This window comes from Rhinoderma darwinii, chromosome 3 (genome assembly GCF_050947455.1).
Source record: "Rhinoderma darwinii isolate aRhiDar2 chromosome 3, aRhiDar2.hap1, whole genome shotgun sequence".
In the NCBI taxonomy this organism is placed as follows: domain Eukaryota; kingdom Metazoa; phylum Chordata; class Amphibia; order Anura; family Rhinodermatidae; genus Rhinoderma; species Rhinoderma darwinii.
The window spans coordinates 328,150,588-328,222,676 of NC_134689.1; the positions used below are offsets into that span (position 1 = coordinate 328,150,588).

The 72,089-nt window shown below is 43.1% G+C and overlaps 2 protein-coding genes across 2 annotated transcripts in view; one reads left to right on the plus strand and one right to left on the minus strand.

The window, feature by feature from the left end:
• Nucleotides 1–3,404, plus strand: part of HACD3 (3-hydroxyacyl-CoA dehydratase 3) — a 46,439-nt gene extending 43,035 nt beyond the window's left edge. The window contains exons 10-11 of the mRNA XM_075858298.1: nucleotides 1–81; nucleotides 2,483–3,404. The exon at nucleotides 1–81 is cut by the window's left edge and continues 51 nt beyond it. Of these exons, the coding sequence (XP_075714413.1) occupies nucleotides 1–81; nucleotides 2,483–2,559 (158 nt within the window). The 3' untranslated portion in view covers nucleotides 2,560–3,404. The remainder of the gene's footprint in view (nucleotides 82–2,482) is intronic.
• A 6,494-nt stretch (nucleotides 3,405–9,898) lies between these two features.
• On the minus strand, nucleotides 9,899–29,432 carry INTS14 (integrator complex subunit 14). Its single transcript, XM_075858299.1, has 13 exons — nucleotides 29,353–29,432; nucleotides 28,815–28,957; nucleotides 27,857–28,113; nucleotides 26,919–27,026; nucleotides 26,398–26,553; nucleotides 25,533–25,651; nucleotides 25,226–25,368; nucleotides 18,990–19,082; nucleotides 18,755–18,899; nucleotides 16,907–17,040; nucleotides 15,841–15,959; nucleotides 13,208–13,273; nucleotides 9,899–12,391 (listed from the first exon to the last, which is right to left on the minus strand). The coding sequence occupies exons 3-13, from the start codon at nucleotides 28,076–28,078 to the stop codon at nucleotides 12,140–12,142; spliced, it is 1,557 nt and encodes a 518-aa protein (XP_075714414.1). The 5' UTR covers nucleotides 28,079–28,113; nucleotides 28,815–28,957; nucleotides 29,353–29,432; the 3' UTR covers nucleotides 9,899–12,139.
• Between the last annotated feature and the right edge of the window lie 42,657 nt (nucleotides 29,433–72,089).

Genomic DNA, 72,089 nt, shown 5'->3' on the forward strand with positions numbered 1-72,089 from the left:
GCCTCCAGCTCCCATCACCTCTGAATGTGAATATCAGCTTCTCCATCTTCCTTTCCATCTACCTGGTGCTCATGTTGTTGGGTAAGTTCTTATCGTCTTCCACTTTCTAAATGTATTTGTTTTAATGAGACCTATATACAAATTCAAGTCAAGAGCCGAGAACAAGCAGAGGTTTATGATCCATAAGTTTCAATTCCTTTTCATTTGCATAGTTCTATGTACTGTAATGTGTAATTTAATATGGTGAGAACGCTTTTGACCATTTTACATTTTGAAAAATGGAGGAGTCCTTAAATGAGGTAGTCAGACCATCCATGTTCATAATGTCTTTAGTAACCATGGAAATTTTAATTAAAGGTAAAGATTTTCTTTAATTTCACAAAATGTCCTGATGATGCGGGTACTCTGCATATGCAGTTGTATATGACTGCTATTCAGCCCTATAGGAGCTGTAGACCACTGCATATAGGTTATATATCCTAGTAATGGCCACCAGGAAGTAGAAGTTTTCCCAATAAGATCTTTTATAAAGCTTTATGAATAAAAATGTACCACTCATTTAGGCTTTATTCAGACGAACGTAAAATACGCGTGTGCAACGCGCGTGATTTTCACGCGCGTTGCCTGGACCTATATTAGTCTATGGGGCCGTGCAGACATGTGCGTGGTTTTTGCGCAGCGTTGCTCCGTTGCCAAAAAGGCACGACATGTCCGTTGATTCAGCGTTTTCAACGCATCACGCACCCATTGAAGTCAATGGGTGTGTGAAAACAACGCAGGGCACACGGAAGCACCTCCGTACGCACAGCGTTTTTCACGCAACACTTGTTAAGTCTATGTAAATGAGTTGAGCAGACTAGACAAAACAACTACAAACCAGGAAGTGGCTTTTCACTTTCTGAGCACATGCGCACAGTTTAAACTGACATCTGCAGCAATAGTAGTTTTTTTTACCTGTAAAACCACCCAAAAACAACAAACACGGGCCAAAGTGTGAGGTAACGTGAAATCTTGATGCGAACATGTGCTCACAGCAAGCAGGTGTTGGAGAAGGTGTCTTTTTGTAGGCTGCCCTCTCCATTACTCCACCCTCCGTTGTTTTGACGCGCGTAAAAAACGCATGCCATACGTGCATTAAATACGCTATCACGCTGCCCAAACGGATGCCACACGCAACTCCAATGCAACCGAAACGGCGCGTTTTTCACGCGTGCAAAAACGCAACGTTCGTGTGAATCCAGCCTTATGCAAACACAAAATAACTATAGTCGTATACAAAAAATACTCCCAAACATATGTGGTTGGGGCTGGGTGCTCAACAGTATTCAATCCCCCAATATAACTGATAGAAAACTTCATAGATCCTTGTATAATCCAAAGCACAACAGAAAGGAGTCCAATACTATCCTATATCTATAAAAAATAAATAATTCTAGATTACAAATTAAAGAGGCTCTGTCATGTCTGAATCGTGAGATTACGTTTGCTTTGCTGGAAATCTCACAGAAAAGATTCAGAAGTATCAGGATTCTGAATAAACATCACGTCCAGGCTGGTAGTGATGTATATTCATTATCAGGACACTGCAGTAATGTTAGTGTTTGTGTATGAGGCTGCACATAACGATATAACTATATCGCTAGTGCAGTGTAAATGAATGGAGAGAAGTGTATGACGCTGATTGGTCAGCGTCATACACTCTGTACAACGCCCACTTGGTCTAAAATAAAACACGCCCACTTGGGCATTAAGAAACTCATTAGCATAAAGCTAAAAATCGCTCATAAAGTGGTTTAAAATAGATAGTTTTTCTAAATAAAAAGCATTACTGTCACCTACATTATAGCGCCAATCTCCTTATATAGGTCTCTTTAAACTGACAATACATCCTTTAAAAATACTCCATTAGAAATCACACTGTTCCATAAATCATGGCTGTTATATCCTATTTGTATATATCATAGCCCAATATTTTTGTGCATAGACCATAGAAGAAATTAAGAGAAGGTACAAACATATGTTTCATAGGCTGTGTTCTATCTCACGTGTATATTAGCCACGAAAACCACGGTCCGCAGAGTCTCAAGACTCGGTACACATAGTGACAAACCTAATGTAATAAGAAAAGGACTTTCACGGAGTAATAGAAATGTACCGTAACCATATTTCTAAATAACCAGCCAGTCAAAGGAGATGGAAACAGTGTGTTCCCGGCCACCAGGATTTTTTCAAGTAGTAGTTCTCCCAATAAGATCTTTTATTAAAAAAAAATGATGTATTCACATGTACCACTGATTTATGCAAACCCAAAGTAACAATAAGGACACTTTAATATTCTAGTTAAAATCCACCTTTGGTTTCATAACAAAAACTTTAGAGGCCTCGTGGGCATATAAACAACTTTCTTTAGTAATTCACGTGTAGAAAACGGATAATAAAAATATTAAAATGGAAAATAATTGTTTTTTCGGTTCTATGACAGGACTCGTCATCAATTTCCGCCACTTGCACAAACAAAGACGCAGACGTTTGGGAAGTCGGAAGAGGAAGATTCACTAATGTCGGACAGTTTTTATTTGTTTTTTAACTGGGTGGGATAAGGATTTATTTTAACATTTTTCTGTTTTTGTTTTCATTTTTCACCATCCCTTCTCCCACTAAGTTTTTTTTTTTTTTTCCCCCATTGCGTGGACCAAAGGATTAATTCTGAGCGTATTACTCCATAACATCACCTTCACGGCACTAGTAATGGGCACCATTTCGGCATTGTTTGTGTCTCTGATGTATAATTAGCTAGGTACGTAATCTCAACAAACATTGGTCTGGAGGAAAACATTCATCTATAAAGCACATGAGGGTCCCCATGACACACACATTGACTTACCACAGAGCATGAATACAACTTGCATATGACTACTTAAATAAGCATCAGCAGGTTCTGAGAATGTAGATAAGAGATGAATTGAATCACTTTTTTTTTTTTTGTAGTGTTGAAGTATTTTTGGCAATATGTAAAAGCTGCCGTCCAAATAATGGTTTATTATCTGCATCCAGAGGTATTAAATAGGCCGTGCCGTTGTAGTTAGGCTGTATTCACACCTGCGTAATGGTTTTGCGTTGTTCTATTCCGTCATAGGAGCAGAACAAAAAACTGAAAGCGCCGGATCCTATGCATGACGGACACCAACGGCGCCTACCGAAACTCATTGGCTTTAATGGGGGGGTCCTGTCGGTTTCCCAGCAAAATAGAGCAGCGTGCTGCACTATTTTCTCTGAGAAAAGCAATGGAATCTGCAGCGGAGGCTCCTAAGCCCCTGCCTTTGTGTTCTTGCTGGATTGTTTAAACCTGAACAAGTAATATGTTGTGTAAAATTAAACAGAACTAAGATTTTTACTTTACTGGATTCAATAATTTGTGTCGATTTTATGGTGTTTTAAATGAGGATCGTTATTCAAATAAAATGAATTCAGATGATGTATCGATCACAGTTGGTGCCTCCCAGAGAAGAAGAGAATATCTTTAGGGTTTGGGCTCGCTCTGCTGAAATAAAAGTAAAAACTGTGTCCTGTATTAATGAGGGAAATCCGGTGCCAATGATCCAAATAGGTAAGAATCCTTATCATTTAGTCGTCCATCACTTTATGTGTTATTCTCAGAAGCCGATAGGTCCTGTTTACGGATCTGTAATGGGGCACCCATGGAAGGGTATGGGGCTTTACTCTGCGGTAGATGCCTCTGAGCTCATATGTTCTGTATGAATCGGGCAGAAAAATATTGTGCCATGCTCCGTTGGATGGTGTATTACAGAGGTTTTTCCTTACCGTAAGTCACCCATTTGACTCCTTTTTTTCACTTATATTACATTAGATGTTTACACACCTATAGAGAAATCACTCTTTCTAATAAGTCAGACTGCTTACAGAGAGTTACTGTCCCATGTAACTTGCATATTCTGTGCCTTAGGAATGTCAATCTATAGACAACTGGTAATTCTTCCACCACTAGACTATATATTTAAAGAGGACTTGTCACCAGTAAAGCTCAATTTCCTACATCACGTCATCATCGTGACTGCGCCTATGACATAAGTGTAATTTGTATCTCAATCTGTTTATTAACTCTCCATGTTAGCAGCCATTTTCTTATTCTGCTAATTAGGCTATAGGGGCTGTAACGCTGAGGTCTTCACTGAGGTGGTGTTTGTATTGACTGTATGACGCTGTCCTATCGGCGTCATACACCTTCTACCCTTCCATGCGCAGCGTGATCTCATGATAGAAGCTGAGATCAGGCTGTGGGGAAGGATACAAGCTGTATGACGCTGATAGGACAGCGTCGTACACCCAACACAGACACTGCGCCCAGTGAAACCTCAACGTTACAGCCCCTTTCGCTAGTATAGCCTAATTAGCATAATAAGATAATGGCTCATGACGTGGAAAGTAAAAAACGGAGTGGGATACAAATTACACTGACATCCGTGTGACCGCGCCAATGATATAAGGTTGGAAATTCATACTGAACTGGTGACCCAGCAGATAGTTATTAACCTGGTATAGGGGGGTACAGTCAAGCGCCTGTCAGAGTATACCATCATCCTTTTTAAGCTTGGTTAGGCTACATCCAGATGTATCAGTTATTCCACCGTGGAATTCTGTATTGATGTATTCATATACCCTTTATGGTGTGATCAGGTATATTTTTCCAGCGTGCAAGTTACAGCTTCTTCACGTTAGGGAATTTTTACGCTGATTCAGTTTTCTGCGTTGGAAATGGCATGAAAAATGTTTGTAGAAAGCCTCCTATTTTAATCAACGGGAATCTGTTCCGTTGTTCCTAAAGTTTGGAGTATTTAGTGGGTGGAATTGCAATCTGCGTCACTGAAAGAAAAGAAGTGATCTCTCACTTCTTGAGATGGTTTTCATGGTGAAAACAGCAGCTTCATTTATACTGAAAACAAAACCAAAAAAAACGCAGCAGAAATCTGGGGGCCACCTGGAGTCTAAGCCAAGTCCACAGAAAAAGCCTGTTGTGTGAATGTAGCCTTAGGCCTAATTCACACGAGCGTGGTCGGTCCGTGATATACGGTCCTTTTGTTGGCCGCATTTCCCGGACCGAACACGCTGTAGGGAGCCGGGCTCCTAGCATCATAGTTATCTATGACACTAGGAGTCCCTGCCTCTCCGTGGAACTACTGGCCTGTATTGAAAACATGATTACAGTACAGGACAGTTTTCCCGCAGCGAGGCAGTTGCACCTAGTGTCATAGATAACTATGATGCTAGGAGCCCGGCTCCCTGCAGTGTGTTCGGTCCGGGAAATGTGGGCGACATACAGACCGTGTGTCACAGACCGTGAGTCACTCGCCCCTTGAAGTGCGGTCAAGAGGATTAGAAGGGTTAGTACAGAAAAGACAGTTTTGTTTGAGAACTCAATCGTTCTTCATATTTACCTCCAGCAGAATATTACACAATAACTAAATCCTGAATCTTTGAAAGAAAGCAATAACACAAGTCAGGCGTGGGTTTCTGCATCACCATAGTAACACTGCAGAGGTTTACTGATTGACATGTAGTATTCCTGTCCTATTGAGACAGTTTGGCTCAGTAGAGGTGGGTCTGCCTTTTTTTTTTTAATCTGCATTACGGACATAACACCCAGCGACTATAAAAAAAAAAAAACCTTGTAATATATCTTAGAGAAATGACTTTCTCCGCTTATCAGGCTCTTCTGCCTCCCTCCTTCACTGATCACTTACTCTCGTTCACTGCTAAAATCTGAATTTGGTGAGGCAGAGATGAAGACAGCTCACTGAGAGATCAGGTTACAGCTGTCCATAGAAGTCCATGGAGAGGGGAATGGGAGCAAGGGAAGGGACCACCTGCAGAGTGAGAGAGACGGACGCTGCTGCTGTTTCAGTAAGGCCTCATGCAAACGACCTTGTTCGGTCCGTGATATACGGACCGCATGTTGGCTGCATTTCCCGGACCGAACACAGTTTAGGGAGCCAGGCTCCTAGCATCATAGTTATGTATGACGCTATGAGTCACTGGCTCCACGCGGGACTTCTGTCCCATACTGAAAACCTGCTTCAGCACGTGACAGTAGTCCTGTGGGGAGGCAGGGACATCTAGCCTCATACATAACGATGATACTAGGAGCCTGGCTCCCTGAACGGTGTTCGGTCCGGGAAATGCGGCTGACATACGGTCTGTGTATCACGGACTGAACGCGGTCATGTGCATGAGGCCTAAGTGGTTTTCTAGAATCAAGCACTGGGGTGGGACAGTAAAACACGTACTAGAAGCAACAAGGAGCTTATAAAGCAGTGTGCGGTGGTATAACTACCGCTGTAGCAGCCATAGCGGCCGCTGCAGGGCACGCAGCATGAGTGGGCCCGTGCTGTAGCCGCTATGGCTGCTACAGCGGTAGCGACACCACATTCAATAGTGTGCGTTCTTCGGATGCAGGTATTATTGAACACTGACAGAGCAGGGAGGTATCTCCCTGCTCTGCCACAGGCTACTGTATACAGTGGTGTAGCTCTAGTGGATGCAATTGCGACCGGGCCCCTAAACCTGGGGAGCCCCTGTAGCCACACCGTGCTGGTCCCGCTTCCTAAATGCTGGAGCAATGAGCGGACAGCTCCGTGCTCCAGCATTCACTCTGCCGTGAGTGGCTCGGCGTAGGCAGGCGCAATGTAGGGATGTCTGCGCCGAGTCACACAGCACAGACTGGAGGAGAAGGATCCTCCACCCGTCGTGGGATCGTGGATAGGTAAGTAATTGTTATTATTTTTCAATTAGGCACTATTAGGCATTATATTGGGTAGGGAAGGGGGGGCTTATATGGTGGCTACTATAGGAGCATTTTACTATAATGGGGTGGCATTATACTGTGGGGACAGCTATGGATGGCATTATATTGTGGGGGGCATTATACGGTGCAGCCGCAGCTATGGGAGGCATACTGTGTAGGGGCAGCTATGGGAGACATACTGTGGGGGGGCATTATATTGTGTGGGGGCAGCTATGGGTGGCATGCTATGGGGCATTTTACTGCATGGGGGCATCTTTGTGGGCATTATACTGTGTGGGGAGAACTGGGTGTATATGAGCGGGGATTGGGTGGGATTAGAGGTGTGGCTTAAATCAAAAAAATTTGCCTGCGCGCCACATCGATTCTCCCTCTTTGTGATACTTGAAAGTACATCACAGTCTACAGGGAGGGCTGTATAGCATTGTCTACAGAGGGGGCTGTATGGCACTGTCTAAAGGAGGGGGCTATGTATGGCACTATTTACAGGGGGGCACTATCTACATAAAAGTTTCTTATATTTGCTTGTACTATTTATGGGGGAAAAATAAACAGTTTTTCAAAATGACAAAGTCCTAACAAAACATAAAAGGTACAATGACATGGAAAAGGTCCAAAGAGTCCAAAAAAGGGGTGACTACTTGGATAGCAAAGTCAGAGATGTCTAGGACTGGGGTAAAAAAAAAAAGTTGTCCTGATGTACTGAATGTATGGGACAGCTTCCTCAGACGAGTAGCGCTAATTGTTTGTAGTGCACCACCTATAGGTTAAAAGAAAACCAATGGGAGGTGGGGGTCAGAGGAGGACAACCAGGTCCATGTAAGGAAGCCCAGGTGAGGGATGAATGCAAGGCCTCGATGACAGTAATGAGGAAGCAGGCATCTTTTTTCCACACGAGTATAGTAGGTGAAGGAAGACTAGACGGAGGTCTAATAGAACCTGTTATACGGAAACCTGGTACCATCGACGCAGGATGACCGTCTTAACAGCCTGTAAGGTGTGGAGTGAGGGAGTGTTTGTATACAAATTGTGCCATGGGAAACAATGGGGAGCGCAGCTGTGGCTAGAACACTTGTGTGAAATACGGTTGTGGGTTCCCACATAGTATAAGCGCTGCAGAAATTCCACAGCATTTACAGTAGCAGCAAAACGAATGAGATTTAGAAAATCTTATGCCCACCCTGCAGGAAAAGAAATGCAGAAAAGTCATGCGGAAAGTATTCTACGGTGTGACTTTCAATTCCGCAGTATGTCAATTTATGGTACGGGTTCTGTGCAGATAGGCTACGTGTTTTACCCATAGACTTCAATGGAGAGCAGAAATTCTGCAACACTTGTTTTGTTGCGGTTTTTACAGCGTTTACGCAGAACCCGCTGGAAATACACAGGTGCACATATTTTCTACTTGGCTATAATCAATGTTTAACACTAAATCCACAGGTAAAAGGGATTTCAAAAAAATAAATAACGTTTCCGCAGAAAAATGAGCAGGAAAAACGCACTATTTTCTTGTGGATTTCTGTGACAGATTTACCAGGGTTTTTCTTGCGACTCTGCTATAGCTTTTCTGTTGCAGAAAATCTGCAACGTATCCTGTGTGTGAGAACATACCCTAAGACCCTGTTCAGAGTATTTTTGCAGGCAATTTTGACCTGCCTTGCATTCTCTTTGCCAAACAAAAAAAAAAAACCTCCGTCTCCCATTGAAATCAACGGAAGGAGTTTGTTGGCACGGTTTCCGCGTTAAGAACCGCACCAAAAAAAAAAACCTCAGTGTGAACATACCCTAAGGGTCTATTCAGACAGCAGTATTTATTTTGCATCAGTATTTGGAAGCCAAAACCAGGAGTGGAACGTAAAAAAATAATGGAAAGATTTATAAACACATGTTATGGACAGACTCCAAGTTTTGGGTTACAAAATACTGACCAGAATATTGCTGTGTGAATGCGGCCTATGGAAACATCACACGTTTGCTTATTGACTTCTGTGCATTGCAACGGATGCCCAGCAGTGCTGAATCACAGAACATATACTCTGAAATCCACTTCTGCTGGCTGACAGCAGTTATCAGGCCATCAACAAGCAGATATGAACAGTGTGTGTAAATGGTTCCTTTCATACTGTTTGGTCATTTCATCATGAAAAAAAAAATACCATTATGGGGTAGGAGGGTAGTTTCAGCCAATCATTGCTCTGTCACTGCCAAGTGTATACCAGTTTTCATAGGTCTGCCAACAGATAAGCAGGGGATCTGAAAATCCCCTGCATAGTTCTTGTAGGAATTCATCATTGTTTTTTTTCTAAAAACATATTCTAGAATTGGTATTCATCTAAAGTGGTGATTAGCTGTAACCTCCATATGGCATTAGGTGGGTTATGAAGTATCTTAGAGAAGCCACATACTTTTATAAAAGAGTATGCCACTGTCTGATACTTCAGCCATCTTTTATGTGTAATGACGTGAACTGCGGATTATGGGAGTAACAAAAATAATACTGACAAACATGAAGCCTGGACAGTCTGTGACTGTGTGACTAACATAACCAGCTCTAGAAGTTTAAAATGGCTGATTATATTTCATACTTCCTGTTTGGAGTATAAAACAGCTTCAATAGCGCCTACTACCGTAAGAGACGGAGGAGGATATGCAAGTTTTACTATTTGGGTGGAGAGATGCTCTAGAGCGGATTATGCCGTGAGTGTGTACAGTGATGAGTGCAGATTATCTCTATCTTGTCATGGGGGGGGTAACCTGTCCTGAGAATGAGCGGATCACACAGGTGCACAATGCAGACCTTTCTTAGATTTTCAGGACAGCCTCTGGATGTAAACATTGAATATTCCGTTCACTGACAGTAACCAGATTTCTAGAAAATGGTGAGGAATCCAAACACATTTCCCCTTTACTAGTAGATTAATTTTAAGTAGAGAGTGTGATGCCCTGGACATTAGAAATGAATTGGTACCTATGAAGCCGTCATTATTACAAAAATTAAAAAAAATTGCATTTATAACTCCAACCCATCTGAACAATATCAGTTCCATGATCCAACATTTTTGTAAAATATTTTATTGTGAAAGCAGAAGATAAAAATAATATACGGATTAAATAGACTGTAGGAAACCAATGAGCAGGTTTATAAGAAGCAGCATAGATGGGACACAATTGTGTAAAAAAGGACCTCTTCTTGTATTCCGGTTATAAATATAGTTACACATTTGTCCCTAAAAGACTCTTGCTCAAGGATCCAGTCCAGGAATTATCAGCTCTCCTGATATGGCTGTTTTAGTATTTACAGATGCAATACCAGACAGTCTATGGAGAAGAATTACGCTATTTCTAGGAGAAAGCAGCTAATCTTTTTTCTAATCTCGTACTGCCCCTTTAAACCAAAGAAAAAAATGTCATGTGGAAATTCCCTTCTGATCCTCCACGTTAACATGCAAGTTGACCGCGACAGAAGAGTGGCTACCTAAAACAATTTATACCACTTGTCTCAGTGTACAGTGATGCTAATATTGCGGATCTCGCTTCATGGTGTATGGAAGACCCCATCCACATATCAGGGGCTCTGACGGTTTTTACTATAAGAAACCGAGGAGGGCAGCCCAAAAATGTAATGATGCAAGTTTTATGTCCTTGATCTCCCTTACCAGTCCTTCATGATGCTAGGCCATACCAGTCAATATTCACCAGGTAATAAAAGGTAAATGTGAACTAAACTGATGGTAGATTTACTATCCGAGGATGTATTTATTTACAGTACTTAATTCCTTCCCACATTCCAAAAGCTATAACTTTTAAAAGGTTTTTATTGGTACTATTTTGGGGTACATAAAACTTTTTGAGACAGTGTGACCATAATCAGTGATCCGGTCATTTTAATTGTTTGACGGCGTTCACGGTGCGGGTTAAATAACGTTATATTATAATAGTTCAGCCTTTTGCAGGGGCGTTGATACCAGTTGTTTTTTTTCTTACATTGCTTTTGGGGGAAAATTAGAAAAGGTGTTTTTTTTAAATAGTCCCCCTCCTATTAAGCTCTGTTTTAAGCCTCTGACAGGGCTTAATAAGAGCACAAAGATGGCAGACCTGGGGGCCTTCATTAGGCCCCCAGGCTGCCATGACAACCATCGGTACCCCACGATCGCGGAGATGGGCTGTGGGAGGGGGCCGCTCCCCCTTTCCAACTGTTTAAATACCACAGTTGCTATAGATCACGGCATCTAAAAGGTTAAACATACAGCCAACACGCACATCTAATGGAGCGGGCTCAGCCATTCCAGACGTAGAAAGACAGACTTAAAGGGGTTTTACAGGAAATTTAAAAGGCTCGCTGCAGGAAAGGATTGTCCTAAAAAAAACTAAATCAGTAATACCCCCGCTATCATCTGGCACTGCCACTCCCTACCAGTCTGTTAACTTTTACAGGAAGTGATGGCGTCGCATTCCATCCATGTAATCACTGCAGCCAATGATTGGCCTCAGTGGTGATGCTGACAAGAACGGCACATCATCCAGTGATTGGCTGAAGCCGTGACATGGATAGAGCAAGACATCACTTCCTGTAAAAGTAAGCAGACCGGCAGGGAGCATCGGGGATTTACCAGGTGAGCATTCCTTATTTCAGTACATTTCCTGCCTGCAGCCATTTTTTTTAATGTCCCGGACAACCCCTTTAAATGCACCAACCAATCAGCCTTGTACTTCACTTATACTGAACTTAATGTATGAAAAATGGTAGTAAAGAAAAAAAAAATGTGTAGTCCATAGAAACCAATCAAGTCACTTCTCTGCCTCAAAACTGCATTGGAAGGGATGAATGACGGACATTTTACTCCTGAGGCCCATAGAGTTCAGTCATCATTTTTTTTTTTTTAACGTTATGTCATATTCTCAGCTGCAGAAATAACTCAGTCTGTAGAATCAGCAAAAATACAACACGCTTCTAACATTAATGAGTATTAGCCGATAGCCCAAACTGGACCAGTACTTTTACTTCTGTGCTCAGGTAGATCCACGTGACGGGAATTTATAATTATTCACAACAAAAATAATGGACTATCAGTAGCTCATATACTTTACACAGGGATCTGCAGATTCCTTCTTGAAATCCTAGTGTCAGAACTGCTAACTGCTGTCCTTTCTTAGGACCACTGCTGTACTGCCGAGCAGAACGGCCTCTGCAATCCAGTATCTGCTTACGCCAGTTATCCTGTCTGGTGTTGTTTAGTTCACTCTTTGTCACCACAATTGCAGATCTTGGTACTAGTAGCAAATGATGCGAAGTATCCACTGAAGAACATATATGCCAGTGTCTCACATCCTATCAGAACCACGTCCAGAGAAGTCTGTTTGTAGAGGTACAATGTTATGGTCATATGCAGCATGCTCAGAGCTCCCGCCGCTGGCAAGTTTGAGCTGTGCGGCTGCATGCGAGAGCTGGAAAGCGGCATCAGGATGTGCGGTGTCTGGCAGCAGAGTACATTCCCTTTCCAACATATCAGACACTCCCTTTAACAAGTCCAGGAACCCAAATGCTAGGGCGGCTTTCCTCAGTCGGTTCAGTTCCTGGAGGAAATATCAAATCATACAAAAGTGTTATAAAGTAATGTATTACATAGAATAAGCCATGACATAAAATCAGACAGCCTAACCATGTGCAATTTCTACAACATGATTCCATTATTAACAGTAACATAAAAATCCACAATCCATATTATGTAGACCAACAGTGGGGTTGTAGCAGGGATGTAAACTATGTGCACAAAGTATGACACAACTAGTTCTGTATATCTACCGTATTTTTCGGACTATAAGACGCAGTTTTTAGTAAGAATAAATCTTGCTAAAAAGTCCCTGCGTCTTATCGTTTTCAGTCAAGGGACCCGGAAGCGCCGTGCCCCCTGACCGCTGCTTACTTAACCTTCCTGACCCATGACGTGCCGGCACATCATGGAGCGGGGAGGGATGTATGGAGCGGGCTCACGCGCCAAGCACGCTCCATACACTGCAGATGTTACCTGTGTTTTACAGCTGACACGGTGCTCTAACGGCCAGGTCAACATAGCGCTAAAAAGAATGAAATAAGTGATAAAAAAAAAAATTGTATGTACCAAAAAATGGTGCCAATAAAAACTACAGCTCGTCCCATAAAAAATAAGCCCTCACATCGCACAAACGAGGGAAAAATATAAGTTATGGCTCTCAGAATGTGTTGTCTAAAACCTGGGTGCATCTTATAGTCCGAAAAATACGGTATATTTTTTTCCTTCCCGTTCCCTTTTTGAACAGGAGTTCCTAATTCCAGTGAAAATCCCCATTGAGACACAGTTAATCAGCATCTAGGTGTAGGATGTCAGTAGATACGGGTCAGCTGCATCTTACTTTGTAGAAGGTTTGCGTTTTCTCTGGAAGCTTCCTAGCATTCCTCAGGATCTTCTGCACATCAGTCTACAAGAAAAAAAAGTAACAATACAATGTAAGGAGTGTTACCTACTGGATATAGGGATTATTTGACACCACACACGGTTATGCTTGGAACGAACTTACTCCTAAGTATTACCGTCTACCTTCCTTCACTCTCCTCATCAGGTCATGAGAACGTCCTTACTAAATCCATGTTTAACCCAGACTAATGAGCAGAAACAAATAGGGCAAACATAATGTAAACAGGAAACCAAGGCTAAAAGCAATTTACAGTTTGCAAGATTATCCCAAAGCATAGTTTAACCCGTTAGTGACCGCCCCATAGTGTTTTTACGGCAGCCACTAACGGGCTTTCCTCCAATGCAATAGCCTTTTTACGGAATAAATAAACAGAGCAGGGAGCCGTTAAATCTCCCTGCTCTCAGGAGGTAGCTGAGGGCTGGGGGCATCCCTGCTCTAATGGGTGAGATCGATATCAGTATCGATCTCACCCGTTTAACCACTCAGATGCGGCACTCAATAGCGAGCGCCGCATCTGAGTGGTTGAGGAAAGAGGGAGGGAGCTCCCTCTCATCCCACCGGCACCCGGCAATAGATTGCCGGGTGCCGGCCTCTTCTATGGCAGCCGCTATGCCTAATAAAGGCCCCCAGGTCTGCCTGTAGTGTATGCCTGCTGGGTCATGCCAGAGATATGGCCTAGCAGATGCCTGTCCGTTTTACATTGACAGGCAATAATACACTGCAATATAGAAGTATTGCAGTGTATAATAAATGCGATCGGAGGATCGCATAGTGAAGTCCCCTAGTGGGAATAGTAGAAAAGTAAAAAAAATAAGTACAAAAATAAAATAAAAAACTCAATTTTTCCCCCTTACAAACTGCTTTATTATTAAAAAACAAAATAAAGTAAAAAAAGTTACCCATATTTGGTATCGCCGCGTTCATAATGACCCAAACTATAAAGTTATTACATCATTTAACCAGCACGGTGAACGCCGTAAATAATAAAACAAACAATGCAAAAATTGCTGTTTTCTTTGAATCAAGCCTTAAAAAAAAAAAAAATTTGATAAGTGATCAAAAAGCCGCATCTACTCCAAAATGGTAGCAATAAAAACTACAAGTCGTCCCGCAAAACAAAAACCCTCATACAACTGCATTGGCGTAAAAAAAAAAAAAAAGTGTATTACTGTGTAAAAGTAGTAAAACATACAAAATCTATATAAATTTGGTATCTTTGCAATCGCAACAACCCATTGAATAAAGTTATGGTGTTATTTATACCACACGGTAAATTTAGGACGCAAAAAAGTGTGGCGAAATTGCGGTTTTTTTTCTATTCCCCCACAAAAAAAGTTAATCAATAAATTCTATGTACCCCAAAATGGTGCTATTAAAAAATACAACTTATTTTTTGCGGGACAAGACTTTATACAGCTATGTCTACGCAAAAATTAAAAAAAAAGTTATAGCTCTTTGAATGAGAGGATGGAAAAACATAAAAAATAGCTTGGTCATTAAGGTCTAAAATAGGCTGGTCATTAAGGGGTTAATATCAGCTACATGATGAAACGGCTCTTGGACAGCGTTGGAAACATAATGGGGCACCTTCATTGAAGGGATTTTCCAATAATCAATATGTATCACCTATCCACAGGATAGGTGATAAATATCTGATCGGCTGGGCTCCGACCACTAGGACCCCAACCAATCCAAAAACTGACTTACCTGGTCGACCCGGTGTGCCCCATATGAATGGAGCGGTGATAAATATTGATTATGGGATAACCACTTTACTGAAATTGCACCAGTTTTCCGAAACATTGCATTCACAGGAATGGCGTTCAGACCAAACACCAAGTAAGACCCTGATGTAGGAAAGGGAAACTTGTCGCAGCTCAGTAGCAACAATATATAGAAGCGTTGCTACTGAGCATGCTGCATAGAACAACAATACTAATGGACCCCTACTAGTATACATGGCCCAATATGTCAAAGTGCGCTCCATGCAATTTCAGCATTGGTATATACAAAAAGCCAAACCTGCAGACCTTTACTTGCATCCGCAGATAACACAGTTGGCCACATTGCATTAAAATGTAACTAAACTTTCAACAAACCTCTGACATGTCATAGTCACATGTCAGAAGTTGTGATCTGTGAGGGTCCATGCTCTGAGACCCCCCACGATCGCTAAAACTAAGCGGCAGAAGCGCTGAGGTGAGCGCTGCACTGCTTAGTTTCTGATCTGCTTTTTTCGGAAAGTCAATGTAACGGTGTATGGGCCCCATAGACTTTCTATTAGGTCTGTACACCGTTACAACGGCATTCTGAGAGAAGCCAATCAGAAACCAAGCAGCTCAGCACTCACCCGAGCAATTCAGTCGCTTCATTTTAGCGATTGGTGGGGGTGTCCGTGATCAGACCCCCACCGATCAAAACTTCTGACATGTCACTATGACATGTCAGAAGTTTGTTGAACGTTTAGCTACCCTTTAAGAATCGGCTAATAGATAATGCCATGGTTATACGGTAGCGATGTGCATAGCCTTCTGTATGCAAATCAGAGAACATGACATCATAAGACTTACCTGCAGACCGCTGGGTTTAATCCACACTGTCACATTTTGTGCGTAGCTTCTTTTTGCCTTAGGTTGCAAAGGAAATGGACTCTTATTATCCTCTTCCCCATATGGGTTCTCCTTGGCATCTTGAGCATTCAACAAATGAAGATATATTAGTAATTTACTGGATTACAGCTACTTCAGTCATATAAAGTTCACATCAATAGATACATTCACCACAATATAATGGGGGGGAGGGGGATGTAGAATAAAGGTTTTAAAAATATATATATATTTTTTAATTTAGCTTAAGGCTACATTCACACGACAGTGAAGAAAAATGCCACACAGCCCCCCTGTATGTGATGCCACACAGCCCCCCTGTATGTGATGCCACACAGCCCCCCTGTATGTGATGCCACACAGCCTCCCTGTATGTGATGCCACACAGCCCAACATGAATGCTCTACATACTCACCAATGCAGCGCTGTCTTCTTCAGGTAAGGTCCCTAGTCTTCACGGGATCTGCGGCGGTGTGATGACACATACTCCAGATGCAGCGCTGTCTTCTGGTCTGGTCGCTAGTCTCACGGGATCTGAAGGGATCACAATGACGTTATCGCGTCGCCTTCGCAGAACTCGTGAGACTAGCAACCAGATTAGAAGAAGTCAGCGCTACATCTGTGAGTATGTGTGGTCGTGCTGCCGATAGCCAGCCAGGGGACTAGTAGTTCCCTTGCAAATCCCCATGTCACAGATCCAATTTTAACGGTTGTTACATGCATTAACAGCCGTTAAAAACGGATCCATTGACGTCTATGGGGGCCATCAGGCCGTGAAAACAGCCAAAAATAGGACATGTCCTATTTTTTGACGCCCATTATTCACAGGCCATTAAAAAAACGGCCATGTGAGTACACCCATAGAATATCATTGTTATGAAAACGGCAATGCGGTGGCCATTAAAAGAACGGCCGCCACACGTCCGTTTATCACTGTCGTGTGAAGAAGGCCTAAGAATATTCACTGGCGCAATCGATGTTAATATTGTTGCTGATGTGCTTTAACAATACAAAACACAGAAGATTGTACCTGATATGGGTCCAAGCTGAGAGGTTTTTCCCAGCCACGGTAGTGGCTCAATATTGGGCTCAAACAATGACATCATTAAATTTGATTTCTTCTTGCTATCGGCTTGAGAATAGAGCATTCCATGCCAGTCTGGTCTACAGTGCGGAGGAGAGAGATGCTGATGAAGAAACATTTACAACCAGGGTCTTATTAAGAAGGTTTCGCTCTGCCCTCTAAGGATGACCATACACGAGATAAACAATGGACAAAATGGATGATTTTGACCATTTTAGACGACGATCATTTGAGAAGTGTACGCACTCCTGATGACTCACGGCACGCCATTGTTTGCCCAAAAAATAATGGTCCTCTTGTCACAGTCCTGTCAATACTTATCTTATGTGTACAACCAGCTTAACACACCACAAACATTTCCCCTGCCAGTGCTGTTGTCAGCCCTACATGCCACATCTGTAATGTAGGAGGGGACCATGATGGTCTACACAGGCACATAGAAATACAGTAGGGTCACCTCGGGTGGGGTTATTTGCTGTAACTAGGCAGTCATTACAGAGCCCAAGGGGATTGCCTATTAGAGCATATGGAAGCCATATTGAGGTGGGGCTGGTCACTAACAGACCGAGTCCATCCATGTATTACATGCATGGACAATCATTTCACTGGTCGCAGCACGTAATACTAGGGCTGGGCAATTAGTCGAAAAATAATTGTGAATTTTGGTTTTATAATTTCTTTTCTCCAGGTTTAAACGGTTTCTGTATCTTCAGGACGCAGATACAGTTGAATCCAATGGTAGAGCAGGGGGCCCTAAGGAACGCGGTTAGGGAATATGTATATTATTATTTTTATCAGGCACTATTGGGGGCATTATACTATGCAGAAGCAGCTATGGGGCCATTATACTGTGGGAACGGCAGTTATGGGGGGCATTATACTGTGTGGTGGCAGCTAAGGGGGGCATTATACTCAGTGGGTGCATCTATTGGGGCATTATACTGTGTGGAGGGCATCTATGGGGCATTATGCTGTGTGGAGGGCATCTATTGGAGCATTATACTGTGTGGAGGGCATCTATGGGGCATTATGCTGTGTGGAGGGCATCTATTGGGGCATTATACTGTGGAGGGCATCTATGGGGCATTATACTGTGTGGAGGGCATCTATGGGGCATTATGCTGTGTGGAGGGCATCTATTGGGGCATTATACTGTGTGGAGGGCATCTATGGGGCATTATGCTGTGTGGAGGGCATCTATTGGGGCATTATACTGTGTGGAGGGCATCTATTGGGGCATTATACTGTGTGGAGGGCATCTATGGGGCATTATACTGTGTGGAGGGCATCTATGGGGCATTATACTGTGTGGAGGGCATCTATGGGGCATTATACTGTGTGGAGGGCATCTATGGGGCATTATAATGTGTGGAGGCAGCTATGGGGCATTATACTGTGTGGAGGGCATCTATGGGGCATTATACTGTGTGGAGGGCATCTATGGGGCATTATACTGTGTGGAGGGCATCTATGGGGCATTATAATGTGTGGAGGCAGCTATGGGGCATTATACTGTGTGGGGGCAGTGTCAGGATATATTATATGCAGTAGTATACAGCAGGCTCAGGAGATAAATATGAATTCAATGGCGTAGCATGCAATTAGGGGCGTGGCATGCAAAAAGGGATGGGGGGGGTCTAAATAATCGTAATCGAGGTTACATGTTTAATTAATCGTGATTTTGATTTAGGTCATAATTGCCCAGCTCTACGTAATACTACATTTCTTATAAAGGGGATATAGCAAATTTCATAAAAGATGGGGCATCTCATTTAACCATAAAAAGACTCTTACCCAAGCTGCACTAAAGCCACCATTCCTTCCACCTTCAGACTACCATGGAGTAAGACACAAAAATTAGGAATTTTGCCTGCAATCTGACTGGCAGAATTCTCATCCTCTAGATCATCTGCGAGTCCAGCCCCAATATCATCTCCCTCTAGAACAGAACAAAAGAGGAAACGTTACACACATTAACGGTGTGGCGGAAACATTCAGAACGGTCTCTACACCCCAGGTTCTTACTCACCTTTGTTGAGGGCAATAGGTAGAACAAGGTGACGGGACAGAACAGGAGGGCTCGAGATGTCAGCAATGTCAATAAAGCCCACAATTTCCAATTCTGAAAAAATATAGGCTCATCTATAAGTATACAGTTTCTCAATTACACTGTTCAACCAAATCATAGCAGTTATTTATAGTGTCCTGTAAATAACTGAATATAAATATATGGCCCTCCTATTTGTTTCAAGAGGGAAATCAATAGCTATCATTATCACTATAAAATGGCATACAATCAGCACTTATTCTAGTAAAGTCTTATACTATCATAGATGTACGAATGTAAAAACCTGTTGTAGTGCTACCTACAGAATTCAGCATCACAGAGGTTAATGATCTCGAAATCCATGAAAAAGTATACAATTATTATTGGTCCTACATGACTATATATGTTTAGGTTATAAAAGTGGTCTCAGCAGACCGCAAGTCTCCCCTCCCCCAAATCATCTGTTTGTTGTTTGTTTCAGGAGCCAGATTGCGTCTCTTACATTAACCCCTTCAGGACTGAGCCTGTTTTGGCCTTCAGGACGAAGCCGATTTTTCAAATCTGACATGTGTCACTTTATGTGGTAATAACTTGGGAATCCTTTTACCTATCCAAGTGATTCTGAGATTGTTTTCTCGTGACACATTGTACTTTATGTTAGTGAAAAAAATTGGTAGATATATTCAATATTTATTTATAAAAAAACCACCAAGATTTGGAGAAAATTTGCATTTTCTAGATTTAAAATGTATCTGCTTGTAAAACAGATAGTAATACCACACAAAATAGTGACTAGTTACCATTTCCCATATGTCTACTTTATGTTTGCATCGTTTTTTTGAACATTTTATTTTTCTAGGACGTTACAAGGCTTAGAACTTTAGCAGCAATTCCTCATATTTTCAAGAAAATTTCAAAAGGACATTTTTTCACGGACCAGTTCAGTTCTGAAGTGCAAATATAATGGTGGTTTCTCTTGGCTCAAATACCCACAAAATCTCTCTCAGACCGGAGCAGGCAAAACTAAATTGGGTATGATCCAACAAATACCCTAAATAGCATATAAAAGTACAGTGAAGTTTACCGCTCAGACGGCACTGGTAACAGTCCAATATCATTCAGTATGGACACTCTCTCCCAGAAAAATGCAGTGGACAGTCCGCAATCCAATGAGGGTGTGGATGGTAATTCTTATCCTTGTAGTTCCACCAAGCTCCTTATCGTCTCCCTCCACATTCAAAGAACTCCTGGTAGGAAAAGGATCTTATGTCTCTAATAGATGGAAAAAGGAAGACACATAGTGCAACACCCTCTGAAAAAGATTGCTCCACGCCAAGTTTAATCCATACTCACAGAAGTAACAAGAAATAAAAGCATCAAGGTAAGTAAAAATCTTTAAAATTTCTAGGCGGCACGCCAAACACTCTCGCCCGACCCTGGGTTTCGCCCTTCCGGCTTCCTCTGGGGCATGTGTGACGTGTCTAATTAACAGGTTTATATAGCCGCATATCATTTAAATTTACATAAATTTACATACATAAAAATGGTTAAAAAAAAACATATACACCCACAATGATCTCTGCAATATATAGAGATAATCTGATCTTACCATCATAATCGTATACATATATATACACTTTTATTATTTTTATATAAATGCCTAATCTCTTTAAAAAGTAAAAAAATATATATAATATATTATGCTAAACAAGCCTATTTGCCACCTTTATAGTTGGTTAGATTCCACATATCATCCCATATCCATTATATTGATTTTTATTTATATTTTATCAGTTGTTTTATATTTTTTCTGTCTCTAATTTTCCACTTAGTCTGAACTGTGGCCAATCTCTAAAGCTTCCAGAGCTTCAGTGAGCTGCAGCTAATCAGAACAATTAAGTTCTGCTGAGACAAGATCCCTTGGTCATAATGCTATGTGTGAACAAGTCTCTTACTAATACTATACATAGGGCATTTTTTGGCATAATTGTTTTCATAACATGGAACTACAAATATGGACCAGAATATCTATCAGAAAAAAAATATAAAACAACTGATAAAATATAAATAAAAATCAATATAATGGATATGGGATGATATGTGGAATCTAACCAACTATAAAGGTGGCAAATAGGCTTGTTTAGCATAATATATTATATATATTTTTTTACTTTTTAAAGAGATTAGGCATTTATATAAAAATAATAAAAGTGTATATATATGTATACGATTATGATGGTAAGATCAGATTATCTCTATATATTGCAGAGATCATTGTGGGTGTATATGTTTTTTTTTAACCATTTTTTATGTATGTAAATTTATGTAAATTTAAATGATATGCGGCTATATAAACCTGTTAATTAGACACGTCACACATGCCCCAGAGGAAGCCGGAAGGGCGAAACCCAGGGTCGGGCGAGAGTGTTTGGCGTGCCGCCTAGAAATTTTAAAGATTTTTACTTACCTTGATGCTTTTATTTCTTGTTACTTCTGTGAGTATGGATTAAACTTGGCGTGGAGCAATCTTTTTCAGAGGGTGTTGCACTATGTGTCTTCCTTTTTCCATCTATTAGAGACATAAGATCCTTTTCCTACCAGGAGTTCTTTGAATGTGGAGAGAGACGATAAGGAGCTTGGTGGAACTACAAGGATAAGAATTACCATCCACACCCTCATTGGATTGCGGACTGTCCACTGCATTTTTCTGGGAGAGAGTGTCCATACTGAATGATATTGGACTGTTACCAGTGCCGTCTGAGCGGTAAACTTCACTGTACTTTACAGTTCTGAAGTGGCTTTGAGGGCCCTATATATTAGAAAGTCCCCATAAATCCCCCCATTTTGAAAACTGCATCCCTCAAAGTATTCAAAACCACATTCAGAAAGTATTTTAACCCTTTAGGCGTTTCACAGGAATTAAAGCAAAGTAGAGGGAAAATTTACAAATTTAAATTATTTTTTTTTGCTCAAATCATTCGTAACACATTCTTTTTTCAGTACCACAGAAGGTTTTACCCGAGAAATGCAACTCAATATTTATTGCCCAGATACTGCAGTTTTTAGAAATATCCCACATGTGGTCCTAGTGTCCGAATGGACTGAAACATAGGACTCAGAAGGCCTCCTTTTTTTAGAATATATTTTAGGCACCATGTCAGGTTTGAAGAGGTCTTGTGGTACCAAAACAGTAAAGACACCCCAAAAGTGACCCCATTTTGGAAACTACACCCCTCAAGGAATTTATCTAGGGGTATAGTTAGCATTTTGAACCCACAGTTTTTTTGCTAAATTTATTTGAATTAGTTTGTGAAGATGAAAATCTACTGTTTCTCTGAAAAAAACGTAACAGGTTTTCATTTTTACAAAGAATAAAAGGCGAAAAAACACCCCAACATACATAAAGCAATTTCTCCCAATTATAGCAATACCCCATATGGGGTAATAAACTGCTGTTTGGATCCACAGCAGGTCTCAGAAGGGAAGGAGCGCCATTTGGATTTTGCTGGAATAGTTTTCAGTGCAGTGTCACGTTTGCAATGCACTGGAGGGACCAAAACAGTAGAAACCCCTGAAAAGTGACCACATTTTGGAAACTACACCCACTCAAGGAATTTTTCTAGGGGTAAAGTTAGCACTTTGACCCCACAGTTGTTTTGCTGAATTCATTGGAATTAGTCTGTAAAAGGTAAAAACCTACTTTTTTTTTTTTTTTAAAAAAACTTAGACCTTTTTAATTTTTACAAGGAATAAAGGAGAAATAGCACCCCAACATTTGTAAAACAATTTCTCCCAATTACGTAAATACGCCATATGCGGTAATAAACTGCTGTATGGACCCACAGCGGGGCTTAGAAGGGAAGGAGCGCTATTTGGCTTTTGGAGCTCAAATTTAGCTGAAATGGTTTTCGGGTGCCATGTCGCATTTGCAAAGCCCCAGAGAGGTCAAACCAGTGGAAACCCCCCAAAAGTGACTCCATTTGGGAAACGACACCATTTAAGGAATCTATCTAGGGGTATAGTGAGCATTTAGACCACACACGTCTTTTGCAGAATTTATTAGAATTAGGCAGTGAAAATGAATATCAACATTATTTCCACTAAAATGTTGAATTTTTTTAAATAAAAAGGATAAAGGAGGAAAAAGCCGCCCAACAGTTGTAAAGCAATTTCTCCTGAGTACGGCAATACCCCACATGTGGTCATAAATGTTTTTTTCATTAGAAAGTAATTAACCCTTTCCGGACTGATCAATTTTTGCTTTTTCCTTTTCGTTTTTCCTTCCCCGCTTTCCAAGAGCCATAACTTTTTTATTTTTCCGTCAATAGAGCGGTGTGAGAGCTTATTTTTTGCGGAACGAGCTGTAGTTTTTATTGGTACCATTTTTTGGTATATCCAACTTTGAGTACTTTTTATTTTTTGGTAGAGCCAACGTGACAAAAAAAAACAAACAGCGATTTGCAGTTTTAAATTCTTTATTTTTCATGGCGTTCACAGTGCGAGTTAAATAATGGTAAATTGTAATAGTTCGGACATTTACAGACACAGCGATACCAATTTTGTGTATCTTTTTACATTACTTTAGAGAAAAATGTGAAAAGGTTTTTTGTTTTTTGGACTTTAAAATAATTTGTTTTTATCACTAATAATAATTAACTTTTGTTTCTACACATTTTATTAGTCCCCTTAGGGGACTTGAACCAGCAATCAGTAGATAGCTGGTACAATACACCGCAATACTAATGTATTGAAGTATATTGTAATTTTTACAGGATCCTGTAACAGCGCGATCGCTGTTCCTGGCCGTTAGTCCCGGGTGTCAGCTGAGCGTGAGCCCGCTCCATACATCACCCCCCCACACCACGACATGATATTAAGTCGTGGTGCACGAAGGGGGTTAATGCGCAGCGGATGGTGTAGAGTGAAAATTGCAATTTTCGACTGATATGCCATTTTAGTGCACTAAATGTTATGCCCAGTTTGTGCAAATCAAGATAAATACCTCATAAAATATTCTCCCGGGTGTGGCGATCCCATATCTGTGGACGTAAACTGCTGTTTGGGCACGCTGTAGGGCTCAGAGGGGAGGGAGCGCCATTTGGAGCGCAGATTTAGCTTGGTAGTTGTTCTGTTTGGCGTTTTGCTGGTATTTCAGTTTATAATGTGGGGTCATATGTAATCTGTGCGGAGTACATCAGGGCATAATAAGAGGGTATAATGATAGGGTAAATAAATAATAATCCGCAGATATGTGGCCGGTGTCCCACTGATAAATGCTGCTCAATCCTGTCCGCTTTTGGACACTGCATATTTTGCGTCGCCATATTCTGAGAGCCAGAACTTCTTTATTTATTCTTCACCGGAGAGGTGCGAGGGCTTATTTGTTGCGGGACAATCTGTAGTTTTCATTGGTACCATTTTGGGGTACATGCGATTTTTTTGATCGCTTTATATTCCATTTTTTTGCAAGCAAGGTGACCAAAAAACATCAATTCTGACAATGTTTTTTATTCTTTTTTTTTTTATTCTGTGAGAGAACTAACCGCCGCTGTTTTTACAGTGATCGCCGTTATTCGGTGAATAACGGCGATCACGTGACCGGGGACCAGACAATGCAGTCCTCGGTCTGTGTTCCGAAGCCTCAGCTACCTCCGTAGCTGTGTACACAGAGTTTAAGCGCCTCCCGAGTGCGCTCTCTTATGCCAAAGCACCGCCGTGAAAAGGCGGCGCCCTGGAATAAGTACCCTTAATGGCCGCCATGAAAACTTGTATAGGCTGTCATTAAGGGGTTAAAAGAAATGTCTGAATAGACAACCCCTTTTAACTTTTCTCCTTGATGCATGGTACCACAGTGTCCAACTAGGTGTGCGTTTACAACGTTTTTGCTGCTGCAGCATTTTGCCACAAATGCCACATTTTAAATAGAAAATGGGATTAAGAGGGTAAACATTCACATTGTATTTTAGAGAATCGTATATTTATGCATGCATCCGATCACTCACACGTTTATGCCGTTTACGTAGCGCTTTCACCTACTGAATTAAATAGAAGCAACACAAGGCCAAAGTGCATAAAAACCAGGATCATGATTTCAGAATTTTCTAAAGCAGTTCTAGCAATACTCTGCACCACCAATCTTAGTAACACTGCGGCAAAACATTATGTGCTCAAATGCAGTTGAAGTAAAAGCTTCGCACTAAATCTGTGCAGTCGGTTACCTGTGTTAATGAATTTAGGAATTGGGTCTATCTCCTCATCTATGACAACTGGTTCAGGCCTGGGGAACACTTGGACATCTGATGAGAGGTTGCCACACTTGAGGACTGCATGGAATGGGGTGTATGCCACATCAATGAGTTTCCTGCATGATAAGAAGATGGATTGTTAAACTTACCAAGCCAAAGGAAACCAAATCCACCGATAAATACTGAACTATACTCTATGAACAGACTTCTCACAAGCTAGACAGCCCATAAGTTGAAATCCGTGGCATTCGATTTATATAGAAACTATTTAACTACTTACCCAAACATGGACTGAACGTTCTTTAAGCACAAAGGTCCGTCAATTGTAAAGATTTGACCTTCTCCATTATTTAGATCAATAAGTCTTTCAAGACAATCCAGGGAATCTGAATTTTGAAGCTGATGACAGAAAGCAGGTAAGTAAGAGAAACAAGTAATGAGTAATAAAATAAATCATTGAAAATCCTCTCCTGACATGTCACTACAACATACTACAGAACCGCAGAAAGAATACCATGAAATACCTGGGAAGACAAGTATATGTTTTGTGTGTTAAAGGGGTTGTCCGGTAAATAAAATCAATGGCCTATCCTCAGGATAGGCAAACAATATCTGATCGGCGGGGATCCGACTCTCGGCACACCATCCGATCAGCTATTTGAAGGGGCCGTGGCACTCCAGCGAGAACTGCGTCCTCTTCATTCTTTATACTGCTCAACGCCGTCACACTCGTATCGGTGGAGCACAGTCTTACAACTTCCTCCCATTCACAAGCCTAGTTGTACCCCCACCAATCAGATATTGATGGCCTATCCTGGGAATAGGCTATCAATTTTATCTCGCCAGACAATCCTTTTAAGTTAATGACCTGTGCAACCTCCTGAATGGGGTGAGTAAAGAGAAAAAAAAGGGTCTGCGTTTCCCCCCCCCTGTACCAGTCTTGAACACGGGCCGTGTCTGGTATTTCAGCTCCGCTCCATTCACTTGCAATACCAGTCACAGCTCACAGAGAATAGTAGCAGAGTTTCAGGTAAGAAAATCAGACCATTTTTCTACTCATAAATCCTTTCATTTAAAGAGTTAGAAATTGAAGTCTGCATATACAGGTAGAAAACAACGCCCTGAATTTGTGTGCATTTTCTCACCTCTTCTAGATTTGCCATGCACATAACGTAAAGCTTAGAGGGGAAAGGGAATGGCAGAGGGAATCTGTTGCTCTCAGTGCGCTGGTTCAATGATGATAGGGAATGGAGAAGAGAGCCCCTTCCAATGCCCAGGCACCCATCTGTAACCAGCACAACCTGAAAAGGGAAAGATGGGTGGCAATCAACACAATGCTATAACCTCATTCTTATCATTGATAATATATCGTATGTGACTACTTTATTTTTTCCATAACACAGTTGAATTAATCATATTGGTACTACACTATAGGTGGTGATTTTAAGACATAACTTTAGAGTAGTTTCTTTTCTGTGAGCATAGAGAGCAATGTACTTCATATACTCCAAGATCCTAAATGCAAGTCAAAGTGCTATACATGAACCGATAAGGTAAAAGGAGGAGGAAAGAATATATAACATTTTCATACAAAATATTTCTCTCTTAAGACCGGCTATAACTTTACAATATTCAGTTTTTTTGCATAAAATCAAGTTCTAATTACCTGGCAAGGAATCGAGGCCCCCCATTCTTGTTGGACCACACTAGACACTCCTTGCAGGGCAGACTCTAAACAAGTCTTGTCATAATCATCGATGTTACTCAAAGCTTCCTGCAAACAAAAACCCAAAAGAATCATCAAGCTGCTTCACATGATTAGTATTGTAAATAGGTCCACAAACAAAAAAACTTCTATACAGCGTACACTATGTATAGTTAAGCTACATGTGAACAGTGAGCAGGCTTATACCATAGGGAGAACCAAATCCCAATTCAGCAGGGCCAAAAGGGACTGACCTATAAATAACTGGATTGCTCTTCATTTTGAGTTGTTCACTTAAATACAATGTTAAAGGGGTTGTCTGGTTTTGAAAACCATTTCTAATATTCTGGGGATTGCTTAGCTAAATAAGGAAGACTCATATGAGCGACTTCCATTAATCAGCTGAAGCTGAGAACAGTTTCAAAGAGGGTCTTTCTCTAGATGTAGGACATATGGTCACACCATTGATCTCAGTGGGCACCATGTAATATTTTGTTTTCTAAATGGAAATTGTACCCTTGTAACCAAGTTCCCCAGTATGTTACTGCGAGTCTCAGGAGTGGGACCCCTGTGATCATCTTATTTTTGGATTGAAAAATGTACATCAACCAGCACTGTATCCACATAGAGAAAGGGTGCAAGCCGCACAGATCGTGGCCCAACAATCCCATCAAATGATATCACAGAATGAAACAGGCAGCACTCCAGGATGCATAAAAAAAATAGCACTTCATTTATTCACCCATGTTGCGACGTTTCAGCTCCTACTGGTGAGGGAAGTAGAGAGCATAATGCACGCTTGTATATTTTTGGTGCACTTATATAGAAATAGGATGAGATCTTCTACTTCATATAATATTAGGCTTTTGTTTACATGTTCTCCGCATCCTCCAGTGTACCTGAAGGGTGTTGTAGTCTCTGGTGAAAGGTACCATAAGTTCCCACAAAGAAGAGAAAACCACTAATGCCGTAAACTCCAGCTTGTAGTTGGTTGCCATATGTTCAAAGAGCATGGTGAGACCGTGGGCTGCCAGGTGCTTGCGCTGAAACTCCTCTGTCCCCTCCACTGGTACTGGCCTCGTCATGGAGAGCGACACATCCATCACCACCACCGTGGGCATTGTGACTATAGTTCCACACAAAATTAGAAAGGATCCTGCAATGTGCAAAAATAATTATGTACAAATCTAAAAGTATATTACAACATCCAAAAATACTGATGCGAAGAGCGGCTACAAAAAGCAGGGAATTTTTCTAGTGATTAAAGGGGTCCAAGGGTTTAGACTCCCTGGATAATATCCTCTCAATGTGTAAACTTAGGCTCTGCTCACATTCTCATCAGAGGCTCGGTTTGGAATCACTACCAGCAGTTTTGTCAGATTTGACAGGAGAATTGTCCACCTTCTGACAATTGATGACCTACCCACCGGATAGGTCATCAGTATATCATCAGTGCGGCTCAGACACCCGGACCGGATGTTATGGCACATAATGCGATGGACGGTGCCCGGAAGCAGTTGGCTCCGTACATAGCATAGCGGCCGTGCTGCAGAATTGCAGGTCCGCTCCTATTCACTTGTATTGGAGCAGAGCTGCAATACTGCATGGTGCTATAACTAATGGCTTCCAGCATGTACGTCCGATGCATGGAGGCACCTGACCAGCTGATCTGTGCGGGGTCCGGGTGTTGGACCCCCACAGATCACGTACTGATGACCTATCCGGTGGAAAGGTCATCAGTTGTCAGAAGGTGGAAAACCCCTTCAAGTGCCATTTTTCCTGTCAAAAAATGGAAACCACGATGGAACCTGAGGGACCCCGTATTAATTAAAATAAGACCCGTACACCAATACTTACCGAGCGTCGTACAGTTGCCTCAGCAGTTACGGCTGTACACACCCAATGTTAGATCGGGTGGGAGAGTCACTTTGGAGGGACATAAGCCGGGACATACCTTTGTCAGATCGACATAAAGGGACAGGTTTTCGGCAGGTAGAGGTCTAGGAAATGCAGAGAAAACACAACATATTTGAGAAAGTGACACAACTCCTTATTATACAATGATCGGACTCGGACTTTATATACATAAAATAGTAAAGTGGTAATCAGTGGTAAGAATCATGAAGCACTTTCCCGGTCCATACATAATGGAGATTTTTTTACTAGCGGTCTTAGAGTATCACAGGTAACTAACAAATTGTATGTTTTGTTATCATGAATGCATTGCCCCATGAAGGACATCTACACGTAGCAAGGAACACCCAGAGACGTGTGCGTCTTCAGACTGCTGCCACTAACGTGGAACTACAGCTCTCAGCATGCCCTCATAGACCACTGTCAAGCCGCGGTAGCCGTAGAATAAACCCCATCTACAACACGTCATTCACCCACTCACCGACCCACAAAACCCAGATATTAGTACACAGAGCACGGCAGGATTTCAGCCGTCCTCCAGCAGCTGTGTCTCTGCAAATGTCTCCCCCTGCGAAACACGCGCGGCCAAACAACGTTCCTGCCTTTCAGACCTGTGTGGTTGTACGACGGGGCGGGTCAGAAGAGCGGGGGGTAACACGCCGCTACCTGTACAAATATTCTGACCTGTTATTAGTATAGGAAGTAGCCACAGTTTATATATATATATATTGGAGGTTGCAGAAGTCTATGCACCTGCTGTGCTGCAGAAACAACCTGATTCCAATGTATTGAACATATTTTCTGTCGCAGAATGTCTGTAACAGATTTGTTGCATGTGAACATAGCCTCAGCTGTTTCCCTGATTTTCAGCTTCTGTATATTCCATAAACTTCAATGGAGAGGTGGCTGCGCTTGTGCATGGCCCTCTCAGTAGACGTTTTTGAAAGTTACGGAAATAGAGTGCTGCGCCATAGATGCTTTTGTGGCCACAATTCCCCTGAAAATCCACCGGAGAATTGCGGCCCCTTTCATTCCTATGGGGCCATGCACACGACCGTGGTTTCCACGGTCCGTGTATGGCCCAGGAGCCCGCGCCGCAGAAAGAATGGGCAAGTCTTAGGGTATGTTCACACGAGGTCATTACGTCCGTAATTGACGGACGTATTTCGGCCGCAAGTCCCGGACCGAACACAGTGCAATGAGCCGGGCTCCTAGCATCATAGTTATGTATGACGCTAGGAGTCCCTGCCTCTCCGTGGAACTACTGTCCCGTACTGTAATCATGTTTTCAGTACGGGACAGTTGTCCTGCAGCGAGGCAGGGACTCCTAGCATCGTACATAACTATGATGCTAGGAGCCCGGCTCCCTGCACTGTGTTTGGTCCGGTACTTGCGGCCGAAATACGTCCGTCAATTACGGACGTAATGACCTCGTGTGAACATACCCTTATTACGGCCGTGTTCTACGGTCCAGGCTAATAGCAAATAATGGCCGCGGCCATGTGCACGGCCCGCAGTGACACTCTGCCCCCACCCGACCTGAAAATTACGGCCAAGCACATGGCGAAAACAGTCTCTGAATCAGGACGTTTTTGGACCTGATTTTCAAAGCGTTTTTGGTGTTTGCAAGCATATTTTGAGGTGTATTTTCAAAGCTTTTTTTGTAGTGGGAATGGAAAATCTGTTTCAAAACCACCTCAAGCCGTGACATGCCACTTCTTTTTATGGGCTTATTTTTGCACGGTATATTTGAATTTAGGGGCTTTTCTGGACTACACAGTGTATTTCCCATAGAATTCAATGGCATATTGCAAGTATTTCAAGGCGTTTTACGCTCTGAAATACGCCTGCAATTTGCCCGTGTGAACATTCCCTTGGATGGAAATATCCCTTTTTAGAGAACCTTTCACCTGCCCATACTGTGCAGCATGTAATGGGAGGGCTTCACAAACACGGTCTCACTTGAAGTTATTTTCCTATCTTCCTCCGTTATTTACATATCGGTGCCGTTCTATTTTGCCCCCGTTATGTACATAAACCTCATAACTGTCAATGGGGCGTTTCTATCTAATAAATGGCAAGGGGGCGTGATGTCTTCGTTCTGACACTGTCCAATCAGCTACGGACAGTGTCAGGGGAGCTTGCGCTGTGTTCCCTCACGCGAGAACAGATGAAATAATAAAAACGACTAGCCGGCACAGCAGATGTATTGCCACATACCCAGAAAACCTTCAGAAATGCAAAACAAAACACTGATGGGTATGTATAAGGCAAAATAACCTTTAACCCCTTCTCGCCGCAGCCCTTTTTCAGATTTTCATTTTCGTTTTTTCCTCCCCACATTCCAAAAGCCACAACTTTTTTATTTTTCCGTCGATATAGTACTATGAGGGTGTAATGACGGGGAAGGGAGACAGACAGGTGAGCCCTAATCTACCCGCCACTCAGTCCCTGCCTACTTGCAACGGCCCGTCCTAGGCGACGGCGTACAACTGGGCGACGGTCCCTACGCTCAATAAGTGCACGACAGACAAACAGACAAGGGTACACAGAAGCTAAGGGAAATGGGGCAGTTGCCCACGGCAACACCGTGAGCAACAAGAGTAGTGAACGAGCCGAGTCAAACCAGGCGTGTACGAGGTACCAAACGCAGAACAGGAGAGTAGTGAACGAGCCGAGTCAAACCAGGAGTGTACGAGGTACCAAACGCAGAGCAGGAGAGTAGTCAGTAAGCCAGTGTCAATATGAAGCAGGGACAAATAGTTCAAGCAGCAGAGGCAGTAAACAGGAGAATCACAGGCAAAGGCGGAGCAGGAAGTGAAGGTATAAATAGACAGGGCGGGAGCTAGCTCCGTCTGGCCAGGCTGTGATAGGCTCTCCCACTCCTCAGCCTCCCAGCCTGATTGGTAGAAGGAGCAGTCACTCGATCAGACTTAGGAGCAGGTGCAGACTGACTAACCACGGGCGTCGACACAGAAGCTGTGTCTGGCAGATCCTTTACAGTACCCCCCCCCTTTTATGAGGGGCCACTGGACCCTTTCTAGGTGGACCTGGCTTATTGGGGAACCGAAGATGGAATCTCCTGAGCAATACTGCAGCGTGAACATCCCGGGCGGGTACCCAAGTCCTCTCCTCAGGCCCGTATCCTCTCCAATGGACCAGGTACTGGACAGAGCCTTGGACCATCCTGCTGTCCACAATCTTGGCCACCTCGAATTCTACCCCTTCAGGGGTGAGAACAGGGACCGGAGGTTTCCTCGAGGGAACCAAGGACTGGGAGCAGCGTTTCAGGAGGGAGGCATGAAACACGTCGTGTACTCGAAAAGACGGGGGCAACTCCAGTCGGAAGGAGACAGGGTTAAGGACTTCAATGACTTTGTACGGCCCTATATACCGGGGAGCAAACTTTTTGGACGGGACTTTAAGGCGCAAATTTTTTGAAGACAGCCACACCAGATCCCCGACCACAAACAAGGGGTTAGCAGAACGTCTTCTATCTGCCTGAGTCTTTTGTATGCTCTGGGACGCCTCTAGGTTCTTCTGAACCTGGGCCCACACTGTGCACAGTTCCCGATGAACGACCTCTACCTCAGGATTGTTGGAACCACCAGGAGAAACGGAGGAGAACCGTGGATTAAACCCAAAATTACAGAAAAAGGGGGAGACCCCTGACGAGTCACTGACCCGGTTATTAAGGCAAAATTGGGCGAGGGAAATGAAGGAGACCCAATCATATTGACAGAGATAAAACACCTTAAATATTGTTCTAGAGACTGATTAGTCCTCTCCGTTTGGCCATTAGTTTCAGGATGGAAGGCTGAGGAGAAGGAGAGATGAATCTTCAACTTTTTACAGAAGGCTCTCCAAAAGAATGAAACAAATGGTACCCCTCTGTCAGAAACAATATTGACAGGAACCCCAAAGGAGGAGCAGGAAGTGAAGATATAAATAGACAGAGGGCGGGAGCTAGCTCCGTCTGGCCAGGCTGTGATAGGTTCTCCCACTCCTCAGCCTCCCAGCCTGATTGGTAGAAGGAGGGGTCACTCGATCAGACTTAGGAGCAGGTGCAGACTGACTAACCACGGGCGTCGACACAGAAGCTGTGTCTGGCAGATCCTTTACAGAGAGCTTTATTTTTGCGGGACGAGTTGTAGGTTTTAGTAGCACCATTTATTGTGCCATATAATGTACTAGGAAACAAAAATTATTTGTGAGGTAGAAAATGAAAAAAAACTATTCCTCCGTGTTTTTTTGTGCGTCGTTTTTACGGAATTCACTATGCAATTAAAACAACATGTTAACTTTATTCTGTGGGACAATACGATTACGGCGATACCAAATATATATCGTTTTTTTCTATATTTTACTACTTTTACAAGTAAAAACCTAAGTGTAAAAAATTAATTTTGTGTCACCACATTTCAAGAGCCATAACTTTTTTATTTTTCCGTCGATTAAATGGTATCAGGGCTTATTTTTTGCGGGATAAGCTTTAGTTTTTAATGATACCATTTTGGGGTACATGCGACGTTTTGATCACTTTTTATTTCATTTTTTTGTGGGAGATTAGGTGACCAAAAAATAGACATTCTGGCGTTTACAATTTTTTTTGTGCGGGTTAAACAATGATATATTGTAATAGTTCAGACTTTTACTGACGCGGCGATACCAGATATGTTTATTTATTGATTTTTTTTACTATTCTCTAGGGGGAAAATGGGAAAAGGTTTTTTTTGAACTTTTAATTCTTTTTTTTTTTTTTTTACATAAAAAAAACCCTTTATTTTACTCATTTTTACTTTTTTAATTAGTCCCCCTAGGAGACTTCAACCAGTGATCGTTAGATCGCTTGCACGATATACTGCAATACTAATATATTGCAGTATATCGTGAATCTGACAGGCAACTATTAAGCCCCCAGTCAGCCATAGCAACCATTGTTCCACCCTGCGATTGCGTTGCGGGGGGCGCGATGAGCTGTTAGAGGGGGTCGCCCCCCTCTTTCTAACAATTTAAATGCTGCGGTCGCTATTGACCGCGTCATTTAACGAGTTAAACTAGCGGGGTCGCGCTCGAGCGCGACGCCACTCATTACTCTGAAGTGTCGGCTGTAACAAACAGCCGACACCGGCATCGTATGGAGCGGGTTCACTCTGTGAGCCCGTTCCATACTTCCCCTACCCGACTTTGGTGTATGGATACGTCAAATGTCGAAAAGGGGTTAAAGTTTTTGGTGTTTTGTTTTTTTTACCTCTCTTGAACGTGGACCTACTGGTCTATGTACGAACTGCAATCATTTTATAATTTATTTGTACATGGCTGGTAGTGACAAAATAAAAACTTTTAGGCTATGTTCACACGGAGTATTTTGGGGGAGGAATATCTGCCTCAAAATTCCGTTTGGAACTTTGAGGCAGATATTCCTCTCCCTGCACGCCGATTTTCGCGGCAATTATCGCGCCGTTTTTCGCCCGCGGCCATTGAGTGCCGCGGGCATAAAACAGCGAGATATACGCTTTCTCCTGCCTCCCATTGAAGTCAATGGGAGGTCGGAGGCGGAAGCGCCCGAAGATAGGGCATGTCGCTTCTTTTTCCCGCGAGGCAGTTTTACTGCTCGCGGGAAAAAGACGCCGACGCCTCCCATTGAAATCAATGGGAGGCGTTCTCGGGCCGTTTCTGCCGAGTTTTGCGACGCGGTTTCCGCGTCAAAAAAGTCGGCAAAATACCCCGTGTGAACATAGCCTTAACTGCCAAAAGAATTGTTTTATTACACAATAAAATGATTTAAAAATATTTGCCGTTTTTTGTAGAATGACCTTAAGAAATACTGTATTATTGATGAATCCCTCTTCCGTTGCATGGAATAAAGACTCCACTTGTTCCAGGGTCGTAGCTAATGGGGGTGCAGCGGTAGCAGTCATATCCGGGCCCTGGAGGGGGCCCAAAGGCCCCTTTAGCCACATAAGACACTAGTATTGTAAAGGATATACGGTAGGTGGGAGCCCTGTTATAGATTTTGCATTGGGGCCCAAGAGAAATAATTTACGCCTCTGACTGTTTCACTGTAATTTTGCCGCTGATCATGATAATGAGCAATGATTCTGTTCATTTCACCCACTGTTGTGTAATTCAGTTACACATACAATCATAGATTCATTTTTGTGATATAATGTATTTGTTATCATAGCTCATGTTGTAAGTTATATTTTCTCTGTATGTTACTTATGTGAGATTAATCCCCATCACTCTTGAGTTCCTTTTCTCCATAACAGAATTTGTCCAGGATTCATTCATATTTACAAAAATGATCTCACACATACAAATGTTATTACCTATTGTTATAAAAAAAATAACAAGTTAAATTAGCTCCTAAACTCCACTGTAGTTTTTCTTTAATCTGAATATACCAATTTTGATGTCTTAGGGCTCATTCACACAAACATGAATCTCGTTCGTATGCTGTGCGTTGAAACAACGCACAGCATACGTCCCCATTGATTCCAATGGGGCTATTCACACATGCGTGAGTTTTCATGCAGCGAGTGTCCGTTGCATGAAACTCACTGCATGTCCTATATTGGCGTGTTTTCACGCACCTAGCCGCCCATTGAAGTCAATAGGTGCGTGAAAAACACAAAAAGCGCACAAATACACATCCGTGTGATGCTGTATTGTACACATCAATTACATTGGAAAAAAAAAGTGCTTGTGAGTGCGTGAAAAACTCATACCACAAAAACAAAGCACACTGATGCAAAATGCATCGGACACAGACAGACTTTACGCGGATAAATCTGTCACACTCATGTGGATGTAGCCTTAAACTGTGGTATTTTCCACTGTGATGCAATCAGTAATTTATGGCAACCATTAGAATATCATGAATTGTATTATCCTCATTTCATGATTTCATATGTTATAAATTATTATGTCATCCACTGTAAAGCTCAGTGATGTCACCTCAGCCATGTAATATCATCACGTTGGCGTTGTGTTTTTATTTACATAAATTTACTATATATTCTAATGCCACCACTGTTTCAACTTGTACCACAGTATACCTACTGTGATGTAGTATGAGAGTCAGTGTATTGTAATTAGTAATACGATCAAATGTTGGATTTTCATCTTCGGAGCCTGCAGGCACAGGAGTTCCATATGCAGCTTTCCCTTATTAGAGTACCTAATCAACATATAACACATAATTTATATATATATATATATATATATATATATATATATATATATATATATATATATATATGCAATTAGTTCAGTGTATTTAGATATGTATTCGGTCCACAAGTAGAGATCAGCCATGGTCAGATGTGATTCAGGGTTTGGTACACAAGTAGAGAGATCAGTCATGGCCAAAAGTAATGCAGGGTTCAGTACACAAGAAGAGAGATCCGCCATGTTCAGTCATAATGCAGAGTTCGGTACACAAGCAGAAAGATCAGTCATGGTCAGACGTAATACAGAGTTCGGTACACAAGTAGAGAGAACAGCCATGGTCAGATGTAATGCAGAGTTCGGCGTACCAGTAGAGAGAACGGCCACGGTCAGATGTAATTCAGAGTTCGGTACACAAGTAGAGAGAACAGCCATGGTCAGATGTAATGCAGAGTTCGGCGTACCAGTAGAGAGAACAGCCATGGTCAGATGTAATGCAGAGTTCGGCGTACCAGTAGAGAGAACAGCCATGGTCAGATGTAATGCAGAGTTCGGCGTACCAGTAGAGAGAACAGCCATGGTCAAATGAAATTCAGAGTTCGGTACACAAGTAGAGAGAACAGCCATGGTCAGATGTAACGCATTGTTTTCGAACACAAGTAGAGAAATAGCACAGGATTGGTGGATCACTAACAAGCCAGAATAATAAGGCACAGGACGTACAAGGCTGTGGGTTAATATAGGTCAGCAATTTCTGTAATTGGCCACAAGCCAATTGCAATCCATTCTTAGAGCTCTGCATTGTGCTGTTCCTCTGTTATTTCTCCTAGAAATTTTGGAATAAAGTGATAACTGGGTGTTACCCTTTCCCTTGTCAAAGGGGCATGTCCGTTCATAATCTGAGACTCCAAGCACTGATTGGACAGTGTCAGACTTTGTGGGACACACTCCTAGCTGGTAGCACCCAGTTGTCAATTTATTCATAAAGTTGTAGGAGGAATAACAGAGCAACGGTACAATGCAGAGCTCTAGGAAAAGATGCTCCAGAATGCAAGTATCCACTAAAAAAGACATGTTAGAGCTGATGGCTCCTTTTTAAGGCTATGTCTCAAGTTTTACTTCTGCCAGCCCCCCTTCCAAATATTGACCTTTGGCTATCCCGACCTGCTCGTAAAACATGGCCTTAAACTTAACACACAAAACATTTTACTAAACAAATAATTCTTCTTCATTCCTCCCACATACAGCAGCTTCTCTCCTGGGAGCGATGAAAGTGCAGTGTTGCTGTATAATCTACTTAATGCTGCAGGTATTAGTGTGGATTGGACACTGCTCTTGTGTCCTTCATACCTGACCCTCGGCACACTGAGCTGGTTCAGATTTGCTGGTGATGGGGACGCTTATGTTGCCTAATACACCTCTCCTCACTCGGCATCATGTGCCCTGAAGACTAAGCGGGCGAATGCTTCCCCCAAACTACCTGCTGGCTGCTCTCTTCAGGTATGCTCCAGATGTTACAATGGGTTCCCAAGTGTTACATTTCAGTAAAGTCTATTAGAAAAATTCTGAAGACAGGATTTGACAAATGAATGTGACTTGCAGGTCCTCATGTAGAAGTTTGCCATGTTTGTTCTATGTTATAACATATCTTCTATCAATTCTATGTAATATATGTTCTCATTCGCATACTGACATAAAGGTCAGACGATTTTATGAAGTCTTTAGAGATCTGTATTATTACTTGTTATATAGATTTAGCAGAGCTGAGCATGTTTTGCAATCAGCACTGCTACATTTGTAATTGGCAATACTTTGATTATTGTACAGTGACTATTATTCAATTTTTTTGCAGCACTGAGTTTTTAAAAGGCCTTTTGTTTTTTTATACTTGTCTCTAAGGCTTTGTTCACATCTGCGTCGGGACTCCATTCATGGGTTCTGTCTGAGCTTTCCATCAGGGGAACCCATGAACGGAATTCAAACTGAAGCCATAGGTTTCAATGGTGACGGATCCGGTGCAAATGGTTTCCATTTGTTACCGTTGTGTAAGGATTCAGTCGTTTTGACGGAATCAATACCGTAGTCGACCGCGCTATTTATTCCATCAAACCGATGGAACCCTTACACAACGGTCACAAATGGAAACCATTTGCACCGGATCCATCACCATTGAAATCAGTTTGGATTTCGTTCATGGGTTCCCCCGACGGAAAGTTCAGACGGAAACCGTGAACGGAACCCTGACGCAGATGTGAACGAAGCCTAAGCTATATTGTTTTAGCACCTTTAATGTCTCATGAATTGATGTCATTGCAACAACAGATATACATGGCATCTCAGGTGTCACATTATCTTGCAGCTTTAGCTTTACTGAAATAATGTGAAGATCTTAGGAAGCAGAATTTTGCGCTGGCGCACTAGAGACACCACAACTAATGGGATGCATTTTATTGTTTATGTTTTGCATATACTTAACATTTATTTTAGAAAATAGTAAAGAGAATCTGAATTAGCAGTGTATATCTATAAGGTGTCCCGATAATAGTAAGAAAGTTGGTACTGTTTACCCTCTTTCCAAACTTCTAAATGGGGGGAGCCCAGTGGGGAGTGGGCACTGTACATTGCACAGTATATCCCACCCAGCTCATTTGCTGGGGGCAATCACGTCACTGGCTACATGGCACCTATAAAGTAAATGAGCGATCTAGTGGCAAGATCTCCCTAGGCCAATTGGCAGAGAGTGACGTGCTGGTTAACATACAATGTGCTCTCTTCTACAGACCCCCGATTTAGCCACAAAAATTGGGAGTCTGTTTTATTTATGGTTATACTTCTTATTATTTTTTTTTAATTTTTTTTAAGACTTTATTAAAGTTTTATAAACCTTACTTATCATTATTACTTGTTAAATTAGCCCTTGAGAAGTGTGCTAGTACTAATAAAAAAATATATAATAAAACAAAGCATAATGTGTTCTATTCAAAAAAAATGTGGGGTAGCGATTACTAGACTATTGCCTTAAATCAACATGTGAGCTTCAAAGAAGTTATAGTCTATGTATTGGATAACTACAATCAAATACTGCGCTTTAAAGATTTTAGACCCAAAGTATAACATTTGTGAAACAAGCTGCTACTATCAGGTTTCGTTCAGATCTGCATCAGGGCGCCGTTCAGGTGTTCCGTCTGAGCTGTTCGTCAGAACGGAACCCTAAATGAAACAAACGCAAACTATAGGTTTCCGTTTACATTACCATTGTTTTCAATGGTGATGGATCCGGTGCAAATGGTTTCCGTTTATCTCCGTTGTGCAAAGGTTCCGTCGTTTTGACGGAGTCGACTCTGGTATTGCAGTAGCTTTTTGTGCGTTTACCATGCATTTACCATGCGTTTACCATACCGCTAACCGTGTGGATTAAATAACTTTATTGTTCGGTCAATACAACTCCGGTGATGCCATAAATCTGTTTGTTTCTTTGTTTGCACTTTTGAAAAATAAAACCACTTTTTTGGAATACTTTTTTCTGAGCTAAACCAAAGCATTCTGACAGGCAACCAATTAGGCCTTTGCTTGGTCCTTTGGCTGCCATAGCAAGCCATTGGTGCCTCTGTGTAACCACCTAGATGCCGCGTTCGCGATTCACTGCAGCATCTTAGGGGTTAAACAGCCAGGATCAAAGGACCAGCAGGACTCCTATTATGCCCTGGTCACACAGAGTTTTTGATGCGGAAACCGCGTCGGAATCAGCGCCAAAAACGGCTGAAATCGCTCTCCATTGATCTCAAAGGAAGACAAATGCGTTTTTTTCTCGGGCGGTTTTTAGCTGCCCGCAGGAAAAAGAAGCGACGTGTCGTTTCTTGCCCCGGGTTTCTGCCTCTGACCTTCCATTGAAATCAATGGGAGGCAGAAAAACCCGCGGCTCTCGTTTCCAAGCATTTTTCACTGCGTTTTTTTGCCCGCGATCCTTGCATTCACTTTAATGGCCGTGAGCAAAAAATCCACAAAACCGTGGCAAAAAAGTGCAGGCCTGAAGGAATTGCTGAAGGAATTCTGAGGCAGATTTTTTTCTGCCTGCAAAAATTGTGTGAACAGGGCCTTACACTGAAAAGGCTAAATAGTTATTAAATTAGTTAGCTTAATTTATATCTTCATAGTTCTGAAAAATATTTATTTAATAAAACTAATTCCATGACTACTACATCCCACTAAAATAATTAATGATACTTTAACCACCCTTTCTGAGTCACCTTCTTGAGGGGTTGTGGACTACTCATTCTTAGGGCTTATTCAGACGAACGTGTAACACGTCCGTGCTACGCGTGTGATTTTCACGCGCCTTGCACGGACCTATGTTAGTCTATGGGGCCGTTCAGACTGTCCGTTATTTTCACGCAGCGTATGGTCACTGCGTAAAACTCACGACATGTCCTATATTTGTGCGTTTTTCTCGCATCAAGCACCCATTGAAGTTAATGGGTGCGTGAACATCACGCGCAGCACACGGAAGCACTTCCGTGTGACGCGCGTGATTCGCGCAACAGCAGTAAAAACTATGAATGAAAACAGAAAAGCACCACGTGCTTTTCTGTTTACAAACATACATACAGAGTGTCATAATGATGGCGGCTGCGCAAAAATCACGCAGCCACGCATCATACGCTGCTGACACACAGAGCTGTTATGCACAAAACGCACACGCTCGTGTGAATCCGGCCTAAGACTGAAACCTCCAGAGATCAGCTGATCACCACGGGTCCAGGTTATTTAGCCCTCATATCTAGCAAGGGCTTTTCTAACCCTAGTAATCAGCCAAGGGAAACTTATCAATAATTGGTAAACTGTACCAAAAATCTAATCGATCACAGAAGTAGCTATCTACCTGGCATTTACATGTTTCGAACAGATATGTTGGCGCCATTAGATGTGTAATATCATTGATATTGCTAATTTTAATTTTAGAATTTACATTGAATTTTAATTATCGTTGACTTTATGAATGCTAAAACTTATAAAGCTTGTCACGATCCGTGGGTATGTGGACCCACTAGGCCGTACCGCCGTAGCGGAGTAGCAGCTGGCCAAACAACAGTCTATACAAAGTCCTAGTACAAGAGTACCTTTGATAGTCCATACAGTAGCAGAGGCTTAGGCACAGATGAACTTGAAGGCAGAGGATGCCACACGTGGCGATTGATATCAGGCATGGCAGAAGACACCAGACGTGGTGTAAGACAGCAACACGACTCCAACACTCTAAGGCACAGGAACAAATACAGCACGGGCTACAGGATACAGGTAGCAGGGCATGGGAACAGGATAACACTAAGGGACCATTTGCTAATGCTAACATTGGTATACACAACAACGCTCAGGCAAGGAGTGAAAGGGCAGAGCCCTTTTTATTGTCCAGGGTGATCATGGGCTAATTGGTAACTTTTTACATATGCACTCGCTGGCCCTTTAAGGCCGGGCGCACATGCGCACCCTACGTGACCCTGCGGAGCAGAAGTGAGTGCTGGCGTCTCCTAGGAAGGAGATGTTGGCCAGCACTCACAAGTTCATGGCCACGGCCGTCGAGGGTCAAGTCGGAATGACGATCTGCGGCCGTGGACGTTACTAAGATCCTGTGAAAACCTGTGTCTCCATGGTTATGGACTGCAAACAAACCCTGTGTGTAGTCTTAAACTGCAGTCATGTAGAACACCCTTCAGTCTACCCCATCCTCTATTATCTGTAGATTAGTAAAAAGAGATAGCAAATTGATGAGAGTAACACATGACTGGGTCAGTCTACTCACAGGATTTGTTATAGCTACAGTAGGCTTTTCTTCACCTAAGGCAAAGATTTTGTTTGCTGCCTTAGCCAAGTATCTAAATTCTCTGGCCAAGGCAGAGGAACTTGTTAGTGGCCCCTCCCTGGCACCCAGCATTTATGGCACATAGCCCGCCTCGTATGATACCATTTTTGTTTTGTAGTCTGTAATCATTGATACATAGGAACTGTAGACACAAAACAGTTGGATATTTTAAATAAAGACTATTTGCAAAGTTGATTTATTTTAGATGTATTTAAGGTGTTTATATCCTTTAAAATTCTTGCACTCATAAAGGTCTGTAATAAATGAAACAAAAAACTCAAAACGTTATTATTGAACTGGCTTTGCTCTAATTTGGGAGTTCACAAAAATGTTATTGCTATTTGCATTCTCCATGCAATCATGTCGATGTAGTCTTCTCAGAATAACATATTTTAAATAATGATAATAACATGATAATTTTTCCTGTGTTTTTCCACCTAGGGTTCCATGTAGTGCACTGTTGAAATCTCCAAATTATGCTGATACTACGTGCAAGCAACCCAAAGATGGAAAGCAAGCATAGGCCCATATCAGAAATATCTACCTAGGAATCATTGACTAGGATAAAGACTGTTTTCTGCCCCCTGGTCTTTTATCTATCTATAATCAGAATGCATCTACAGAGGAGAAAAAGGCTTCAGTTAAACCGTATTTTATTTATAGTCTGTGTGATGCTCCTTTGCTCCCTGTACCAACTATCAGTTGATCAACAGATGGATTCAGAACCTTGGACAGAGACAAACCTGGAAGAACCGAGCCTTCCGATGGATGCACTAAGTCAGATGACTGGAGAAGTATCTGCCAGGGAACTTTTAAACCTGACATCCCCCACCATAACTACCACTACAACCACCACAACTACCACCACCTTTACCTCAGTTGACCCCACAGAAAATGTAACTGAAAGGACCAAAACACGACATTGTATATTTGTGGATCCAGATCCTATAACACCCATCTTAAAACCAAAAACTACAAGCACTGTTCCCACCACCACCAGCAAGCCAACCAAATCTCCTTTGCCTCATGTAAAAGCAGAATATCCAGAGGACCTTTTCAGCATAGAGCAGCGCAGGCAGGGTTGGGTAGCACTTCATATCTTTGGCATGATGTATGTATTTGTGGCCTTGGCCATTGTCTGCGATGAATTTTTTGTCCCAGCTTTGGGGGTGATCACAGACAAGCTTCAGATCTCCGAAGATGTGGCTGGTGCCACATTTATGGCTGCTGGTGGGTCGGCACCGGAACTTTTCACCTCCTTGATTGGTGTGTTCATTTCTCACAGTAATGTTGGCATTGGAACTATTGTGGGCTCTGCTGTCTTTAACATCTTGTTTGTGATTGGTACTTGTGCCCTCTTCTCCAGGGAGATCCTCAACCTTACTTGGTGGCCTCTCTTCAGAGATGTCTCATTTTATATCATTGATTTGATCATGCTGATTATCTTTTTTCTTGATAATTTTATCCTGTGGTGGGAGAGCATGCTGCTCCTCAGTGCCTATGGGCTTTATGTCTGCTTCATGAAATGTAATGTTACGTTTGAAAGGTGGGTGAAGACACGGCTATCCAAAAGAAAGAGGCTAGTTAAAGTAATGGCACTGGAAGACACATCTAAGGTATGTAGCGGTCATTGACCAACGATAACTGATCAAGTTCCCTGTCTTCATGTAGTATTATTTATATTGTAATTGAATAACTGGATTTGACATCACGTCTAATTTATAACAGAACTTTTTTTTAGGTAAAGTAAATTATATAGAAAATGAACATTTTCTGAAAATAGATATAGTGTATGTCACTTGGCAAATTTTATAGTATGGCAAGTGAAATTTATGATACTTCTCAGTGTAAGGTAACAATATTAATGCTCAAGTTTCAAGATACATTTAGCCCATGTATGAAGTATTCTCTGCTTAATATTTGCAAAATATTTAAAAATATCCTTATTTGTTTAGAACCTTCATGTTATCCTTTATTGGTTCAATATGTTATATTCAGTGTGTTATATTTTGTGGCATTTTATAAGAAAAAGTACTTTTATATGACCTGATTGAAATATGACCGAAAGGAAATATAACGGAGGGCAAGGAATAAAGACAACTTGTTTGCTTCTTAAAAGAATACAGGCCGTACATAGTGTGCAAGTTGAAAAGTTTACACAGACTAAAATTGCAATTTAAAGAAGTTATCTCATGAATAAAAGCCAGCCCGGTCCTCAGCTGGTCGATGCGTGTCCGATTTCAGAAACCTACGGCAAGCTGTTTACACCAAGGGAAGCCACATCTGGCCATACATTTCAAATGAATGACTGACCATGTAACACAGGGGCCGGCTGGGACCACCAGAGTGTGAGTTACTCTCTTCTCTTGCTCTTATAAATGGGGGCGCTCCTCTAAAGGACATATGGAAAGGGGTTGTCTTCACGAGACAACCCCTCTAAGTGTAGTAAATTAATATCAACTAAAATGTCATAGGTTGCAGATGACTCATACTTCTCTGTCTTTAGCTCTGTTCACACTGGCGTTTTAATCTGTTCGGTTGTTCAATAACGTCCACATTGATCTGAGTTGTGTAGTTTTTGTGTGAGAAAAGCCTTAGAAGTAAAAATGTTAAGGATACTTTAGCATATTTTAGAATCCGCCATGCCTTTTGTTTGATTCCGTCATAAATAGAAGTGTGGCAGTAGTGTAAACACAGCCTAACCTTGCGGTACTAGCTCAAAAATCAAGATTAAGTATGATTCCACATTCTAACACGACTATGACACTGGTCGATCGGACCATTTGCAGGCAGCAGTATATAGTCGATTTTTTAGATACTATATACAGTAAAACAATACATTATCTTGGATGATTTTGTTATACAATTTTTCTTTGTACTGTCAAATACCAGATATTCTCATGATGACACTGACATAGCAAAGACTAGGAATATAGCAGTAGTATAAATAGTGCAACAGGAAATGGTTTTCTTTTTTTTTACGGAGATTCCCCACCTCCTCAATTGTTTATGTCAGGGGTACCACTTGTAAGGCAATTTTTATGGGACATGACCAAACACTGCAGAGCAGGGATGGTTAGGCTGGGTTCACATGACCATGTTACGTCCGTAATGGACGGAACGTATTTCGGCCGGAAGTCCCGGACCGAACACACTGCAGGGAGCCGGGCTCCTAGCATCATAGTTATATACGATGCTAGGAGTCCCTGCCTCTCCGTGGAACTACTGTCCCGTACTGAAAACATGATTACAGTGCGGGACAGTTGTCCGGCAGCGAGGCAGGGACTCCTAGCGTCGTACATAACTATGATGCTAGGAGCCCGGCTCCCTGCAGTGTGTTCGGTCCGGGACTTCCGGCCGAAATACGCTCCGTCCATTACGGACGTAACATGGTCGTGTGAACCCATCCTAAGGGTATGTTCACATAGCAGCGTCCATTACAACTGAAATCACGGAGCTGTTTTCAGGAGAAAACAGCTCCTGAATTTCAGACGTAATGGCATGTTGCAGGCGTTTTTCGCAGCGTCCATTACGGACCTAATTGGAGCTGTTTTTCTATGGAGTCAATGGAAAACGGCTCCAATTACGTCCCAAGTAGTGACGGGCACTTCTTTGACAGCGGCGCGTAAAAAAAATGACCGTCGGCACAGAACATCGTAAAGCCCATTAAAATGAATGGGCAGATGTTTGCCGATGCTTTGGAGCCGTATTTTCGGACGTAATTCGAGGCTAAATCGCCTGAAATCGCCGTAAATAGGGTGTGTGAACCCAGCCTTAGAGTGCCTGGCTTCTGCAGCTCTGCTTGCTAAGGCTGGAACTGCCTTCTTACCCGACACTAAACCCACAACCATTTTAGATATGGGTACACTAGAGCCATAATGGAGTAAGGTCCAGTCTCCAGCTAAAAATGAGACCTAAAACTACTTTATTCATAAACTTGCTCATAAATTCATATGCTTTTGACTGTGTTATGACATCATGTATCTTGGGTGTAAAGTTACATGCCATAAGCTTTCAATATGATATATTTGGTTATTCTATTATATCACTTCTAGATGTGTGAAATGCTGATAGCTATATAATAGATGTTGTCATTGTGTAGTCAATATGTATTCTATAGTGGATGTCACAATGTTTTAGAGCTGGTAATGATTGATTTATTGCAAAAAAAGAATACAAATCCTGATCACTTATATCCAAACAAATTCAAGTTATCCAAACATCTGAAAGTTCCCTGGCTGCCAAGTTTATGTTTCTTCATTATCGGGTTCGCCAAGAGAGAGAAATGTATGAGATGTTTAGTCTGTCCTGAGCACTTTATACAAGGTGATGATCAATTACATTCTCGTATGCCCCAAGTCAAGCCCTTCATATGAATCGAAACATTTTAACTCTTAGCACCCGGGAAACAAATAAAAATAGAAAAAATAAAATTTGTCAACTCAAACATTTGCAATAAAACATTGCACAGGACGGATTAATAAAAGTTGTTGTGGATGGTTGAGCATGTTTGTAAAGTCCTGACTGATGGTTTTATATGGTTACTTTTCATGTCTACATACAGAAGGGCAATGGGTCAGTTGCAGGGGATGAGCCAAAGCCACCAGAAGACAACAACAGATTAAAGGTAGGTGATCCAAGGAGTTTAATGCACGCTGCTCAAATGTACTGATCCAGTTTACTCTCTTACCTGAGTGTAAGGTGGAAGGTTGTACTCTTGCAAATCAAAAGCATAAAGCAGTGGTGTGCATCTCTTATACTTTTTAAAGACACATTTATGATTGTCCGCAAGTCAAAGCTATTCATTGAAAGTATGATTTGTTCTTTCAGGACACAACTGAAATTCTGTATATGGTATTGACAGGGCAATGTCAATGAAAAATTGTTCTAATGATACGACTTCTGGCAAACTGAAGTATATTTGGTACAATGCATAAACCCCACTAGCCAGTAATTCAGTGCTATTTAATTTCATTATTTGCATATTAAAGAACATTAAAAACATTTGTTCTAACATTAAAATCATCGTATGCACATGCTTTATGAGGCGTATTCATACCACTGCTAACCCCTGGTGCTGCAATAGCAAATCTCTTTTTAGGGTATGTGCACACGAGAACTGTGCTTTACGTCTGAAAAGACAGACTGTTTTCAGGAGAAAACAGCTGCGTCGTTTCAGACGTAAAAGCTCCTCCTCGCATTTTGCGAGGCGTCCTTGGCGGCCGAACATTTGAGCTGTTCTTCATTGAATTCAATGAAGAACGGCTCAAATTAAGTTTCAAAGAAGTGTCCTGCACTTCTTTGACGAGGCTGTTATTTTACGCGTCGTCGTTTGACAGCTGTCAAACGACGACGCGTAAATGACAGGACATCGGCACAGTAAGTCGGCAAACCCATTCAAATGAATGGGCAAATGTTTGCCGACATATTGTAGCTGTATTTTCAGGCGTAAATCGAGGCATAATACGCCTCGTTTACGCCTGAAAATAGGTCGTGTGAACCCAGCCTTAGGATTATGGACATTGCAGCAGCTTTCCTCCAGGACTCATTTCACCTTTTATTTCACCAGACAAATCCTTCCCAAGCTTAATTGAGCCTGATCACTCATTCCTCAGCTCTCCTATATACCAGACCACTTATTCCCTAGCTGCTCAGTGTAACGTGTGGTTACTCAAGTGGTTCCCCTTTAAAAGATACAAAATCACAGACCAAATGAGTATTTGAGATATTTTACTGAACAAAATTATTATTACACTAGCACACAAGCGTATGGTTATTTTCTTTTTACGAGGCATAGCAAGCTTAATGGTTACAACACTAAAGTGGCGCAGTCTCTTGATCGTTATTAACCCCTTCCCGACATCCGCCGTATATATACGGCGCTGTCGGGCAGGGATTCCCGCAAAGCGCAGTACCATTACATCGCGGTGATAGTGCGGGCTCAGGAGCTGAGCCCGCACCATTACCGCCGGATGCCAGCTGTATGTTACAGCTGACACCCTGATGTAACGGTTAGGACCAGAGCTAGCCTCCTATCTAGCCAAATAAACCCTCAGATGCTGCATTCAATAGAGATCACAGCATCTGAGGGGTTTTTAGCCACCAGCACCCCAGCAACGGGATCACTGGGTTGCCGGTGGCTGCAATGGCAACCGGAGGCCTAATACTGGCCCACCGGTCTGCTAGCAACGGAAGCCTCCTATGTCCCGCACCGGAGACGGGGGTCTAAAAGGCTTCAGGTACCATCGGCAAGATGGCGCCGGCTCAGTTTCATCAACAGTGGGTGTCCGCTGTATGTTACAACGGACACCCCGCTGTAACGACAGGAACCAGAGCGAGCTTGCTCCGATCCCTGCTGTTAACCCCTTTGATGCAGCGATCAAGAGCGATCGCTGCATCTTAGTGGTTTGTAGCAAATCGACAGCCCTGCCATGTGATGGCAGGGCTGCCGGCTGCTACTTTGGCAACAGGAGGCCTAACTATGGCCTCCTGTCTGCCATTACAGACAGGTAGGCCATGCCTGTAATGGCAGACAGGAGGCTGAGCCTGATCGGCTTGCTGTCAGGGAACAACTGACAGTTCTAATACATTGCACTACATAGGTAGTGCAATGTATTAGAACATCAATCAAACAGTTGGACCTTTAAGTCCCCTAGTGGGACTAAAAAAAGTGTAAACAAAAGTTGTAAAAAATAAAATACAAGTTTCAAGTAATAAAATAACTCTATTGCAGTTTTTCCCTTGTCAAGTAATTTATTATTGAAAAAAAATTAGAAACCATAGATATTTGGTATCACCGTGCCCATAACAACAAGAACTATAAAAATATTATGTTATTTGTCCCGCGCAGTGAACGCCGTAAAAAAAACCTAAAAAATACTGCCAGAATTGCTGTTTTTTTGGTCACTTTGGCTTCCAAGAATTGAAATAAAAAGTAGTCAAAAAGTCGCATGGATCCAAAAATGGTACCTTTAAAAACTATAGATCGTCTTGCAAAAAACAAGCCCTCATACAGCTCCATCGACGAAAAAATTAAAACTTTATGGCTCTTACAACATGGCGACAGAAAAAATACATTCTTTTTACAAAAGTAATTTTATTGTGCAAAAAGCTGTAAAACATAAAAAAGCGCTATAAATTAGGTATCGCCGGAATCGTATTGACCCGCAGAATAAAGTTAACATGTAACTTATGATGCGTGGTGAACGCTATATAAGAAAAACTATATCAGAATTGCTGTTGTATGGTCACCTTGCATCCCATAAAAAAGGATAAAAAGTGTTTAAAAAGTCGCATGCACCCCAAAATGGTACCAATAATAACTAGCACATCCCGCAAAAAAACAGCCCTCATACCACCACGTCTATGAAAAAACAAAATAAGTTAAGGCTCCAATAAGTCAGGAAAGAAAAACATGCAGTTCTGTCGGCCCGAGGGGAACATTTCTTCTGTTTCAAGAGGCGATTTATCAAGGCACTAAAATGTGGGAACCAGAAAAGTGAGGGCCCAAACATATCTGCTGGAAGTGAGGGTGCCCGTATTATACCAGGACAACACTTCCCAGCAAAATTCCCCAAACTGCAAAGGTGCGGAGTGTGGACCAAAAGGCGGAAAAGAAATGACACCATTTATCAGTGCGACACTGGTCTGTGATTGAAGGATTGCTTCACAGCGTAACACGCATCTATGGATTATTTTACCCCATTATTATACCAACTGACTATGCCCCTGATGTACTCCGCACAGCTTACATGTGCCCCCACATTATAAACTAAAATACCAGTAAAACGCCAAACAAATCTACTACCAAGCAAAATCCACGCTCCAAAAGCCAAATGGCGCTCCCTCCCTTCTGAACCCTACAGAGTGCTCAAACAGCAGTTTACTTCCACATATATTGCATCGCCAAACCAGGGGCAACCCTTTTAACAATTTTTGGGCTGTGTCTCCAGTGGCACAAGCTGGGCATGACATATTTTCCACTGAAATGGCATATTTGGGAAAAATTGCTATTTTTACTTTGCACCATCCGCAGCGAAATCATTCATGGAAAAGACCTGTGGGGTGAAAATTCTCACTACACCCCTTAATAAATGCCTTGAGGGGTGTAGTTTCCAAAATGGGGTCACTTCTCAAGGGTTACTTTTATTATTTCACATCCGAGCCTCTGCAATTGTGAACCAATACTTTGTAAGGCGCCAAATTAGGCCTCAATTTCGCATGGTACTCTTTCACTCCTGAGCCCTGTCGATCATCCAGGCAAAAGATTAGGGCCACGTGTAGGGTGTTTCTAAAACTGGGAAACACAGCATAATAATTAGAGAGCTGTCTTGTTCTGATGGCAGAAGCTGGGCACCACATATTGGCATATCTATGGAAAAATTCCCATTTTCACTCTGCAACATAGAGTGCACACTAATTTCTGGAAAACACCTGCGGGGTTAACATACTCACTACAACCCTAGGTGAATACCTTGAGGGGTGCAGTTTCCAAAAGGTCACTTCTGGGGGATTTCCACTGTTTTTGTCCAACAGTGGCTATGCAAATGCGACATAGCGCCCAGAAACCAATCCAGCAAAATCTTCACTCCAAATTCCCAAATGGCACTCCTTCCCTTCTGAGCCCTACTCTTTGCCCAAACAGCAGTTTATGACTACATATGGGGTATTGCTGTACTCGGGAGAAATTGCTTTACAAATGTTGGGGTGCTTTTCTCATTTTATTTTTTGAGAAAATGAAACATTTTGAGCTAAATCTACGTCTTATTGGGAAAAAAAATAATTTATATTTTCCCTGGCTAATTCTAATAAAATCTATGAAACACCTGTGGGGTCAAAATTCTCACTGAACCCCTAGATAAAGTCCTCAAAGTGTGTAGTTTCCCAAATGGAGCCACTTTTTGGGCGTTTCCACTGTTTTGGTCCCACAGGGGCTTTGCAAACCCGACATGGTGCCAAGAAACCAATCCAGCAAAATCTGCGCTCCAAAAGCCAAATAGCGCGCCTTCACTTCTAAGCTCCGCCATGTGCCCAAGCAGCAGTTTATGACAAGATATGAGGTATTTCCGTACTTTAGAGAAGTTACTTTACAAACGTTGGGGTTCTTTTTGCTCCTTTATTTGTTGAGAAAATGAAGAATTTTGAGCTAAAACTACATTTTATTTAAAAAAAATAAAAATAATTATTTTCACTGCTCACTTATAATAAAAACTATGAAACACCTGTGGGGTCAAAATTCTCACTACACCCCTAGATTAATTCCTCATGGTATAGTTTCCTAAATGGAGTCACTCTTGGGTAGTTTCCACTGTACTGGTACCTCAGGGGCTTTGAAAATGCGACATGGTGTCGAGAAACCAATCCGGCAAAATCTGCACTCCAAAAGCCAAATGGCGCTCCTGCCCTTCTAAGCCTTGCCATGTGCCCAAACACACTGTGTACATAACTGTGTACATTAGGCGGTTCACCCACTCACTTCCCTCGGTGCGCTAAAAAACACTCCATTATGTAGGTTCTTCCTTGTCCCTTCTCTTATCACCATGGTGGTGCAGCGCATCGGGGTCAACAAACTCCCATTACTTGCCAGTACTAGACTCTTTTAGGGCCTGCTAGTCCCTCCCTTGTCCTCTGTCACTGCTCCCATGCAACCTCTAACTGATGACAGCACCACACAATCAGCAGGGCCGCAGAGTATCGCAGCCCACCTCCTTCAGGGATCTGGAAGATAAAACAATGAAGACAAACAATATATACATAAAACATCATCAATAGGTATCCAGACTGTCACTTAAAGGACCAGGTAAATCATATACACAAATGATACATTCACAGTCCACAGGCCGTAGTTGGGGAAAGGGGACACCTAGTTCATCCTCCTTACATCTGCATGCCAGACCACTCATTCCCATGCTCTCCAGCTGAGGGAGCTCTCCTCACTTAATCTTCTATGCGCCAGACTACTCATACTCCAGATCTCCAGTTGCTGAAGTTCTCCACATCAACTCTTATTTAGGGCCCAACAATTCCTTTCCCAGCTCTCCAACTGTTGGAGCTCTCCTTACCATTTCTCTTTAAGGCAGGAATATCCCAACCACCATTGTAACTGTTTGGTAATATTAGTGGTGGGGTTGTGTATCTGTTGCTCATTTCTGGACTATCTCAGATTCCTTGTTTTCATACTGTATATAGTTTGTTTCATGCATTTTGCAACTATTCTGGAAAATAATTCCTGACCAATATGATGTTAAATATAGAATTTCATAACGAGTTAATATAAATAAGTGTTAATATAAAGTAATACTTGTTCCACCTCTGTCCAGCTGAAGCCTTTCCTTACCAGAGGTGCGAGTACAGCCTCTCTACACAACAGCACTATTCGCAGTACCATATTTCAACTCATGATCCACACCCTGGACCCTCTGGGGGAAGGTAAGTAAACTACGTATGATCAAAAGAACCACTAAACTAACTTCATAAACTGGATTGTTAGCTTAATGTACCCTTACTGATATTATTTACTAGATTCCAAACAATGCATGACTTGAACTTGGGCTTTATGTTTCCTATCAATGTAAGATTTGGTCTTGTGTGAATGTGATTAAACCAGAGCAAGGTTTTTATGACTGGATATCAGATACCATAGCCATTTTCTCCATTTTCTTTGCTTGTAGCATTGCCTTTTTCCTGCTTATTGTTCTACAGTTACTTTACCCTGGTCTTATCCCCTGCGTTTACTTAGTGGTCGAATCTTCTGTTCAAAAAACCAATAGGGCTTTCTTTTTTTATTTGGTTCTACCAGGTGTGACTTTCCTTTTGTACATGTCTAGATGATTTATTCTCTACTGACAAATAATGAAGAAATTCAGAAAATGTATTTAAAAAGTTCAACCTCTTGTTTTCTAAAGAAACTCAGGTCAGAGAAATCCCTTCCCCTTTAATGTTAAAAAGAGAATTGACAACCACATTTTATGCTCTGAGCAGCCGTTGTCATTTTTGCAACACATTCTACGTCTTCCTCTTACTTATCTTAGTATCCTCTTACTTAAAGAGGCTCTGTCACCAGATTATAAGTGCTATCTCCTACATAATCTGATCGGCACTGTAATGTAGATAACAACAGTATTTTTTATTTTGAAAAACTATCATTTTTGAGGAAGTTATGAACAATTTTAGATTTATGCTAATTAGTTTCTTAATGCTCAACTGGGCGTTTTTTAACTTTTGACCAAGTGGGTGTTGTAAAGACGAGTGTATGACGCTGACCAGCGTCATACACTTCTCTCCATTCATGTCCATTTGTATTCACAGCACAGCGTGATCTCGCTGCCACATACACCTACATTTACTGATGTGTCTTGAGAGTGAATAGACATTGCCTCCAGCCAGGATGCGATGTCTATTCAGACTCCCGACACTTCGGTAAAGTTTCTGTGGGACTTAATCACGCTGTGCTGTCATTCACAGCGTGATCTTGCGAGATCACGCTGTGCCGTGAGTAAGTCCCATAGTAACTTTACCGAAGTGTCGGGAGTGTGAATAGACATTGCGTCCTGGCTGGAGGCAATATCTATTCACTCTCAAGACACTACAGTAAAGTTAATGTGGGTGTATGTGACAGCACAGCGTGATCTCACGAGATCACGCTGTGCTGTGAATACAAGTGGACATGAATGGAGAGAAGTGTATGACGCTGATTTTGTACCAGTTGGAAATTTAAATGAACAATTAAAGCGTTTACCCGCTTTGGACAATCCATTTCTGGATCCCCTAACAATAAACTGATCCCAAGGTGTTCTGCTGCTTGAACCACCAGCGATCAGTTGTAATCTGTTGAGAAACTTGGCAGCAGGTGTTTAATTTCCCTATAGTGCCACTGCAGGGGAAATGAAGCATTACTTAGCGCCCATGGAATTCAATGCCGGGTCCTCTAGAGTGAGAGGCATTTATTGTAGCCGCTCACCACTGGATAATTGAAGGAGTTTCTGAATGAACTCAGAATAGTGTATTAGATCTAGGGTTTTCTACTTCAGACAATCAATTTAATGTTTCACATATGTTTTATATGATTTCAACTCATATTCTATGCCTTTAAATTGACCAGCCACTACAAAAATTCTATTGACATTCTACTGCAAGGTGTTATGTGCCATATGTTATGACAATAATTTTTGTCATAGCACATAGGCCCTACTAGATTAGAGGCAGATGTGCAGTGTCTAGAAATCATATCCTATTGTCGACATGGTGACCGGGTAGTTTTCTATGAAAAACCTGTGGTTGTCAATCTTGCGCTGTATATGTATATATATATATATATATATATATATATATATAAATATACACACACATACACATACACACACACACACACACACACATATATATATATATACACACATACATACATATATATATATATACATACATGCACATACATATGTATATATATATATATATACACACACACACACACACACACACACACACACACACACACATATATAAAAGAGCGCACTAGTGATCTCGTGAACTCCAAAAGGCCTGGACGTCCACAGAAGATAACAGTGGTGAATGATCGCAGAATCCTTTCCATGGTGAAGAAAAACCCCTTCACAACATCTACCCAAGTGAAGGACACTCTCCTGGAAGTAGGTGTATCAGTATCTAAGTCTACCATAAAGAGAAGACTTCATGGGAGCAAATACAGAGGGTTCACCACAAGGTGCAAACCATTAATCAGCCTCAATAATAGAAAGGCCAGATTAGACTTTGCCAAACAACATCTAAAGAAGCCAGCCCAGTTCTGGAACAGCGTTCTTTGGACAGATAAAACTAAGATCAACCTGTACCAAAATTATGGGGGGAAGAAAGTATGAAGAAGGCATGGAACGGCTCCAAAGCACACCACATCCTCTGTGGTGGAGGCAGTGTGATGACATGGGAATGCATGGCTGCCAAAGGTGCCGGCTCACTAGTGTTTATTGATGATGTGACTGAAGACAGAAGCAGCCGGATGAATTCTGAAGTGTTCAGGGATATACTTTCTGCTCAGATTCAAGCAAATGCAGCAAGGTTGATTGGACGTCGCTTCACGGTACAGATGGACAATGACCAAAAACATACTGCGAAAACAACCCAGTAGTTTTTTAAGGAAAGAAGTGGAATATTCTGCAATGTCCAAGTCAATCACCAGATCTCAACTCGATGGAGCTGCATTTCACTTGCTTAAGACAAAACTTAAGGCAGAAAGACCCACAAACAAGCAACAACTGAAGACAGCTGCAGTAAAGGCCTGGCAAAGCATCACAAAGGAGAAAACCCAGCATTTGGTGATGTCCAAGGGTTCCAGACGTCAGACAGTCATTACCTGCAAAGGATTCTCTACAAAATATTTAAAAAAAAAACATTTTATTTATGGTAATGTTAATTTGCCCAATTACTTTTGAGCCCCTGAAATGAGGCGGCTGTATAGAAAAATGGTTGCAATTCCTAAACATTTCACAGGATAGTTTTGTTCAACCCCTTGAATTAAACCTGAAAGTCTACATTTCAATAGAATCTCAGTTGTTTCATTTCAAATCCAATGTGGTGGCATGCAGAGCCCAAATCATGAAGATTGTGTCACCGTCCAAATAATTCTGGACCTAACTGTAGTTTCTTTTAAATACAAAATCCTAAAAATCTTTTAAAAAAATAATTATAAAAGCTTTGACTTTTTTGAACACATCCCTAAGTTTGTTTGTTTTTAAAGAAAACTGACAAAAGGATTTCTTTTTTATAATGGCTTTTTACATTGCCTCTGTGAGTGGGAAATGGTCTTGTATTGAGTGTATCGGTGTCTCTGTTGCACTCCTGTCCTGCAATGGCCTACTTGCTGTAAATGGATTATCTCCTTGGCGTTCAAGTATAGTTTAAAAGAGATTGAAGCTAAGTAGATAAATTGTTATTATGTCAGTGTCCCGGGTTATGGAGGGGAAGTGAGAAGCAGACAGATGGTGACCAGTGATACATATCTATGCAGAAAGAATATCAAAACCAGGAAGGGATTAAAAGTGTTGATATATGAAAACAAATTGTATGGTGGGTTGATTGTTACCATTTCAATTGAAACTGTACTCTACTTATGGGTTTTCCTCTCCAAAGTCAATAAGAAATATAAATATAAAAGCTACAACATGCTATGTTTTTTTTTTTTTAAATATCCTTTTTATTGTCAGTTTTCACATTTTCTTACAAACATTTCACGTAAAAGTTACATCATGAGTGCGCAGCACTCAACTGTCATTGAATTAACTTTGAATTAAATTCAACATAACATAACATATAAACATGGCATAAGTGTCGATCTTCATATGGACCGAAAACATGACTTCCCCCAACCCCGACACGACTTAGGTCATCAATGAGTATCTACTTATCATTTATCCCCCAAGTAGTTCAAAGTTGCAACCCCCCTAAAGTGCCTGCCAAGAGCTGTGTGCAGTACCACTTTGTGTGCTGGAAAGGCTTAACAATTTCCGCTATTTCGGCTGCTGTACATTGCGATTCTATGAATATTTGCCACTTATCAAATAGCTTCTTGGTTCCCGTTTCCTTCCGCCTTTCCACCTCCACCCTCTCAAGAACTAATAACTGTTTCAGCCGTGACACAATCAGTTCTAACCCCGGCGTGTCTGCCTCCAACCATTTACTCAGCAGGCATCTCAAGGCTACCAGTAAAATCGTGTGCACCAGCACTGGAGGTGATCTCACTCCTCGAGCACCCACTTCCTCCGGCGGCCGCGCCTGATGGAATAGTAGCGCTTGAGGCGTCATTGGGAAGTTCGCTTTCCAATGATCCTCAATATATTTTTGTACCATCCCCCAAAATCGTTTCGTATGTACGCACCCCCACACTCATGCCATAAATTCGTCAGAGGTGTATTGCATTTGGGGCAACACGAATGCGGTCAGGGAAGGATTGTGAAGGCAAAATATTAAAGCCATATATAGCTGAATGCATCAACTTAAAATAGGTTTCCCTCCAGCTCTCATTTATAACACTCTTCCGTACCGTCTCCCAACCCCCCAGTATGATCTCTCCTATACCTGGATCTTGGGTCCACCGTTCCCAGATTTTAAAACTAACCCTTGATTGCGGACGAACAAAACCATCTCTCAGTGCTCTATACAACCCTGAAATGGTCGCCCGCCCAGTTGTTGGACCTATGACCTCATCTAGAGTGTGAGAGGTAGCTTCCTTACTCAAATCCCTGAGCCTGGAGGTGCAAAATGCTCGTACCTGAAGTATTTGTAGAAAATTGACCCTACCTTCTATGGGTCTGAGTTTAGTGTTGATTTCCTCCCCAGTTAACCACCTCTTTTCCTCTATGTGCATAAGATCCCCTGCGTTGTCAATGCCTACCATCCCCCATGAGGCAAATCCGTCCCCCTTGCCTACTCCCGGTAAAAATTCCGGGTGTCCGCTCAACGGCATATATTTCGATACCAGGTGAGGTAACCCAAACTGCTTACGTACCACCTTCCAAGCTAGGACTGTATCTCTCAATACAATGGAGGTTTTGAGATGGCACGGAAGAGAAGCAACTCTACAATGTAACAAAGCTTTCAGGTTCCAGGGTGAGGCATACTCCCCCTCCAGATCTAAGTTGGAGTAATTGCTCGTTTCGTGAAGCCAATCTACTACATGACGAAAAAGACAGGCCACATTATAACCCCTGACATTCGGGAAGTTCACAACCCCTTCTTGTTTGCCCATCATGAGCTTGGTAAGTGCGATGCGAGGCCTTTTTCCTGCCCATATAAATTTAGTGAATGAGGCCGTCAGTTTAGAGACATCCACATGCTTCAATAAGAGAGGGATTGTTTGAAAGGGGTATAGCAATCTGGGGAAGCTAACCATCTTAATCAGGTGGCACCTTCCCAGGAGGGACAACGGCAATTGGCCCCATGTAGTGAGTTCCGCTTGTATTTTTTTAATTAACGGGGGATAATTTAGGCCATACAGGGTGTCCGGCACCCTCCCTATTCTGATACCCAGATAAGTAATGCAATGTTCAACCGGGGATATCCCACACCCCAAGGATTGCCAAAAGGTCTTAGGCAATGGCCTGCCCAACTCCAGCAGTTCGCTTTTCGCTAGGTTGACTTTATATCCCGAGCATTGCCCAAATTCGTGCAAAAATTGAAAAACCGTCCTTAAATGCTCTTGAGGATTTGACATAAAAAGTATAACGTCATCAGCGAACAGGGCTAACTTCACTGCCCGAGACCCTACTTGAATGCCTCTGAACATATCCGATTCCTCCAGAAATCTAGCCATAGGTTCCAATGCGAGATTGAATAACAGGGGCGACAGGGGACAACCCTGTCGTGTTCCTTTATGTAATTGGAAGGGATCCGACAGGAACCCTGAGGAGTGAACACGTGCCTGCGGGTTATTGTAGACACCCTTCAGGAAGACCCGGAAGTCTCCCTGAACGTTCATTTTGTCCAGCACCATCCCCAGCCATTCCCATTGTATGTTATCAAAGGCTTTGATGGCTTGAATAGCAAGTGGTTGTATATTAAGTGGAGTTCCAAAAACCGGATTGATTTACTGTGTTGATTTACTGTGTTGTGTGTGACAAAGTGGGGGGCCATTGTATGTGATATATGTATTGATTGCTTGCTTGCTACAAAGTTTGCAAAAGTGACATAATTTGTAACCATTTTTCCTTTGCAGTTTCCTGAGTAGCTGAGTAAGGGGGAGGGGTTAGCTGCTACCAGGTGGTATAAATCAGCCCTCACTACTCTGTAGAGCCTGCTCTGTGGCTTGAATAGCAAGTGGTTGTATATTAAGTGGAGTTCCAAAAACCGGAGTTCTAAAGAGGAGTTAAAGCCCAAGTAAGTGCTCTTCTACTTCTTTATCTTTTTGATTAACACCTGTTCGCTGTTTTTTTGTAACTGGGATAATGGACAGCAAGATTGGAGGTTTTCTTCAGTGCACAGTTTGCCATATGTATGCACGACTGGAGCCGGAGTTCCAGGGTGAATATCTCTGTGGCAGATGTGAGCATATTGTTCACCTGGAAGCTCGTATTAGAGATCTGGAGGAGCAGAATGCAACACTGAGGAGGATAGACAATTTTGAACGGAGCTTGCTGCTCACAGAGCATGCAGTTAGTGGGTTACAACTGGAGGGTGAAGACATGGGTGAGCAGGATCAGGTAAGTAGCTGGGTTAATGTAGTTAGGGGCAGTAGAAAGGGGTCAAAGACAAGGAAGGCCGATCCGGTTTCTGACATTCCAGGCAAAATTGCCAAGTTGGGTGATGATGCGAGGGTGTCAGTCTCAGAAATGGCAGCCCTAGTGGATACTGATCTCCCTAACAGCCGGGAGAACAGCCCAGCTAGTAGTCGGCGGGATGGTAATGCAGGTAAGCCAAGACAATTGATAGTCGTAGGGGATTCTATAATCAGGAAGACGGATAGAATTATTTGTCGCCAAGACCACCTCAACCGAATGGTTTGCTGTCTCCCTGGTGCCAGGGTTCGGCATGTGGTGGAACGGGTGGACAAATTGCTGGGAGGGGCTGGTGATGATCCAGCTGTCGTGGTCCATGTCGGTACCAACGACAGAATAAATGGTAGGTGGAGGAGCCTTAAGAATAATTTTAAAGAACTAGGCTACAAGCTGAAGGGAAGGACCTCCAAGGTTGTATTCTCAGGAATACTGCCTGTGCCATGCGCATCACAGGAAAGACAGCGGGAGCTTAGGGAGTTAAATGCATGGCTGAAGTCTTGGTGTAGAGGAGAAGGATTTGGGTTCCTAGAGCACTGGGCTGACTTTTCATTGGGGTACAAACTGTATTCTGCAGATGATTTGCACCTAAATGGAAGGGGGTCCGCTGTGCTGGGGGAGAGAATTCTAGCTGGGGTGGCGGAGTATTTAAACTAGGGCTGAGGAGGGAGGTCAATGTAGAAAAAAAAGGGGTAGCCAGGTTAGAGAGGGGTCAGACTATATTGGTGGGGGGAGAAACAGAATGTGGGGAGAGGACTAGACAACAAGATAAGGAGATCCTTTCGTTACAAAACATCAGTGTAAATAAAAAAGGCCGATTAATGTCAAATCACATTTCTGATAATAAAAGTGAAAAACTGACAGGCAAGTTAAAGTGTATGTTCACAAATGCCAGAAGTCTAGCAAGCAAAATGGGGGAGCTGGAGGCCTTGATACTGGAAGAAAATATAGATATAGTTGGTGTTGCTGAAACATGGCTGGACTCTTCACATGACTGGGCTGTAAATCTACAGGGTTTTACACTTTTTCGTAAAGACAGGACAAATAGGAAAGGTGGTGGTGTATGTCTGTATGTGAGAAGTGATATGAAGGCGAGTGTGAAAGAGACAATAGTGGGTGAAGACTGTGAGGAGGTTGAAACCTTGTGGGTGGAACTAGAAAGGGAGGTAAACACTGAAAAAATTACTTTTGGTGTAATCTATAGACCCCCCAATATAACTGAGGAGATGGAAGTTCAGCTATATAAACAGATGGAGCGGGCTGCACAGGCGGGTACTGTAGTGATAATGGGAGATTTTAATTTCCGGGATATTAATTGGTGTCATGGTTCGGCTTCAACTGCAAAGGGGAGACATTTCCTCAACCTGTTGCAGGAAAATTTTATGGGCCAGTTTGTGGAAGACCCGACTAGAGGTGAAGCTCTGTTGGATCTGGTCATTTCTAATAAGGCAGATCTTGTTGGGAATGTCAATGTTCGTGAAAACCTCGGTAACAGTGATCACAATATAGTTACATTTTACCTATACTGTAAAAAACAAACGCAGGCTGGGAGGGCAAAAACATTTAATTTTAAGAAAGCCAATTTCCCCAGGATGAGGGCGGCAATTCAGGATATGGACTGGGAAGAACTAATGTCAAATAATGGAACAAATGATAAATGGGAGATTTTCAAATCTACTTTGAGTTATTATAGTGCAAAATTTATTCCTACAGGTAATAAGTATAAACGACTCAAATTAAACCCCACATGGCTTACACCTTCTGTGAAAGGGGCAATACATGACAAAAAAAGGGCATTTAAAAAATACAAATCTGAGGGTACAGCTGTAGCCTTTGTAAAATATAAAGAGCTTAATAAAATCTGTAAAAATGTAATAAAATTAGCAAAAATACAAAATGAAAGGCAGGTGGCCAAGGATAGTAAAACAAATCCTAAAAAATTCTTCAAGCATATAAATGCAAAAAAGCCAAGGTCTGAACATGTAGGACCCCTAGATAATGGTAATGGGGAGTTGGTCACAGGGGATCAAGAGAAGGCAGAGTTACTAAATGGGTTCTTTAGCTCTGTATATACAACAGAAGAAAGAGCAGCTGATGTAGCCGGTGCCAGTGCTGTTAATATATCAGTTGATATACTGAATTGGATGAATGTAGAGATGGTCCAAGCTAAATTAAATAAAATAAATGTGCACAAGGCTCCGGGACCAGATGGGTTACACCCTAGAATTCTTAAAGAGCTTAGTTCAGTTATTTCTGTCCCCCTTTTCATAATATTCAGAGAATCTCTAGTGACTGGTATAGTGCCAAGGGACTGGCGCAGGGCAAATGTGGTGCCTATTTTCAAAAAGGGCTCTAGGTCTTCTCCGGGTAATTATAGACCAGTAAGCTTAACATCCATCGTGGGGAAAATGTTTGAGGGGCTATTGAGGGACTATATACAGGATTATGTGACAATAAATAGCATTATAAGTGACAGCCAGCACGGTTTTACTAAGGACAGAAGTTGTCAAACTAACCTAATCTGTTTTTATGAAGAGGTGAGCAGAAGTCTAGACAGAGTGGCCGCTGTGGATTTAGTGTTTTTGGACTTTGCAAAGGCATTTGACACTGTCCCCCATAGACGCCTAATGGGTAAATTAAGGACTATAGGTTTAGAAAATATAGTTTGTAATTGGATTGAGAATTGGCTCAAGGACCGTATCCAGAGAGTTGTGGTCAATGATTCCTACTCTGAATGGTCCCCGGTAATAAGTGGTGTACCCCAGGGTTCAGTGCTGGGACCACTATTATTCAACTTATTTATTAATGATATAGAGGATGGGATTAATAGCACTATTTCTATTTTTGCAGATGACACCAAGCTATGTAATATAGTTCAGACTATGGAAGATGTTCATGAATTACAGGCAGATTTAAACAAACTAAGTGTTTGGGCATCCACTTGGCAAATGAAGTTTAATGTAGATAAATGTAAAGTTATGCATCTGGGTACCAACAACCTGCATGCATCATATGTCCTAGGGGGCGCTACACTGGCGGATTCACTTGTTGAGAAGGATCTGGGTGTACTTGTAAATCATAAACTCAATAACAGCATGCAGTGTCAATCAGCTGCTTCAAAGGCCAGCAGGATATTGTCGTGTATTAAAAGAGGCATGTACTCGCGGGACAGGGATGTAATAATGCCACTTTACAAAGCATTAGTGAGGCCTCATCTAGAATATGCAGTTCAGTTCTGGGCTCCAGTTCATAGAAAGGATGCCCTGGAGTTGGAAAAAATACAAAGAAGAGCAACGAAGCTAATAAGGGGCATGGAGAATTTAAGTTATGAGGAAAGATTGAAAGAATTAAACCTATTTAGCCTTGAAAAAAGACGACTAAGGGGGGACATGATTAACTTATATAAATATATTAATGGCACATACAAAAAATATGGTGATATCCTGTTCCTTGTAAAACCCGCTCAAAAAACAAGGGGGCACTCCCTCCGTCTGGAGAAAAAAAGGTTCAAGCTGCAGAGGCGACAAGGCTTCTTTACAGTAAGAACGGTGAATTTATGGAATAGCCTACCGCAGGAGCTGGTCACAGCAGGGACAGTAGATGGCTTTAAAAAAGGGTTAGATAATTTCCTAGAACAAAAAAATATTAGCTCCTATGTATAGAAATTTTTCCTTCCCTTTTCCCTTCACTTGGTTGAACTTGATGGACATGTGTCTTTTTTCAGCCGTACTAACTATGTAACTATGTAACTATTTCTCTGCGTCTAACGCTAATAGTGCCGGCCTGGTACCTGGCTGGGGATCGTGCCTGACTGTTTCTAGCACCGTCAACACTTTGCGTAGATTCGTCACTGCTGCCCTGCCCTTTACAAATCCTACTTGGGATTTTCCCACCAGTGTGGGTAGATACATAGCCAGCCGATTGGCCAAAATTTTTGTGAGCAATTTCTGATCTTGGTCTATCAGTGAAATGGGACGGTACGACCCCGGGTCAAGAGGATTCTTCCCCTTCTTGGGTAACACCTTTATATGCGCTACTTTGGCCTCTACTGGTAAAGCACCCGTCCTTAGTAAAATATTATAGTATGCCACCAAGGTAGGGCTGATTTCTTCTCTCAGAGATTTAAAAAACTCTCCTGTGAATCCATCCGGACCCGGGGCCTTTCCGTTAGATAAGGTCTTAATGGTGCTCCGAACTTCCTCTAATGTAATCTCTGCGCTCAAGTGACCGTTCTGCTCCTGAGTGAGCCCTGGCAGCTTCACCTTCTCCAAAAATTCCCTCCCTTTTTGGAGATCTATGGGTGTTTCTGAGTAAAGGGCTTGGTAGTATTTACTTAATATGGTGTTGATTTTTTTTGGGTCTGAGGTAGAAGTTCCATTAGATTCGTTAAGTGTTGAAATGTGTGACGGTGCATACCTCCCCTTCGCTAATCGCGCTAATAATTTGCCCGCTTTATTGCCGAAACGCATTAGATCGGCATCAAATTGGGACCGGTAAATACTCTCTCTTTTGTCTAACCACTGATCAAACTGTCGCTTGGCTTCCCTCCATTTCTCCCCCAATGGCGGTGATGGAGAGTGTAGAAATGCTGTGTATGCACACCGTAATCTGTCGCTCGCTGCCTTGTATCCTTCGGTCGTTTTGCGTTTAAGATTAGACATAAATTGCATAACTTTCCCCCTATTACCACTTTGGCTGTACGCCAATACAATGACGGTTCCGATCTATGCGATACATCATCCCCATCAAATTCCATCCATCACCCCTTAAGCTTCTGTATAAAGCCCTCATCCTTTGCCAGAAAGGCGGGAAACCTCCAGATAATTCCTCTAGCTACTGTGTCGGCCAAGGTAATGGTAACCGGGGCATGGTCCGAAATAACTAGATCTTCAATCGCCGCTTCACGTAATCGTCGCGATAATGCGTCATTAACTAGCAAGTAATCAATACGCGACCATGACTGATGAACATGGGAGAAATGTGTATATTCCCGCGCATCTGGGTGTAGACTCCTCCACGCATCTATTAGGGCCGTGCGTCTTAAAAAGTCGTGCAAGATCCTATCTCTATTTCTCTGCGAACTAGTCCCTGCGCTCCTATCTTCCCTTGAAGACCTCACAGTGTTAAGGTCTCCCCCCAGAATCAAAAACCTAGTGCGATCCTGCTGGAGTTGGGTTTCCAAATGACCAAAAAAACCTGTGTTAATCGTATTTGGGCCATACACATTATGAATACTGATAGTTTCCCCTGCATGCTCCATCACTAGATGGATCCAACGGCCCTCGTCATCCCGTTCCTGGGACACCAGCGTAAACGCAAAATTTTTATGTATCAAAATTATAACTCCCGCCTTACCCTCCCTTGCCGACGAGCCAAAAACCTGACCCACCCAGAATTTTTGCAAATACTTAAACTCTGGCTCGGTAAGGTGAGTTTCCTGTAATAGGACCACATCTGGGTGCAATCGTTTCATGTGTCGCAAAAGTTTGGTCCGTTTCTGTGGGGATCTCAGCCCTTTAACGTTCCAAGAGACTATTTTCATGTTATTGGGCCGTGCATAAGATGAGCTAAAATGCCTAAAAGTCGTGATAGGTTCGGGGAGTCAGATCCGCCTTTTTCCAAGAGCCATGTATAAACATTAATAACATAACCAAAACCCGGCTTATAAACCAGAACCAAACTCCATGTCGAGGCCATCCGGCCCTTATCTAACAAAACCATAAAATCACCTACGGCAAGGGTTATCAGCCCCTTAATACCCATTGGTGTAAGTGACTTCACTTTTTTCTGTTGTGTCAAAACACGCCCCTCCCTCCCCCTCCCCCCCAGACCTGCATATATGTCTCCTTCAATGAGGAAGCAGCACCTGCCCTTACCACCTCATTACCCCTTTGTAGCCTGTGCACACATTTATACATTCTCATACCGTCGGTTTAACAACCTAGAGTCCGTTTGGATTATATCCTCACATAACCACATAAATCTTGTTTCGCCTCTAGGTTTCCCTGCCTCCTTTTCCCAGATCTCCTACCGCAACTTCCCCCAGTATGCCATCTGTGGCAGGTATAACTAAGCCCTTGCGTAGGGGAGGCATTGTATCATTCCCGGTCGATCCCGCCCACAAGGAAAAATCTCAGAACCTGATCTAACTCCCTCACTAATCTCCTGTAGCGAGAATGCAGGGAAATACCAAAAATGCATACATTTCAACATTGTAACATTATAATATTAGGTCAGCTGTTGACCGGTACAGAGTGCCGTATAAGACCGCCAAATATCGCCCTCAAAACTTTCAAATTATCTGCAAACTTATCTGTAGCCGGTCGGAATCTGCAATTGGTCTACAGCGTCCACAAAATCATCATCACATCAGCTTAAATAAAATGGTGCTGAAAAAAACTTCGTCCGTCAATCAGGAGACGTAGATCGGGTGCGGTCCCGCGTTCGCCTCTGCTGCTTCGGAGAGTCCCCTCCATTTCCGGCTCGACCCCCCCGGGATCTTCCTGGTGTGGGCATTAAAGCTTCTGCCCAGGTTCGCTCCATATTTTGTCGGTTCCGTTTGGCTTCTCTTGACTTGCGATTTGGACTGTATGCTGGACTGCGACGCTCCTCTTCTTGCTGGGGTCTGTGCCTGCAAAGCTCTGTAAGTGCGTCCTCCGCTTCCTGTGGCGTTGTGAAAACCTTGTTCCGCCCGTTCTCTTGAAACACCCGTAAGATGGCTGGGTACTGCAGGTTAAAGCGTATTTTCGCTTGGAACAGCGCGGTGCAGATCTTGCTGAAAGCCCGCCTTCGTTTTGCAACCTCCGCAGAGAAATCCTCAAAAAGCAGCACTTTCATGCCCATTATTTCCAAAGGACGCGATCTGCTGCGGAAAGCTTTCATGAGTGCCACCTTGTCATTGTAATCCAACAGCTTAAAGATTACTTGTCTGGGACGAAGCGAACTGTGGTCATCTGTTGCTGGGAGGTTTCTGGGGTCCGGCCCCACTCTGTGCGCCCTCTCCACCCGGCAAGGACGGGGAAGACCTAAAGCTGCTGGCAATGTCCTCTCACATAGTCGCTGTAAATCAGAAGATATCACCTCTTCCTTCAGCCCCACCAGTCGCAGGTTGCTCCTCCTGGAGCGGTTCTCCAGAACCTCCACCTTGTCCCCCAACTGCGTAGTAACAGACAGCACCCCTTTCAGTTTGGATTGCAGACGCTCATTCTCATCCTCCAGCAGCGTCATACGCTGTTCTAACTCATCCGCTCTGGTAGTGACTTGTGCCAGCTCCGCCTGCACGCGGTTTAGGGAATCTTGCACCGTTTTTTCCAGCGCCTTTTGCAGTTCTGGCGCTATCTGTTTGGCTACTTCACGGGCCAGGGCTACATAATCAATGGCTGCAGGATGAGAGGACATTATGTGTTCTGACGGGCTTGAAAGCTGGGACTGATGGTGTTGCAGCTCATCTTCCTGTGTGTATAGCAGGGTCGCAGTGGCGGGAAGCGCCGCCATCTTACCTCCCTTTACCACGGCTGCGGCTGAATCTTCCATGGCTGGCTTCTGCGCGCTTCTGAGGAGGTACCTGTCCATACAGGCACCACCGGGTATGTTTCCGTGTGCAGGGCTGGTGGCTTCACCGCTGATTGTCGTCGCCGAAGCGACTATTGCGAGCAAACAGGCTGGACGGGAGCGGGAGCTCAGTCACTAGCGTCCTGCATCGCCAGCGCCGGAACCGGAAGTCAACATGCTATGTTTTAAATGCCATGTAAACCTTTAGAAGTGTTTTTTTTTTGTTAAATACAAATGTCAGTCAGTGTGTTGTTTGTTTCAACTTAGTTTTTATTAACAATTCTTATTAATTTTTGAGATACAGCTGCTCTCTATTCTGTATAAAGAACAGCTGTATTGTTGGCTAAATCCTGTGCCGGTCAGGTCCGCAGAACTAACGGGTTCAGTGTCAGCGGGTCCTGCATGTCTCTGACATGCAGGATTGATCTGTTACAGATTGTCACGGAGCGGGTAGTGGACCCACTAGGCCGTACCGCCGTAGCGGGGAGGCAGCTGACCAAACAACAGGAAACCCCAGAATACAATGTCCCGCACAAGGGTACCTGGATAGTCCAGACGATGGCCGCAGCTCTGGCACAAATGGAGATGGGTGCAGCAGATAACGCCAAACGTTATGACACAGGTCATACGGATGACACAGGTGCCGTAGGTTGCGCCAGACTTTGCGGATTCCTCCGGATGTGGCAGATGACACAGGACGTGGCGGATTCCTCCGGACGTGGCAGATGACACAGGATGTGGCGGATTCCTCCGGACATGGCAGATGACACAGGACGTGGTGGATTCCTCCGGACGTGGCAGATGACACAGGACGTGGCGGATTCCTCCGAACGTGGCAGATGACACAGGACGTGGCGGATTCCTCCGGATGTGGCAGATGACACAGGACGTGGCCCGACTAGATACTAAAGGCACAGCACGGGAAACAGGAACAGGGAACAAGGCACGGGTAACAACTGGAACGGGAAAACACTAAGGGACCATTTGCAAGACAGACTGGGAAAACTAACAATGCTCAGGCAAGGATTAGAAGGCCTGGGGCCTTCTTATAGACCAGGAAATCGTGGCAGTTGATGATGATGACGACTTCCTATTTGTGCGCGCTGGCCCTTTAAGGTGCGCGCGCACCCTACGGGACACAGCAGAACGGAGCGTAAGTGAGTGCTGGCGTCTCCTAGGAAGGAGATGGGGACCAGCACTCACAGATCCATGGCTGCGGGCGTCGCGAGGTGAGTAAACCCGACGGCCCGCGGCCATGAACACTACAGTATCCCCCCTCTTACGCCCCCTCTTCTTGGGCCCAGAGCGAGAGAGGAATTTTTTAACAAGAGCAGGAGCGCTGAGGTTCTCATCTGGCTCCCAGGACCTCTCCTCAGGACCAAACCCTCTCCAGTCCACCAAATAGAAAGTCCTTCCTCCTACCCTTTTGCAGTCCAGGATCTCTTTTACCTCGAATACATCAGAAGGACCGCTTGGAGCAACTGTGGAACTAGAAGTCTTGCTGTAGCGGTTCAGGACCACTGGTTTCAGGAGGGACACATGAAAGGAGTTGGGGATTCTGAGGGTAGGAGGCAGCCGCAGCTTATAGGAGACAGGGTTGATTTGTTGCAGGATCTCGAAAGGACCAAGGAACCTGGGAGCAAACTTTATGAAGGCACCCTCAAGCGAATGTTCCAAGAGGACAGCCAGACTTTAGTCCCCGGAAGATACTGAGGCGGCTCTCTTCTCCTAGTATCTGCCTTTCGCTTCATGCGATCTACTGCCAGCAAAATAGAGGACCGGGTCTGTTGCCAGATTTGCAGGAAGTTCCCATATGCAGAGTCAGCAGCGGGTACATGAGATGAAGTCGACACAGGAAGAGGGACTCTAGGATGTTGACTGTATACAATGTGAAACAGAGTGGAAGTGGTGTACTCACTTGTGTGGTTGTTGTATGAAAACTCGGCCCATGGAAGAAGCTATACCCAGTTATCATGCTGTGAAGAGATGAAGTGGCGGAGATAATTCTCCATGATCTGGTTGATCCTTTCAACTTGCCCATTGGACTGGGGGTGATAGGCTGAGGAAAAGTCCAAACTCACATCCAGGAGTTTACAGAGGGCTCTCCAGAACCTTGAGGTAAACTGAACACCCCAATCTGACACGATGTGAAGAGGCAAGCCATGCAAACGAAAGATGTGTAGAATGAAGAGACTTGTCAGTCGAGGAGCAGAAGGTAGGCCGGTCAGCGGGATAAAATGTCCCATCTTAGAGAACTGGTCCACCACCACCCAGACAGTGTTGCATCCTGCTGAGGGGGGAAGGTCTGTGACAAAGTCCATCGCAATGTGCTGCCAGGGGGCATTGGGTACAGGCAGAGGTTGAAGCAGGCCGACAGGCTTGGAGTGAGTCACTTTGTTAGAGGCACACACCGTGCAAGAAGAGACAAAGTCCAGAACATCTTTAGGTAGCGTGGGCCACCAGAAGTGACGAGCAATCAGGTCTCAGGTTTTACGGACACCAGCGTGCCCAGCCAGTTTAGAACTGTGTCCCCAGCGGAGAATTCTTCTCCTGTCTGCCAGCCGAACAAAAGTCCTCCCAGGAGGGATGTCTCTAACTTGCAGAGGATTGGCAGTGACAATGCAGGACGGGTCTATGATAGTCTGAAGGGACTCCACCGCGTCTTCCGTCTCAAACGATCTGGACAGGGCATCGGCCCTCACATTCTTGTCCGCGGGACGGTAGTGGAGCACAAACTGGAAACGGGTGAAGAACAGCGACCACCTGGCTTGACGGGGATTGAGTCGTTGTGCAGACTGAAAGTAGGTAAGGTCTTTGTGGTCGGTGAAGATCAGGATGGGGTGAGCAGCGCCCTCTAGAAGATGTCTCCACTCCTCCAGGGCTAATTTGATGGCCAGTAGCTCCCAATCTCCAATGGAGTAATTGCACTCAGCAGAAGAAAAAAGTCTTGAGTAGTAGCCACATACTACTGCCTTTCCTTTGGAGCTCCTCTGGGACAGAAGTGCACTTGCACCAACAGAGGAAGCGTCCACTTCTAGTGAGAACTGCCGAGATACGTCAGGATGATGGAGGATCGAGGCTGAAGTGAAGGCTTTCTTGAGGCTAATAAATGCGTAATCTGCCTCTGGAGTCCACACTTTGGCGTTCACACCCTTCTTGGTAAGGGTCGAGATGGGGGCCGTCAGAGAAGAGAAGTTAGGAATAAACTGCCGGTAGAAATTGGCGAATCCCAGGAACCGCTGTATTGCCCTTAAGCCTTAAGGACGTGGCCACTCCAGGACAGCTCTCACTTTCTCAGGATCCATCTTGAGGCCTTGATCCGAGATGATGTAGCCCAGGAAGGGCAGAGAATTCCTCTCAAAGACGCACTTCTCCAGCTTGGCGTATAAATGATTCTCGCTTAATCATAGTAGAACCTGACGGACATGCCTCCGATGAGTCGTCGGATCTGGGGAGAAAATCAAAATATCATCGAGATAAACAACACAGACATAGAGTAGATCTCGAAAAGATATCGTTAACGAACTCCTGAAACACTGCGGGAGCATTACACAGTCCGAAGGGCATCACTAGGTATTCGTAGAGCCCGTCCCGGGTGTTAAATGCAGTCTTCCATTCATCACCCCGGCGAATCCGGACTAGATTGTAAGCCCCCGCAGGTCTAACTTAGAAAAATTTTTGGCTCCTCGTATGCGATCAAACAGCTCAGAAATAAGTGGCAACGGGTATTTGTTCTTGACTGTGATCTGGTTGAGACCACGGTAGTCAATGCAGGGTCGAAGGGATCCGTCCTTCTTTTTAACGAAGAAAAATCCAGCCCCGGCTGGGGAGGAAGACTTTCGTATGAAACCCTCTCCAGATTCTCCTTGATATAGGCCGACATCGATAGAGACTCTGGCAAGGAGAGAGGATATACCCGTCCACGGGGGAGGGAGGCATTAGGAACCAGTTCAATGGGGCAGTCATAAGTCCGATGTGGAGGCAGCGTCTCAGCCTCCCTTTTGCTAAAACATCTGCATACTGAGCAAACTGGGGAGGCAGTCCCGCCAATGACTGAGGCAGAGGAGGCTTGACAGGATGGATCTGCAACAGACAACGACCATGGCACTTGGAGCCCCATTGGAGAACCTCTCCAGAATTCTAGTCCAGGACTGGGGCATGTAGTCGAAGCCAAGGCAGGCCCAGCAGAACCGGATTGATGGCCTTGGGCAAAACAAGGAAGTAAATTAATTCAGAATGAAGTGCTCCAACCTGGAGCTTCAACGGTTTGGTTTTAGAAACGATGGGATCCGGCAGAGGCAGTCCATTAATTGAGGCAACAGCCAAAGACGTCTCTAGGGGAACTGTGGGCAACTGAAGATGATCCACAAGCTTTTTCTGGATGAAGTTTGCAGCAGAACCAGAGTCAAGGTAGGCAGAAAATTGATGCGTCCTCTCGCCGGATACTAGGATCACAGGAATAGTCAACTTGGAACAGAAGGCTTTATTAGGTACCGTTCCATGTAGGGTTGTCTCTCCAACCAATCCTAGGCAATGTGGTCTCTCTGGCCTCTGGGGACACAAACGCACAATATGGCCTCTGAGGCCGCAATACAGACAAAGTCCAGAAGTGCGTCTGCATTGTTTCTCCTGGGTAGACAATTTGACATAGTTACTCTGCATCGGATCCTCTGGTAGGACGACTGAGGAAGATTGCTGAAAAGTAGAATCCAGCCTAGGAAGTTCTCTCTCCCAGAAAACCTCTAGGGAACGGTCCCGGATCCTGATGTCAACCCGGGTGGCGAGTAGGATAAGATCGTCCAGAGTAGATGGCAGATCGCGAGCAGCCAGCTCGTCCTTGATCCCTGAAGACAGTCCCTGCCTGAATGTAGCCACCAAAGCCTCGTTGTTCCAGGTCACTTCAGCAGCCAGGATACGGAACTGAATAGCATACTCGCCCACGGAGAGGTCTCCCTGGTGTAGGGTCAGCAAGGATGCGGCAGCTGAAGAAACTCTTCCAGGTTCCTCAAAGATCGAGCGGAAGGTCTGTAAGAAGCACTGCAAGTCACGGGTCTCTGGTCCCTGATGTTCCCATAGAGGATTAGCCCATACCAGGGCTTTGCCAGTAAGGAGAGAGATGATGAAGGAGATCCTGACTACATACAAAGAGAAGGACCTGGCATGTAGTCTGAAATGGATCAGGCACTGATTCAAAAATCCCCTGCAGGACCTCGGATCTTCGTCATAGCGTGGAGGTAGCGGCAAGAAACACAGGGGGTTTCTACCGGTACAGACAGGAAGTATAGCAGGAGGAACCGCATGAACGAGTGCGGTGACGACTATGGTGGGAGCAAGCAGCCGACAGGAGGAGCTGGTCTT

Coding starts and splice junctions, on each gene's coding strand:
- INTS14 (XM_075858299.1), bottom strand. CDS start 28,078: ATGCCCACGGTGGTGGTGATGGATGTGTCGCTCTCCATGACGAGGCCA. Junction 25,652..26,397: donor GCATGGCAAATCTAGAAGAG/GTGAGAAAATGC, acceptor TTCTGTCATCAG/CTTCAAAATTCAGATTCCCT. Junction 25,369..25,532: donor AACGTTCAGTCCATGTTTGG/GTAAGTAGTTAA, acceptor CTTATCATGCAG/GAAACTCATTGATGTGGCAT.